General features: G+C 42.4%; 3 protein-coding genes across 4 annotated transcripts in view; all 3 read right to left on the bottom strand.

Annotated features, from left to right (window-relative positions):
* Window positions 1-5,238: 5,238 nt before the first annotated feature.
* Window positions 5,239-15,917, bottom strand: znf296 (zinc finger protein 296; the record flags this gene model as incomplete). Its single annotated transcript, XM_080506093.1, has 4 exons — window positions 5,239-8,351; window positions 12,060-12,449; window positions 15,313-15,545; window positions 15,865-15,917. 4 exons carry the CDS (start codon window positions 15,915-15,917, stop codon window positions 6,535-6,537), a joined length of 2,493 nt encoding a protein of 830 aa, XP_080362219.1. The 3' UTR covers window positions 5,239-6,534.
* Window positions 15,918-16,248: 331 nt separating this feature from the next.
* On the bottom strand, window positions 16,249-29,013 carry clasrp (CLK4-associating serine/arginine rich protein). Of its 2 annotated transcripts, XM_080513454.1 has the most exons (21): window positions 28,925-29,013; window positions 27,257-27,396; window positions 26,901-26,998; window positions 26,693-26,794; window positions 25,728-25,807; window positions 25,449-25,533; window positions 25,203-25,339; window positions 24,952-25,048; window positions 24,090-24,168; window positions 23,932-24,005; window positions 23,521-23,562; window positions 23,214-23,432; window positions 22,522-22,836; window positions 22,255-22,440; window positions 21,568-21,607; window positions 20,238-20,298; window positions 19,976-20,034; window positions 19,811-19,857; window positions 19,648-19,733; window positions 19,381-19,405; window positions 16,249-16,853 (listed from the first exon to the last, which is right to left on the bottom strand). In XM_080513454.1, exons 2-21 carry the CDS (start codon window positions 27,353-27,355, stop codon window positions 16,793-16,795), a joined length of 1,992 nt encoding a protein of 663 aa, XP_080369580.1. In that variant the 5' UTR covers window positions 27,356-27,396; window positions 28,925-29,013; the 3' UTR covers window positions 16,249-16,792. The 2 variants fall into 2 exon arrangements, 1 of the variants encoding a protein (XP_080369580.1); XR_013937007.1 differs by lacking the exons at window positions 16,249-16,853; window positions 19,381-19,405 and having other exon boundaries at window positions 19,649-19,733; window positions 21,564-21,607.
* A 3,361-nt stretch (window positions 29,014-32,374) lies between these two features.
* The window catches only part of LOC308137427 (uncharacterized protein), a gene marked incomplete at its 5' end in the record, with an annotated part of 52,778 nt that continues 13,063 nt past the window's right edge, over window positions 32,375-72,089 (bottom strand). Inside the window, 12 exons of the mRNA XM_080506104.1 lie at window positions 32,375-33,238; window positions 33,321-33,471; window positions 33,813-33,989; window positions 34,596-34,642; window positions 35,078-35,191; window positions 38,470-38,583; window positions 41,373-41,486; window positions 42,072-42,191; window positions 43,124-43,254; window positions 43,653-43,713; window positions 45,438-45,686; window positions 54,424-54,481. Coding sequence (XP_080362230.1) covers window positions 32,790-33,238; window positions 33,321-33,471; window positions 33,813-33,989; window positions 34,596-34,642; window positions 35,078-35,191; window positions 38,470-38,583; window positions 41,373-41,486; window positions 42,072-42,191; window positions 43,124-43,254; window positions 43,653-43,713; window positions 45,438-45,686; window positions 54,424-54,481 — 1,785 coding nt within the window. The 3' untranslated portion in view covers window positions 32,375-32,789. The remainder of the gene's footprint in view (window positions 33,239-33,320; window positions 33,472-33,812; window positions 33,990-34,595; window positions 34,643-35,077; window positions 35,192-38,469; window positions 38,584-41,372; window positions 41,487-42,071; window positions 42,192-43,123; window positions 43,255-43,652; window positions 43,714-45,437; window positions 45,687-54,423; window positions 54,482-72,089) is intronic.

Raw genomic sequence — 72,089 nt, forward strand, 5'->3', positions numbered from 1 at the left:
AGGAGACAAATTGCAGGAGATTGAAATAATGTCCCATTCTTGGCTGATGTATTCTAGTAGCTCAAATGTATTAGTTTTTTCTGTTGAAAATGAATGCAGCCTTTACAATGTTGTATCATAACTCATAATAATAATAATAATAATAATGCTCAACAAGGAGATGGATTTCCTTTAAAATAAGTTAACCAAGCTCTTACGCTTTAATGTAAAACCAAAGAATACCTTTATTGGTCAATTAGCAAAAGTTTGGCCAATAACACTTTAACACAGGGACCGTCAACAACGGGGATCAACACACCCATCATGGGATTGGAAGAGAACCTGATCAGCCACCTGAAGAGTCTCCGATCCCTTCGCAAATGTACTTTTTAACAGAGAAGCACCGGTGCAACACTGGATAGTCACGTTTAACTTAAACACACTGTGAAGTGATAAAGAAGGCAGAGTCACAGTATTAGGGTCAACAGTAAAATCAGGACGAGCACCATGCAGTGAATCAGTTATGAAGCATTATTTATCCCAAGATGCAAAAACGCTACTTTCTTCTGACTAGAAACCAATCAAATTATTCTTTGCATCTTTTCAAGTATCTCATTTTTCTCACTGAACTTTTAAAGGAGAACTGGGATGCAAACGTTGCTGTTCTCTTATCATGCATTTTTGGAGTAAGTTTGTGTTGTTGGACTTTAAGTTTACCACATTAAGAAACATTGTGTTTATTTATAGTTGTGACTTTGATCTGGACCAGAAGATCTTGAAGAAAACCATGTGCTGTAATGTCACCACACTGTATCATATTGTGTTGCACCATATTGTCCTGTAATGCATGATGCTATGACAATATGGTACATAACACTTTGTATTGTATTGCACCACATCACGTTGCAGTGTAATGTATCACACCACATCGCATCACGGTGTATTGTCGAACCTCATACTGTATCATATCAAATGATTCTGACTTTTGTGCTTGTTTGTGTGTGTGTGTGTGTGTGTGTGTGTGTGTGTGTGTGTGTGTGTGTGTGTGTGTGTGTGTGTGTGTGTGTGTGTTTCTGCTTCTTGCAACTGTAATCTTCCAATTACAGCCACATTTGCTCTCGCTAATAAAATGAAGCCAATGCGCTTCACCTTGGTAGAGACCATATTTATCCTGCATTTACATGCAATTGAAATAACACTAAGTTTCATGGTATGAAAAACAGGAAATCATTAAGTTCCCCTTCTTTTGTTTTCAACTCAATCAGGAGCGATCTCATCAGTACTGCCTCATACTGAGAGCAAGCTGAGGTGACGCTCCTCCCTCGGTGCTTGTCCTTAGTGATCAGTGACATAATATAACCCCGATATGAATGAAGCCTCCTTGTCTCTCCTGGCTCTCATTTTCTAAAGGTGTTGAATGGCAAAAAGAGAGGCACTGGATTGACGGATGGCTGCCCGGGACCTTGTCGCCTCTCACCTCGGCCTCCCACTCTCACACTGTCAGAGGGTGGGAGGAGGAGGGGGAGGAGGGGGAGGGAGATGAAGAGGGTGTAATTCTAGGGTTCAGGTTTCACTCTGCGGTCATTGCGGGAGGAGGGACGGGCAAGCGGAGGTGGGGATTGTGGGAACTCGTCAAGGATAAAGAGCAGAGAGGGAGTCCTGCGGTTTGTCCAACCACTCCCAAATGCATCTTTCTTGTTGTCCCAATCCCTGTCGGCCTGGCTGATGATTTAATCCGGAGCTTCTGCCCCCTCCTTGGCTATTCAAGAGAGGAAGAAGAAAAAAGGCCACTGAGCAGAGACTGCAGAGATGATCTGGAGCGTCGCACGCAGTATGCCAATGCGAAATGTAATTAAAAACTCACAGTTAATTGGCTTTTTACATGATAAAGCACAATCTTCTCATACATAAGTCAGAGCCTCTCATGGCCACAGGCCTGCCCTATGGCAAAGCAAACATGCACTCCCTTTGTTGTTGAATTTTCAGAGCTAATCATCTTACGTTTTATCTGAATTGGTGATTGTGCAACTTCTGCCAGAAAATGGTGCTTTATGTTTTCAAAGCTGCACATGAAGATATGCATTAGGACAGGTCAATCAACAATCCATTCAAGGCTTGACAAATTGGTGCAGATCAGCCGTCTAGTTTTGACGGTGTTGTATTGACATGACTCAGACTCAGTGGGTGAATGTCTCCTCATCTAACCAGACGGTTTTTTCCCTTTTCTGGCCAGACGGGACTTTCTCAGTTGCAGTTCGAAACCATAGTTCAGACTTTGCAATTCAAATAAAAATATAGATTAACAAAAGCCTTAAAGAGTGAATTTACTTCTTCAAAGATTTTTTTAATAAAAAAATTTAAAGAGCGGTTGATTCAATGAGCTACTGTAGATAAACGTTTCCTGTTTGTCCTACTCGGGGTTCTGATTGTTTGTTGTGGTTGTTATTTTATTCTATTGCACAGAAGAATCTTGAAAACTTGGTAGTGCTTAACCTTGATACCCACATTTTCCTCATTTATCAATTAAAAGCACTCAGCTTATGCAGTATATGACTCTAAGCTGTTTTTTTACATAAAAGGCTCCAGATTGAGAGTTACTTTTAAAGCAGCACAGCACTCATAAATATGGTAAAATCAAAATGTAAAATTTTTTATATGTTTTCAGTATTTGGAATATAAGTGTTCATGTATAGATTGATGGTTTCCCATGCAAGCCTACTATGTGATTTTTCAACATCTTTACATTATCCTAGAATGACAAACCAAACCCTGGATTGAGGCATTTCATTCTATATTTCATATCCACAAGAGGAGCTCCGACGTGGTTCAAACTGAAGAGGGAAACCAATGCCAAACACACGGCACAGTTTGAGGTTATTCACTTTCAGACGGATGATAATCAATTATCAACTTCATCAGAGCACCTGATTTCCTCAAAAACTAATAACTCATTGTTTTGACCGTATTCAAAACCGTGTCTGATGAAAGAAACTGAAATTAGAGACCGTGTGAATTAAAGTTGTATAATCTACCTTGTTTTGCTGATTTTACTGTTTCGCCTGGTCTTACAGCAACTGCACATGCATGAACAAACAGCAATGTTTCTAGTTCAATGGAAAAGTATATTTTTTCTGTTAAAGTGACACTTACAAAGTTCAATATATATTACAGATTAAAATTGTTAATGAAAATCAATTGATGAATTGATCAAAAAAATCAACCAACACTGCATGAGATCAAATGTTTTCCCCATTTTTCAGCAGGAGGCCAAATTTATCATAAATGCTTGAGTTTTTCTATATCAATGTTATGAATGCTGAAAAACTAAACTGATGACTTTTGAATTTCATTCTAATTATTCAGGATGCACTTGTACTGTAAGAGTCGCTGCAGTTTCACCTTGTTAGAGTTGAACTCTTCCACACACATGTTGAAAATGGAAGACATCGTCTCGGGAATCTTTTGCTCATTTCTTCAATACAGTGTGTGATGTCAAGACAAATGAAAGCCTCTCCCAACTTCAACCCAGTCAAAGTTCTCCGTGTGGCCCCGGCGTAACTATTACCCCTCAAAGTCCAGATTACAATGGCCCAGGGACGCTCACAGGTCCGGAACCCCGGTCGGACACATTGGCAGACGCGAATCCTCGTGATTGGCCTGTTCAGGCGCTGACACTGACCTGGGTCTGACAGCAGCTTAGAGAGGTGTGGGCTCCAAGGAAGACAAAGGCCACTCTGGGACGTGGAAAAGGTATCCATTGCTGTCGGGGCTGTGCTCGGCTCTGTATCACCTTACCTTACATAATTGGACCCATACGAGCACCAAATGGCGCTTATCTGTGGCGCCCAACAGAAAGAGTGAAGCGGAGTTTACCGGAGGGAGAGGCAGAGGATGCTACCCATCACCTGTACTGTCCTCCCTCTCAGGTTTGTTTGTTTTTTTTCCTGTCTCTGCGGAGAGAAACGGACAAACTGACTCATCTGGATCCGAGGGGCTTCTCTCCTCACTTCCTTCTTGTTCTTCATAACACAATGGTAATTGGTTGGAGTGGGCGTGTGTGCATCTGGTGCAATAACCCCACCACCACCACCCCTTCACATATAACTCCACTCCTCCAATTCATCTACCCAGCCCCCACCCTGTTGAAAGCTCATTAAAAGACCTGCTGTTAATGAGCTAGAGGGATCATAGAACTTCATTTTCATTTGGGGGGTGGGGTTAAGGCCAGAGATGCTGGTGCAGAGGTTTTTTATACCCTTAAAATGGAGTCAGCAATTATCCCAACCCCTTGACACTCCCAACCCACCCTGCTCTGCCTCCTAACATGCCCACAAACAATAACCAAACTGCTGCACCCAACCTCGCCCCACCCGCCAGTTCTGGATCCTGAGAAATCCTGGGTCATCCCTGTCCCATCACAGCTCGCTGCACCCATCACGCAATCTGCAGAGTGACTGACAAGAATGCAAACGTACAATATGGTAGACGCTTGAAGATCTCCCCGCCTCCCCCACCTCCCCCAGTAGAATTACATTACAGCAGTTCGAGACAAAGCCAGAAACATCACAAGGATGTAAACAAGGAGTGAGGGTCCCTTATCCAAACACTCACATTAAAAATTAATAAGTCAGCGCTGACTGTGGTCCTCAGAGGAACGACCCGCACTGACTAAGACAACATCCTGGTGAGAAAAGATACTTAAAAATAGTTCCAGATGCTTTGTTGTGGAGCTCCCGGAATAAGAAACAAAAAATATGCACGGAAAACAGAGCAGGGAGGGAACCAAAAAACAACAACAACCTAACGGTATGAAATATTTTACCTCATTTCTTTATTGAGGCTCTTTGTGACAAAGGGCAGTTACAAAATAATGGTGTCAAGTTTACAAAGACAAACGAAGCGGCGTATAACTTCCCAACCAGAGGAAACGATCAGCAATGGGAGGAAAAGTGAAGCACATATTTGTAACAGGGGCAGGCAGATATTATCATGAATTAAAGAAGGGTTAAAAACTGTAAGAAGGTCAATCTACATACAAAACTTTAATCCCTGAACATGTTATAGCACAGTCATCCACTCAGGATTCACTTTTACAACGACACAGACGGGGAAACCGTTCTCCACCTGAACCCAGTGAAGATCAGAGACAAACAAAGTCATTGCAGTCGTCACGGAGGAGGTGGACCAAAATTACTTGAAGCTTCGTTTCTCCCCCCCCCCCCCCCCCACATGTTTAACTTAAAACCACAACCAGTAAAAGTGATGCTTTGGACAGAAGAGGGTTCAGGTAGACCCGCCAGCTGGGGATTAATTCTCCCGATATGTACATAAATGAGAAACTTGCACACAATCCACTCACTCAAGTGCTCACGTGGCTGCTTCCTATAAAACTCCAGTCAACTAGCTACAAACCGCACATCTCAACCCTGTAGTTCAGCAGTGAAACAGACTTTTTTTTCTTTTTTCAGTTAAACGACATGCAGCATTCATAAATTAGGAAGAACTGAAAAAAAAAACGGGAAACATAAAAAAATAAACGTTTCAATGGCTGCAAAAAAACATGCATGAGCGTCAAGCAGCCCGGCACGTTATAAATGTAAACAATGAGAGATTACTGTCACGAGAGAGGTACAAATACAGAGAGAGATAATATACACCCGTTTCACAAGGTAAAACTGCTGTTTATGCATAGAAACTAAAAATGGAAAACATCAGTAGGTGAGACTTTAAAGTCTCTGTATTCACATTTATACATTTACTAAAAAAAAAAAAAACCCGAACAGAAAACAGAAATCATCCATTCATAACTGTCACAAAGTCAGGAGCACAACCTTGTTCAGCCCCATGAGCCTTGTAAACATTAAGTGACAAGTGTTGTGACAACCCACCTCCTTTAAAAGAAGGACTCTGAGAAACTGCAGACGGGCAGTGTTTGGATTCATCTCGCCCCTGCGCGTCTGTTCAGACATCTTAAGTCTTTAAAAGGTCTTCTCGAGAGAAAACCCAACAACAGCCAGGTAGCACATCACAACTTCTCTCCATCTGCTGGTGTGGAAAATATATTAACTTCGCTCTATTGCTCGACTTATATTTAAATCATCTTGTCTTATAATCTGCTCTCGGTTATGACAGTTGGGATCCGTCACCACCTGTCCGACGGGTCACCAGAGACATAAATCACATGTCTTCTGCATCCTGTGCTGCAGCGTGGAGGACGGCTTCCTGCGTCAGTGTGTGGACTGTGGTGGTTCACTTCCTGTTCAAGAGCTACGATAGTCACCCTGCTCTGAATGTCACGGCCTTGTTTTTCTCTGTGGTCTAAAGGACTGCAGGCAATCAGTGTCAAGCAGCAGCTTTGCATACAATCATGAACTGAGCGAAGACCGCCTGCCGCGGCTCCTTCGTCTCAAACCGGCCTCCAGGTTAAGTTGACTGTCCGTTCAGGGGTGGGAGTGGTTTTCTTTAGTTGAATGAGTGCTTGAAATTCTATACAGTGCTTTTTTTTTTTGTTTTGTTGGTTTGGTTTTTTTTAAACTGAAAGAGTGAAAATGGTCCTCAGGGTGTCGATGTCAAAACTAAACCCACTTCTGCACTGTTATCATGTGGGAGATCCCCGCCTCTGCCCGGACTTCCTGTGCTCTCTGCACACTCTGCTAGGCTTTGTCCATCCTCCACCTCCATGTTTTTGACCACGTCACTCTGCGTCTTGCCACCGGCTTCTGTCCGATCCAAACTGGTCTCGTCCTCCTCCATTTTGACCGCCACCACGTCCCCCTGAGATTTTATAGCAGCTAAAGTGTCCGCGGCGCTGGCCTGCGAGTATGCTCCGACGCTGGCGTGGCTCAGGCCGTGAACCTTCTTCAGATGTTTCTCCAGAGTGGCGTAGACGGTGAAGGGAACGGAGCAAAGCTGACACAGGAAGGAGGCCTTCGACCCGTGAGCCCCGTGAGTCTTCATGTGGCGCGTTAACTTTGAGCTCTGGGCGCAGGCGTAGCTGCAGAGCCCGCAGCGGTACGGCCGCTCGCCCGTGTGGCTGCGACGGTGCACAGTCAGATTGCTGCTGTTTCTAAACTGTTTACCGCAGTACTCACAGGCCTCATCCTTCTTCTTTTTCCCAGTAGAAACAGCCGGCGTGCCACTACTACTATTATTATTATTATTGTTATGATTGTTTCCTCCAGTGTTGGCGCCTCCTGCTACGGCCCTCCATTCATTGTCCCTCTGCCACTCCTGCACAGCCTCGCTGAGTTTGGCGGAGCTCCACTCCTTCTCCCTCTCGATGATCTCTCCCGGCTCGTTCTCCCACTCTCCGACGCCTCGCGGCCGCTCTCCCATCTCCGGACGCTTGGGTGTGCAGTTCCCACTGGCGATGCCGCTCTCGCCGCTCCCTCCCGTCTCTCCACTCTCCAGCGACCCTTCTGAGGGGCTGGCACAGGGCGAGGTGTGCTGGGGCTCCCCGTGCACCTCCGCCTCCTCCTCGCCGCCCTCTCCCCCCTCTTTCTGGCGTTGGTACAGCCTCAGCAGCTCCCTATCTGGCGGTCGAACCTGAGAGGTCAGCAACATCAGGCCTGAAGCGAGGGAGGGGTGTTTGAGGAGGGTCAGGTCCAGATCAGACGAGCCCTGCCCTCTCACATCCGTGCCACTCATTGCCTTTGCAACGATTCCAGCTGGCTGCACCTGAAACCTCCCTCCCCTCCCCCGCAGCTTCCCGGCATCCTCCTCCATCATGGCCGTCTCCACCAATTCGTAGCCATTACTTGCACCGGTTGCTCCTTGGTGATGGCTCCTTATGTGGCGAGCCAGCTGACCACTCTGGGCGAAGGCCTGCCCACACACTCCGCAGTGATAGGGCCGTTCGCAAGCGTGTGTCCGGCGGTGAGTGGAGAGACCTCGTGGCGACTGGAAGCTCTGGTCACACAGCTCACAGTGGAAGTCGGTCTGGTTGGAGGCGGACTGAGGAAAGGGAGAAGCTGCCGGCGGAGATGAAGATGGAGACAGGACCAAGCCTCCAGGGGAGTTGGTCCCTTCGGCGAGCTCCCGGAGACGCACTGAAAAGTTCAGAGGCTGCAAATTGGTGGAGGAGGACGTGGACGAGGGGTGTGCTGGATGGGAGCGAACGACGCGTTGAGCAGGGGGTTGAAAGGCGGAGGCAAGAGCCTGGCTCAGGTGACGTGGGTCCAGAACAGCTGCAGCTGGTTTGTTCCCTTTAAGACCTCGTCTTACACCCCCTCCTCCTGCGTTTGTGTCGTCCTCCTCATCCTCTTGGTAGATGCTGAAGGAATGCGTGTGCTGAGCGTGCTGTAGGAGCGCCCATGCGGACGGAAACACATGTTCACACTGCTGGCAGGTGAAGTACGAGGGCTCCTCTCCCACTGGAAACAAAGAGGGACAAGATGAGATTAGCACCTTAATATAGAAACGGCAAATAAAAAAAACATTTTCACTTGATTGAGCACTCCATATTGTATACTTTATTGTGTTTGCGTCTGGGGCTACATCAACCAGCTTGTACAATTCTTTTGTGGATTTCCTTTGAACTTATGGTCACAGATCTTAAAATCTCCCAGAACTGGTGAATGCTGTGCCAATGTTGAGCAGGCATTGGGTGCTATACATGTAAACTTCAGTGGAAGTTTGACCCAAATCTTGCATAAAGATTGTGCAACTTGCATCCGAGTTGCCAGATGTTGTAACTCAGTGACATGGGTCTTTTAGTGTTTGGGTGATATTGATATCAGCGGCTCCATTGCTCAGAACCATTAACCATCAATAGAAGGCTGGTTTTGACTTATTATTGCTCTACTTTTGTACAGTTGGATAAAGTAGAGCGATAGAATTGTTCTTTCAATGTAACCTGTGGAAAACAATACCGTGAAGGGCTGAATAATTAAAACATTGAGTTCAAAAGTAAAAACATCTGAAGGAAACTAATGGGTTGAGCAACGACCTGCACATTGAAGCTTTCAGACAACTTATCATTACCGATCAGTTCAGCGCCATACAAGTTCAACGTATACCCATTAATGAAACCAGTTATCGCAAGCCAACAGTGTCGCCACACTGCAACGGCTTTGGATGACGAAGGAATGACAGGGAGAGAAGAGAAATATAAAGAATGAGGAAAGTTGGACTGAAAGTAGAACAGACGTGGCAGAACCTGGGAGCTGGAAGGCCGACACAGGAGCAAAACATGTCGCGAAGTACAACTGGAGATATTTTTATGTGTGGATAGCTTTGTCTCCTAACCGAGAGGCTCTCTCCAATTAAGCTGCAAATTGCTAATTAGCAGAACGTAGAAAACGAACACTTTATGTAAATTAGGCACTGACTCAGGCTGCTTGACAAATGAGGTCTTTCTGCATACATCAAAATTGGAAAGAAGATCCCCAAATTGAGGGGAAAACAGCTTCTTTTTTTTCTACTTTTTTCTCTTTTGGAGAGGTTCAAAGCCGACTCTGGTATAAGCCTCTTTCATGTTTCCTCAAGTCAAATCCTTCTGTATTTTACTGGAGGGGGGAGGAGTGTGGAGATGAAAAAGAGAGCAACTGTTTCTTTCTCTTTCTCCCCTCTCCCACCCTCCCTCTGTCTGGAGACGTGAGCAGCGATGGTGTTCATGTCCTTTAACCTAGCCTGAGGAGAAACCCAGGAGAAGTTGAGATGCTTCTTTTAAAAATAGGGTGAAGAGTGAGAGCAAGGGAGGGGAAAAAAAAAAAAAGAGAGCGAGATAGGTAGGTCAGGGCTCGGGAGATAAAAAGAAAATGAGATAAAAAGATTATAATGTAGTACGGGGGGCCAAGAGACACCACGAAAATATGTCACCCCTTTGGATTGCACTTGAGACCCATCCTCCAACCCTGGTTCCCCTCACCCCTTCGTCCCCCCCCCCCCCCTCAAAACCCTCCAAATCTTTCCCTGAGGGGGGGGCTTTTGTCTCGGGGTCCTGGAGTGAAACACAATACCCAGCCGGTTTGTCTTTCCTTCACTCTCTCTCCTCTCGCTCCTTGCTTCTTTTTTTTTTTTTTTGTAAGGATTCCCATTTGGCCCGGGGTAGCACTTGAATATTAAGCAGAAGCAATAACTACTAATTAAAAATGCAGATTGGCTGGGAGCACTAACGAGCAGCAGGCAGAATCTCTTTTCCCTTGAGAGGCAGAGGGAGGAGAAAAGAGAGGAAAGGGGGGGGGGGGGGCGAGAAATTGAAAGAGGGCAAAGCGAAAGTGTGTTGAAGATGGGGGGAAAGAAATGGGGGGGTTGAGTGTTGTAGATGAGTGGGGGGGGGTGAAAAAACAAACAAGGAGAATAAATAAAAAGGAATGAGACAGATGCACGCGGCTCTTCAGTAATCCATCCCACTCTACCCCCTTTTTCTCCTCCACCCTCGCAGCTTTGCGTTTGAATGCAGCAAAATAGACGGTGAGGACCTGTCTGTTGTGGGACAACTGCTCTTTCACATTCAGTCATCTCAGACGCTCAGTTTCTCGCTCACAAAAGCGGCCTGATTAAAACAGGACATCCTCCCGCTCGCAAAGCTGCAGGCTGTCAAATATAAAATCTACACTTTGCTGACATGTCATCCGAGAGCTCAAACTTTAAGTTACAAGATGGAGAAACAAAAAGCCAAAGAATAAAAAAAGATGACTAAAAGCTCACTCTCAGTTGCAACCTACATTCTTGAATGAAAATTTAATCCAAACTTATCTACTTTTGCATTATTTACAAGCTGTCATGCCCCCCCCCCCTCTCTCTCTCTCTGCCTGGTGCACGTGTCGGGTTTGTTGTATAATCCTGCGGGCACCAAATTACTAAACTGCTGCGCTTTCTGACGTTAAGTGAACGACAGTGTGAGGGATGAAAAACAGAAACAGAAAAACAAGAGAAGGTTGTGGACAAACGGAAACGGTGTGTGTGCACATGTCCCCCGAGTGTTACACAAAGGAAGGAACTACTAATGAGTGTGCACACGACAGAGTTTCGAAACGTGGGGGGGGGGGGGGTCGTACCTATGAAAAGTCTTTGGCAAGAAGTCTGACCCCTTTGCAATCATTAACAGCACTTTTCAACCCCCACTGCTGAGATGCTGTGTGACCTTCAAATCAATCTGACCTTTCCTGAGAAAAAAACCCCAAAAAAACAACACATTTTTCTCAGATGGACACGAGTTTCTTCAGAAGGATTGTGACGACACTTCGTGAATTTCTGATGGTCTTTAGATGGTTTTGACCATCACCCTGTCCAGAGTCTCCATTTTCTCCATTGTCTTAAAAAAACAAAAAACAAAACAAGCAGCAGGAGAGGCATCAAGCAAGAAAGCCCTTTAGGAAAATGAGTGCAGGGAGGGATGGGTTTGTACATAGAAAATGAGAGGAAGTAGAAGGAGGAGAGGGTGAATAAGACGAAGAGCACGCAGGAGGAGGAAGGAGATTCCCAGGAGCTCAGGTGGCTCGGCCTGGGGCAGAACAGTGGGAGACGGCAGAGGAGCCGCACATGATGCAATGTCCTCCATTACTGTGTCATGACAGCCAGGCGAAGCGGCACGATATCGGCCTCACACCAACTCCTCTCTGACCACGTCACACCACGGTCCGGGGGGACACAACCCTCAGTCCGCTCCGTGCGGCAAACGCCGCGACAGACCCGAGCCGCGCTCCGGTCTTGAGATTTGAGGGGAACGTTGTTTCAGTGTCTGTTGTCCAGGATGCGGTGGGTGACAGGACTGGAGAAACATGTTTACCTGGCCACTCTCCCTCAGAGACTGACAGCCAGGGGATGGGAAGGAGCTCTGGAGCGCAGGTGCTCAGTGAAGAGCCCCCCGGGGACCCACAGTGCCCTCCGAATGTTCCTGACGCCTCTCCTTTCCACGCAATTAGTCCGTGCGTCACTAACTCACGCAGGTCTGCTAATGGCAACGGCTAGTTAATGAGCTGGACTCGAGAGGAAGGAGTGCAGAAACAAGAGGAGGGCGGTTGATGACAAAAAAAAAAAAAGCAAAAAAGCAAAAAAGCAAAAAAAAAAAAAAAAAACTCACTAATTAGCAACATGCCTTCCTCTTCATCTTCTTCTGTCTTTTCCCCAGCACTCACCTTGTTTCCGCATCTCTGCTTTCACCTTCACGCCGGGCTCCTCCCCCCAGACTCCGTCGACGGCGGCCCCCCTGCGCAGCTCGATGAATCCCGGCCCCAGGAGCTCCGCGCTGGCGACCTGCTGCCGCGCTCGGCTGGCAGGTGAGGGGGGCGCGGCGTTGGCATCCGCGGCTCGGTTTCGAGCGCCGCAGCCGCCCTGCTTGTGCTGGATGAACGCCAGGATCTGGGCCAGCGGGAAGGCCTGGCTGCACTGGCCACACGTTAGGAGGTCACGACCGTCATCGGTAGGTCGGACCTGCGACCGAGGAGGAGGAGGAGGAGGAGGAGGAGGAGGGGGGGCAGGAGGAGGAAGAGGGCCTCCTGATGAGCCGGTGCCCTCCGTCCCGTCATCTGAGTTAGGCGAGAGAAGCTTCAATTAACAGCAAGGAAAACCTTTTTTATGAAGTTGCAGTGAAACAGTCCACAGCACAGACAAATACGCCGTCGCATGCTACCAAATATATAGGTGGGGTTTTAGTCTATATAACTAGCAAATGGATTTCGCTCATATAGCGCTTTATAGCGGTGTGAGCAGCACCAAAGCGCTTCACAGAGCTCATCACATTCACACACCATTGGAGGCTGCAGCCATGCAAGCCACTGTCACTCCAATGGGAGCAGTTATCATATCATATTACATTTAATATGAGTCAATGTCGTCAAACTGCACATCTAACAACAATTAAGACGTTATTCATTCGCTCTGTGGGAAGATGTGTGGACTTTGTATGAACATTTATCACTTACAATATGATAACATTTCAATACTTCCAATTTAAAAATTGTACAAGTAAACACATTAATTTGTCAAATTTCCCCATGGGAAAGAAATTGCTTGTTGTACTTCAAGATATCAAGCCTAAATGACATTGTAAGACAGATTAATGTCTCCTACAGCAAGTGTGATCAGATGATTTAACTGGGGGGAGAAAAAAAAAAACGTCTCCAACAAAATCTAATTAGACAAAATCATGAAGCAAATAAATAAATACTTTCCAAAACCTTTTTCAAGGTGGATATTACATTTTTCTATGACAAAAAAGTGACTCATCAATTTCTGCTTTCTGGCTGTAGCTTTCCAGTTTAAACGACACAGACGTTTTCCTACCTGCTATATTTTAGGTACACAATGGGATGTTGACTAAATGACTTTTACAAACATGGACAAATCTATAGCTGAAGGCACTGAAACTGAAAAGTTGTCCTCAAGGAAACCTACCCTTACATTTCCTGCGAGTAAATGTAGATCAAAAAGCTCGAACATTAATTCAAATAATGGTCGTATCGAGAAGTACTGGAATATCAAAATAGATCAATTGTACTTGAGAAAGAAAAATATATCTGTTGAAAGACCTCTATGAAAAACTAGTCACAAGCTTAGACAAGCTCTGGACCAGGCTTTCAGACCTCAATAGAAGAAGGAGCAGGCGTGGAGATTGAAAGTGCTACTTTCAGTTGTGAAGTCAAGAGCAACGCGGCCAATCTGCTCAGCCAACGCTGACCACTTCCTTTAACTAACCCCAAACCGATCAGCTCGCTCTGCCTGAGGCTGCAGGGTGCAAGACAGCGGCCCAACTGTCCATCTCAGCACGAACTCCAGCCTACACATGTGACTCAGACTGTCTAATGGGTGAATTATATATATAGAGAGAGATTTATTTTTTTTTTTTTAAAGGTGTCATATGGAGGCTGAGGCTTTCACCTGTCACTCAAAACAAAATGCTTCCTTACCAGCCACAGGCTGTGGGAGTTTCTCAACAGGAAGTGGATTGCAATAAAAAAAAAAAGAAAAACAGTGACTGAAGGTGTTTGAGATAAGAGCAGCCCTGAGTCTTTTTTTTTTTTTGGTTCACAAGCACGTGCAAAGACAGCTCATCTGATTAAAAGATGAGAACTGGACCAGTCTCCTGTGGCGGTGCTCTTTGAAATGCACAGTTTGAGGAGAGCCGTTGAGGCAGTGAACACAGTTTGAAAAGCCGGACCTCTGCAGAGTTTGTGTAACCTCTGGGTATTTCCTCAGATAGGCCAGGTAGAGGAGGAGGAGGAGGAGGAGGAGGAGGAGGAGGGGGCCGGAGTGTGTTGCTCAATGCGGTCACGGGCACACCTTGATGCCTTGGCCTGGATCCACCTGCCCAGGCTGGGGCCGGTGAGCATATAGGACAGGTACAGACAGTACAGTCTGAAGTCGGATCTCGCCAGTTGTTACTCAAAAATGTCACCTTTCCTGTTTCAGGGCTGCGCTGTTTGTGCAGACTTGCAAGGCGCGGTTTTATGCACACGCGCACACACACACACACACACACACACACACACACACACACACACACACACACACACACACACACACACACACACACACACACACACACACACACACACAGGGTTGAGTCAGGGCCTGTGGTCAAAACAGACATGCACCACTGGTCTCCAGTAGAGAACTGTAAAAAAAAAACAAATGCTGTTTGAGTTTCTGTCCGTTTTTTGGTTTTTTTCAAGACCCCACTTGTTTTCTCTGTGATCTGCTTTTATAGAAACATCAAACTGAAGGGGTGGGGGGAAAATGGTAAAATCAAGACTAATTTAATTCCACTTGTGTTATGTAGGCTACTGTACAAAACCCACTGAACATTGAAAAACACTGACATGACATGAACCAGGACTGTCATCGGCTGAAACATCCGACGCGTCCATGAGGCGGAGAACTTGGAAAAGTGTCCCGGACAAAGCGAGAAACCTGATCATGGAAATATTAATCATCGTGTTCGGACCTGTAGCCTCTGAAACCAGCGTGCCAATAAACCGGTCCTTCCTCTGTGCAAACCGCTGCGCGCGCGCACACACACACACACGCACACACGCACACACGCACACACGCACACACAGACGACCATAACGAGCCCTTATTTCAATATTTGCCCGTAAAGTCTGCACACAACATTAAAGATCTATTTGGATTTACTGAATTCAAAGTAAACACAAAATAAATTTGCAATGAACCTTTTGGAAAGTGTGTGCGCGTCAAAAAAATTAATTAATAACACGTTTATTTTATATCCTGTGATTGTGCCAGCGCGCATCCAAGAAACCACGCGCGTAAAGTGGTTATAAAATTAACAAGCGATTTGAATCGCTTCATTTTAATCTAAAAAAAAAAAAAAAAAACCCATGTGATTCCTTTTGGCCCACATCGACATCTCCCCTCTCCGGTTCTTACCTTGAATTGCGCTCAGGTGCTGCGGTCTGCTTCCAAGTTTGCGCCTGGACATCGCGCCGAGCGTTTGGCACCTTTTCTGAGTCCCAACCAGCGAAGAAGTCCCGGCAGAGAGGAGAACGATCACACACACACACACACACACACACACACACCTCCACAAAAAAAAAAAAAGTCCAGGAGTTCTTCCTTTATACGGGTGTGAGCCGAGTGGATCCCGGGCGGCGGGAGACGTGCTGGTTTCACCGGGAGGCTGGACTCCGTGTGCGCGGCTGCGAAGGCTTTGGCGTTCAAGTTCACGCTTCTCCCCCCCCCCCGCGCAGCGAGCGGAGGGCAAAAGGGGGCATGGGCGACTGCAGGCACCGCCCGCCCCGCTGCTCCTCAGACCCTGACCCCGCCCCCCTCCCGGGAAGGTAACGCCACTTTTTTTTTTTTTTTTCAGTGCCACTTCTACCTCCTCGCAGAGAGTTTAGTCGCGCCTGATTGAAGGTTTTGACCACCGGGAGAGGAAGCCCTGCAGCATGGGTTCCTCTTCAGGAAGCGACCTGCTTTCACCCTGCTTCGTCTCCACAGGTGCCTCCAAAGCTGAACCGGAACAAAACATTCATTTCTCCTTTTTTTTTTTTTTAGTTTCTGTTGTTGTTGAACAGCTGTGCACTCCTACGGTCTTTAAAATAAAAGAAACGCGTTTAAAATAATAAATAAATAAAGCTTCAAAAGTTAAGTCAGTTAAAAGAAGCAGCAGTGAAGAAGCGCCACCAACTGATGACAACAGCACAATGCAGCTAATAAAACTGTCAATTTCACATTTATTATTTTATACTTTAACATCATGTACATATACAAGAATGTACTTAAATGTTTTAGGCGCTCCACTGAGAGTTCAGTCATTTAAACTGAGACTAATGAGGTCTGGACTTAAAAAAAAAAAGAATCATGTAATTTTCAGACAAAGTTTTATTTTTGTATTTAACATTTCACATTACTCAGAAAAAAAAATATCATATGCTGTTGTTATCCGGGATGGCTGAAGACAAGAGTACAAAAAGAGCAATCAATAGTTTTATATAGGCACAAACCTTTGACTTCACCTGATTTCATAAAGAAGATTCAAATGGATGTGTATAAATATTCTGTACACGAGTTAACATGGCTTAGTGTGAGGAGCTCCTGCTAATGAAGAGAGAAGCAGATACAAGGTAAAAACTTCAGGTCTGAGCTTTACACTGATGGCGTACTGACGTCTCGGGAGAAAAATCAGAGGGCGCATGCGGAGAGAGGCGAGGGAAAACCGGTATTCATGAGATTGAGCACAAACTGAAACAATCAGCTGTGATGAGTTAACGTAGATGAGCAGATTCAGGTGCAGATTTATTGCAACGGTCCGTCACTCCAGCTCCTCAGACTTCAATGTGATGGTGGGCTTCTGTGTGTCAAAAGATGAGGCGTTATTGTTCCGAGTCCACAGGTACTGCTCGTTACTTCAGTATCTGTAATAAGGACTCCGTGAACGAGACCGAGACCGAGACCGAGACCGAGACCTCCTGTGCAGGAAAACAAAACAAAAAAAAATGACATTAGTTTACAAGCCACAAACGCATTACTAAAATTAACATTAACTAATTAAAGTCAATTGGTCAAAACAAGCTTTTTGAGCAATGACGGCCATTTAGATTGAATTCTTAGGACACCCAAGTCTTGCGCTACTCTCAAATGATTGTTTCTGCTAAAATAAATATTCTTGTGGCGATTAGTTGAGTCACACCATGAACAAGTTGGTCTGGAATCAGTTCTATTGACTCGCCACACGTGTTATTTTTATTACACAGCGCCGGCCCATAAAACAAAGAAACTCCAGCAGAGTTTAGAGAAAGGATTCAAATTATTAAAAAAAATAAAATAAAATTCTTCCTTTTCAAAATACGTGTTAAATACTATGTTTGTCCTCGCGATACGAACACGCGGCAGCAGTGAAGGAGCTTCGGCTCGTGTTCACTTCAAACACGAGAGCGGAGAACAAACGTGATCCGACTGACTGGAGCTGGACTGTGCGGGCCGGACAAGCTGCTCTGAGTGTTTCTGAACACGCTGCCCATCTCCTGGGACTTCCACTGATCTCTCTCTCTCTTGAGCAGGGCTTTTCAGAGTGTGGGAGGATCAGCCTCCCCCTTTCTCACCCCTCCACCCCCTCTTTTCCAACCACTCCTGTCTCACGCCAAGTTGTCATTGACGGTGGGATGCTGGACTTCCCGCTGCTCGTTAGTGCCATTTTGCACTCATTACTATTCTATATTTCCTTCTCTCAATTCCAGTCCTGAAAATGTGTTTTTACAGTACCTTTATAGAGTGTAACCTGCTCGGGCGAGTTTGTAGAGGATTCAGATTTGATAGCAGAATTTGGCTTCATTGACTTGATCTGCCCTGAATCAAGAGTACAGAATACTGCCGACAGCGTTTCCTCAGCAAATAACTGTCCAGTAATATACTGTTCATCAGTTTCAGCTTTGGACACATTAGCCCATTTACACAAAGCAAAAACTGTGATATTTCAATGCATTTGGACCCACAGGTCACACATAAAGCTACAAATCATTGAAAACGAGTACCGTATTTTCCGCACTATAAGGCGCACCTAAATACCTCAAATTTTCTCAAAATCTGCCAGTGCGCCTTATAACACGGTGCGCCTTATATATGGAAAAATTGCTCTACTCGAGACTGCTATTTGACAGCTGAACAAGCAGAAGCTTTTATTTTGACAACTCTAACTTCGCAACCGGATCTTCAGAGCGGACGACACTCCACACAACACATTCATCACTCATGGTTGCACACCAACATTCTAACAAACCAAAATAAACTAGATGAAATAATTACTCCCTAAACTGGGGAACAAAAACACAGCATAAACACAATCAACACAACACCAAGCCCAACAACGACCTACAATAACCTCCAACAACACAAAACATGAATTCCCATCATGCCTTGCATCCTGAGCTCCTCAGTGCAGCTGATAGCTGCAATGAATTATGGGAGTTTCTGTTTGTGGTGTTTTAAATGCAATTATTGGGGGTTATATTTGGTTTGTGGTGTCGGCAATAATTGTGTTGTGTTGTGTTTTTGTTGCTTAGTTCATGTAGTTTAGTTTATTACCGGTAGTTGTAAGTTGTCAACCAGCAGTGAAGGTTTTGTGTGTAGTGTCCTCCTGGTGTTAGAATCAGTGGAAAATGTAACCTAATGGCTTTGAGCTGTAAAGGTTGCTGACCACTGGTCTATTCCGTGCACCTTATAATGCGGTGCGCCTTATATATGAACAAAGTTGTAAATTATGTCAATCAATGTAGGTGCGCCTTATAATCCGGTGCGCCTTATAGTGCGGAAAATACGGTAAACTGCTTTTAATTTTAATGTACGATGTAAAACAACCCTAAATGTCGAACGAGTGAATGCCTCTGGCCGATTCTCTCACCGGTAAATCCTGTTTGATCGCACTCTGGATGCCATAATGACTATTTTCTAAATGTCACAGACATTATAGGACCTATGGTTAACAGAAGTATGCATAGAAACTGGCAGCAGTGACGGGAATGAACAGGTTGAAAAACTTCCATCTGTGTTTCATGAAACAAAAATGCGACTCCAGCAAAAGCTTGGGACGTATGATTGTTTTATGGACGACTGCTCATATAGCGCGAGATGTGATCACGTTAACGTGAAGAGGAAGTAAGGTCAGCGACATAAAGTTGGACTCTTTAACTTATTGTATCCAGAGCAGAAGAAGCCCGGACTCTGTACATTGTTCTTAAATCAACAAGGGTGTGTGTGTGTGTGTGTGTGTTTTATTAATTCTTCCCCCCTTAAACAATATGCATCACAATTATTCTTTCTGCGTCCCACTCTTCCTCGGCCTCTTGACTTCTCCAGACTAATCCACTGTCAAAACAGAGTTAAGTATCTTAAGTCCCGAGTCCGCAGGCATTGTGATGAGACCGTGTTTGTCTAAGTGAGAAAATAAAGCAACAAACAAATCCTTCTGCTTCTGCACAGCTTCTTGTCGCTTCCACATACCTTCTGTGCGAGTTGTGCTCTCGGCCTGAGGGACAAAGGACACAGAGCCACTGTCAAAACAACTACATGCCATAACATCTCACAGCCTAGATAATCTGCACAAGCAGATCAGACAGAGGCTTAACTGAGTAAATAATTTCATCTTTTTTTTTTTTTTTTTTTACTTTCATTGCGTATGCCTACGGGAAATGCACTAACGAGTCGCTAAAAGAAATTATCATTACACAATCGATGCAGCTGCAGAAGAAGGGACACTTTGGAGCTCACCATATTTGGAGGGAGAAGGCGAGTGGCTCTGCCGGCCGTACTGTCGCTCCCATTCATCCCTTTCTTTCTCACGACGCTCGCGCTCCCTGAGTGCACAGCCTCGGGGTCAGACAGTTGCAATCATCAACCACCAAACAGTCCACACAGACACAACCGGCCTTACTTCATGCGAATTTTGCGCGCCATGGCTCGTAGCTCGCCTTCCCGCTCCTGTTGGGGGGGGAAGAAAAAAGAAAATAAAGCAAACAGCAATAAAGGGGAGATTTAGGATAAGAGAGTCTCTTTGTGTTGGCATTGTAACAACAAACAGTGACAAACGGACACACACCTGTCGTTTATGCTCCTGCTGCTGGATCTTCACCTGAGCTGCTTTTTTATCCGCCTTGGCTGCCGGTGGACAAAGAACATCCAGTGAGAATGTTGAAACAAGTCGGGGCCGTCTTACACCGACAATTGCATAGCATTGGAAAAAATAAAAGAAGTAGAGTACTGTGCAAAAGATTGAGCCGAGTGTGGGGGGCGCAAAGTGCTGCACAGTACAAACTAACTGATATTGGCTATGATTGAGATGTTTGACCGGTGGTACTCACACTGCTTGTTGAGCGCCTTCTGCATCCGTAGCTTCAGTCGCTCCTGAGGGGTCATCTTGGGCTGCAGAGGACGCAAGAGTGTTAATAGGACTGTAGGCAGCCCCGCCAAAGTGATTGTGAGTGTCTGTGTGTGTATGAGTGAGATGAGCCGTTACAGAAACGCGATACTGTCACCTTTATGTACAGAGGCTGGTGGAGACAAAAAGGCGACAGATTTATTCATTTCACGTGACATCTGTGGTGGAGTCGACAGGCACAGGGTTGACTGGCGTGTGTGCGTGTGCATGTGTGTGTGGACTGTGGATAAACTGCTTCTATAGGACGGGGATCCAGTCACATGAATCTTTCCACATTGTTTTGCTGTTTGTATGAAGACTGGCCAAGACAATAAAGGAGAAGACAACTGGGGGAGGAGGCGTAGAGGGGGCCAAAAAAAAAAAGAAAACAAACAAGAGCAAGTTCAGGTCCGATGAGTTTAAAGAGTTCAGACAAGAGCCAGTTGATTTTTTTTTTTTTTTTCCTTCCCACATGGCTGCCACACCCATCGCTGGGCTGTTCACACCTGGCCAGGCAAGAAAGACTGCAGGTTGTTGTTGTGCACAACACTGCAGGCGAACTCAAGCCGGAAACTGTAACTTCTATTTGTCTGTCGAGATTCACGTGAAGCGTTTCTTCTCTTCCAGGAACCGGGGTCGGACAGGACGAGGAGGAGGACAGGAAATGGTTCGGCATATTACACAACAAAAGCACTAATTTAACGAGAGACCGTGCGACTTGTATGCTTATTTGTTGTGTTTGTTTTTTTGTTTTTTTTTATCCATTTAAAGAATCAGTATTATAAATCAGATATGACTGCCATGGGAGACACATCTCACTTGTCTCACGGTCTATGATGCTGATTGTAATTTGCAAAAAGATAATAACATCTACCTTTCCAATGTGTGACACACTGTGGCGTGTTTGAGACTAAAAACAGATATAAAGACAACCTTTCGCTCGCATGTAAATGTACAGGGTACAAACATTCACCAGTCAGACCAACGGAGACGAGAAAACAAAAATATTTAAAGGAGCCTAAATGTTCATTTCAGTCTGAAATGAGAGCAACAATTCAGTCATTTCCTTGGCGAGAAAACTGCAAATTCAAAAAGTAGATGTTCTGACTGCAGGGTGCGTCCACCTTCGGGTGGAGTTGTGGATATAAAAGAAAAGACATGCAGTCAACAATAGCTTCTACGTCCCAGTCTGGTGGACAACCATGTCAGCCTGTCAAGGATGAGGGAGGCGTAGGCTTTAGCTAGAAACCCAGCGAGATCAAATTCTTACTGACTTTGGCAGCTCCCGTCTCTTTACCACCCGCAGTGTCAGGCCTGCAGAGGGGAAGAGAGAGAGAAAACACCCCGGCGTGAGACCCATAGCGACATTTATGCTACATTATTGACGTTTATCACGTCTTACTGCTGAAGAGTAAATGAAGCTTTAAAAACATTACTGCGTACGAAGACGTGGGAAATAAAAAAAAAAAAAATCAATACAAATGTTTTTTGACAAATTGTTCTGACTATTTTAAAGAAATTGATTGATTCACGTTGGAGGTGCTGCAAAGGCTCAGCAATGCAAGATAATGTATTACAAACGTGACTGCACTTGACCTCTCGCTGCTCATTATAAGTTGGAAAAGTGAATAAGATTAACACGCCGACATGACCGTCGGCAAGCAAAGCTACTTTGAATTGTAATTTCTTACAGTCTCAGCTCTGTCTGGTGACGTGGCAGACGGCAGACTCGAGCACGCTCCACAGATTTATTATGTTTTCTGTGAGGACAAAATCTCAAGTCAATCTTTATCATTAACTTCCTGACGAGAACTGTAATGTTGTCTGTTAGTGGAACAAGCAAAACTAAAAAGAAGAAATGTTTGGGTCCCCCCCCCCCCCCCAACGAGACCAAACGAAGTCTGTTTACTTTTTATGAGCCAGTTCGATTAGGATATTTTCCCCATGTTCTCGGCTCTTACTTTCTTAGCTTGTCAGAGATGGAGATGGCAGCAGGCTGGGCCCCTCTGTTAGCAGGGGACGGACTGTGTTGAGGACGGCTCGGCGACCGGGAGGGAGTTGAGCTGACGCTTTCCCCCCGGCGGTGTCCCCCGCCGCTTCGACCCCCTCGTCTTGAACTGCCACCCTGCCGGGAGGTGGAGCGGGACCTGGCGGGAAAGACGGTCTTTGTTTCAGAAATCTGCGTTATTTCTACGGTGACTGCGAGGCCGGCGGGAGCTTAGCCTGACCTTGTTCTTCTGCGTGCCGAGTGTCGTCTCCTGTCTCTGTCTCGGTCTCTGTTGTTGGACCGCGATCGGCTCTGCTCACGCCTCCGCCTCGACCCGGCTCCCCCGTTACCTCCTCTCCCTCTGGAGTGAGACCTGGAGCGCCGCCTCGACCGGGAGCGGCTCCGGGAGCGGCGCCCATCCCTCCCTCCACGTCCTCGCCGGGCCCGACGTGAATGGGAAGATGAGCGAGAGGAGGACCGAGATGAGGAGCGGGAGGAGGATGAGGAGGAGGAGGAGGAGGAGGAAGGGGAGCGGCTGGAAGACGACCTTCGTCTCCTGAACAAACACAGACGCAGAGGTTTAAAAACAACACCAGGGCAGCGCCTAGCCTACCCATTGAATAAATCTGCTTCTGAAAGTCGATAAAGGCTTTTTTTCCCCTTTAACTTGCATTGCCATAACAAGACATGCAAAGTACCAAAGCAATTAAAGCACATCAAAGCTTAAAGCGGCCCAAGTACAATCAGTTCTCCTACCCACATGCACAATTCAATAAGTCCTATTTGTTTCTCATCAGAAGCCTTTGGCATTGTTTCTTCATTTGTAAACTGATCCACCTCACTGAACACAAAAATCAATCAGTAATCTTTGTGCAGCTGCAGTCTTTTCTATGATAAACCAAAGAAAAGCCGAGAAGAGGGAAAGTTACCGACCGGGAGCCCCTGCTATGACCTGCAGAGTGCTGCAAGGTGGAGGGGGCGCGGCCGGGGTGGGGGGCGGCTGCTTGTGTTGTTGCTGCTGCTGCTGCTGCCACCGCCGCCGCCGCCGCCGCTTCGTCGTCACTGCCGCCGAAGCTGGTGATGAAGGTGATCTTCTCTGGGCCGGGAGTGCGAGAACGTGACCGCGACTCAGAGCTGGACTCCGACTCTGGCCTGAGGAAGTTAGAGAACGATCATAAGTTCAAACAGATTCGACAAGCTGTTATAACGACAAAAGACCAAAAGGGGGTGGGTTACTCACCGTTTATAGGGATCATATGTGGGACTGTCTCTTCTGGCATAGCTGAAAAATGGACAGAAATAGTATCTTACATAATATCAGTGCGTTTTTCTTTGGGCAAAGTACAGAATTAAACTTATACTCCTCGTGCTGACACATTTGGAATGTATGACTACCAGACAGCACAGAAACAAAACCTCGTGTTCATACACGACTTACTTTAATGACCCCAACATATGACCATATAATCACAGACACCAGCATGTCGCATATTTATAACCAACGGTCATAAACAAGCGACGACAAGAACAATCACTCACTCAGCAGCTGTGCAGGAAGAAACACTCAATCACTTTAGCCACAAAGTAAAGATAGATCCAGATAATTTAGTCATAAGAGGTTTAATGTAGGAGAAAAAAACTGTCAGATTACCTTGGTGGGCTGATCTGTCTTCCTTTTAGCCTCTTCTCTCTGAACTCTCTCCTCTGTCGGCGGGAACGGCGGCCCTGAGACAATCCATTACACAAAAGTTACAAAACGCATAAACCTGCTGAAGAAAACTTCAAGCTAGGAAGTGACATAAATCTTACAGAGTACATGGCTTTCTCTGCCTCTAAAGCTTTGGCATGCTTAATGGCCTCCACCTCTTCTTTATCTTTTCTCAACATCCTGCCAATGAGAGGAAGCAGAATCACACAATTAATAAGACACAATCAAGCACTTTAATCAAACATACATTTAATGGCGTCCACAAAACAACAAACATTCTTCAGTGTAGCTTTGGTCACCCAGCACGGTGCGACAGAGGAGCTGTAAACACGGCACTGGAAGTATGCACGTATGCTGCGAATGGCATGCAGAAGCAGGCTTTTGCCGTCCAGCCAGCACTGCATTGTGGGTTGATCCGTTAGCCTATCATTTAGGATCAAACTCTGTGAAGGCAAACGCCAACTGCCACTGCAAAGCTTGAGATTTGCCGTCTAACTGTCATGGGGTCTGGGCACAATATAAACATGTAAATACCGTTACGACAGAAAGTGGTGCATGTGGCGTGCATGTGAAGCCGTTACATAAAGGGGCTTTAATAGTTTTGCGGAACAGTGCTACATGGACGCCAAAAACCATTCAGTGACTGCGCTCCATAAATCAGGACGGGACTTTGGAGTTCGCGGGAATTTCTGTCCAGAGTTAAGGAAACGTGACTCTTCCGGTTGGCGTGGCGTTTGGGCCACGGTGTGTGTACCCCAAAACGGGTCATGTCATCCAATATACGGCAACATAACGGTTATGGTATGAGATGTTTACATGCTGTAGAAACGTCAATCAATTTACGTAGCCGCGACTTTGGCCATCATTCAAAATGCGTTGATAGATTTGTTAATATTAAGATAAAGATAAAGAGGCCTATGGCGTGGTGGTGCTCAGCTCACGTTTGAACAGCCAATATTTTACCTGACAAAGTCACCCTCAGCCATTCCATACGGCGTCGCCATTTTATTGACGTCCAACACCTGCTCTTGGTTCAGCTCATCAACGTCAACCTCCACGTCTGTACATGCAGGTCGACAACAAAACACAAGTCTTTCCGTCGACATCAGCAGATCAAAGCTCTCTCCATTATCGGGCAACTTTTGTGTCTGGGAATTAAAACTTGCCCCCCCCCAAATGTGCAAATCTCATTACTGCCAATCACATTCACCCACCAATATCCGGGATGCCCTCGTCCTCTTCAGATTCACTGTTTTCCGAGTTGTCTTCGTCTTTGTCTGACAGCGGGTCTGGCTCCGCCACTGTGCTGTCTTCATATGTGTAACCAATCGTTGCCTTTTTCTCCGCCAGTCTGCACGATGTGAGGAATCATTAATTGTCCATTGAACAAAACCAAGCAGTTATCATCTTAAACACACAGTGGGCGTTCGACAAATGACATTAACATTTAAACGACGTACTTTTTCTTCTCGTCCTCGTTGGGTTTGGGCAGGCCGCCGTAGAGCTCATCCAGGTAGATCTGGTATAAACACTGCTCCTCGGAGACTGTGGGAGGACAGGAGGGAGTTAAAGAGCACAACACCACTGCAAAACATACCCACAGAGAGACCATTAACAGACTATTATGGCCGCAATAAGCACAAACGTGCAGCCCAGCGCGCGCGTGTGTGTAATGTAGTAGCTGCATTAATTAAAGAGCTTTTACTCTTTGTGTGTGTTGTTGAAGATTATATACTCACTGTTGGCAAAGTCATTCTGTACCAGACCCCTGTAGCGCTCATAATTACACTTCCTCTCCTCCATCTCCTGCTCTGGAGTGCTGCACAATGAAAAGAAGGCCGCTTATCATATTTGCCACCTCGTTGACTATTCAGATGTGAACGTGAAGGGCAACTTCAGGCTTTTAAGCAGGACAAAACACTTGACTGAAGAGATGATCTCAATAAAATTACTAGGCAACCGTATTCACAACATCTCTTTATCCAGGTAAGAGGCATCGTGAAGCAATCGAATCATTTCAACTTCCTGGTCCAGGAAATGGGATGAAATGAAGAAGCCACGTGGAGACGGGGCAAAACATCTTAAAGCGAAACAACCAAATCCAGTTGACCCGAATCAATTATATATATATATATATATATAAATCGTGATGAAAATCTGTCCTGTGTCAATACAAATGTCCCCAGGTAACATGGATAAGTATAAACGAATGAATCCAATAATGAAAAGAAAAAAAGAAAAAAAAAATCACACCTTTCAAGATACTTTTGAGTCCTTAATGAGCCTCATCTGAGATATGGCACAATAGTAGAAAACAAAGCATGGTGCCGTATTTATGCACAAGACATGAATGGAAAAACACATTGAACATTCAGCGCTAATGATGTGTTATGTTTTTTTTTTTGAAGTTGTGAATACTGATAAAGCCAGTAAAAACACTTTGCATGTGTGCATGCAACACTTCCATTGCAAGTAAACACCGGAAGTCTTTAAATTGGATCTATTAAGAGAAAAACATTTAACACATGACAAACTTGTTATAACCTTGCAGCCCAGCCTAATCAAGCCTTTATGTGATTCGATTTTTTTAAAAATCCCTGATGGCCTGCAGCATGCGTCAGTATGATTTGTCGCATACGGTCTCTTTGCATTATATTCCGTCGTTTAGGCAAACGGTTGATGACAAATCGGGGGAATTACATACGACGTGCTCAGAAGGGGAGGTGTGTAGGTGGGGATGTAGTCCAGGTGAGCCCTGACGTCAAATCTGTCGATCATGTTGTTGGTGTCTCCCTGCCAAGGCATCCTTTATGTCAAAGAAGAAAAATGGAGGGAAACGTGAACAATGAAAGACAACAGCAGCTGCGTAGCCAGTCGCTGTATTTGTGTGTGTGTGTGTGTTTTTTGCTCACATGTTGACGGGGCTCTCCGCCGCCAGCGCCACGGCAGGATCCAGATGGATCTTGTAGGCTCGGCCGTGAACCTGCAGAAACTGGGCAGGATCTTTTTTCTGTGAGGAAAAAAATGAAAGACAGTCAATAAATACCACAGAAGTAACTCGAGTGACTACAACAACAACAACAACAACAAAAAAGAGTGAAATAATGCATAAACACGGGTGAAACTGTTATTTGACTGATATTACTGGGTGTTTTTGAAGAAGAAGCTCAATTGATCGTCTGTGGATGGACGGTGGCGCTGCAGGAGCCCCGGGGGCCAGACGTTCTACGACAGTATTGTAAAAGTCAAAGTGCAAAGTCCGTCTTACTATTTTCTCGTAGTACTCGCGTCGGCGCTCGCCTCTGCGTTTGTAGTCCACCATCATGCCACGGAGCTTGCGCTCGTGTTTGCGGGCCTCCTGCCACATGACGGCTCCGCTGGGGGTGGGGGCGCGGCGGGGCACGGCTGCTGTAGAGGGGGGGGGAGGAGGAGGAAACACAGGAGAACAGGAAGAAAAGGCCAGTGGATTTAGAAGTTAGATATTAACAAATTAAACTCTGGACTGCTGAATAAAGCATCATTAATATAAATGGCAAATCAGATTACGTTTTAGACTGTTTATGATCATTCTATCTATATTATTGTGATTTAAACTCTGTACTTCTAATTATTTGATTTTATAGTTTGATAATTGCATGAATTCTTCTCCAATCTAAATCTAAACAGACCATTCTTTTGTAAAATGGTGCACACAATTTCCATACATGGGTGATTTTCTTTTCACTTGTATTTTTGCATAGTTTCAGCACATTATAAAGTTATTGGATTGGAGAAACATGTTGTGACACTACCTATTAAAAAAGGTATGCCAACCAAAGTTATAACACAAATTATTAATAATATATAGTGTTCTAGAACCTATTGTAATCTGAAGACACAGCATCTTGTATTGTGTTATATATATATATAAATAAAGTCCACAACACCCAAAAACACTTCATCACCACCATGGACAAAACCAGTTGGTGTGAGAGGATGAAACATTAACAGTGCATGAATCAACCAAGTCTCACACTGTACAAGTTTTATACAATACCAAAAAGTAGATTTTGAATAAATTACAGACCCCCTATTGCTTTTATTAATACATTATTGTATCAAGGATAAAGCATCTAAAAAGGGAGGTAGGGTACAGAACACATCTTACACTTATATACTAAAGTAGATACTACAAATATGTTGTTTACCAAAAGGAATAATATATATATATATATATTTATTTATAAACATCGTACAGGTGAAAGGCCTCCTCTGACACCCACTTTATTTCATATTGCTCATCCCCTGAAGGAGAAGTAGCTCAAATACTTTATGAAACTGTGTGTCATTACTCTGCGTTACCAAGCTCAACATATCTGATCTGATAAAAAAAAAAAACACCAGAGAAATTAAGCTAAAACAGGAATAGCAATAATTTGTATCCTTGAATTAAAACGACGCTCAAGCATTTTAATTTTAAAAAAAGTTAAATCTGCGGCTTCAATCAAGTGCGACGATGACAATGTCAACACGACGGATGTGCAATGCATTAACAAGTTTATCAGTGATGTGCCACTTTTATTTGTGACTTTTCTTTACTCCTAAACCTGCAGAGCTAACGTTGCTAACTATGAAACTGTCAGACTGAACCGGGGACACGTCGCATGGGATTTTATTTCGCTTTATTGAATCCTGACATTTGCACAATTACCTCTTAGCCCGTGTTAGTTGTCGGTGTTCTCTAAGTGATCGAGTAGTTTCTTAGGCACACATGGGCCTGAACGCGCACACAGCCCGGGCTCGTTAGCATCACTGCTAACCTAGCGTACCCTAGCTTAGCTTAGCTATCCTGCAGAAACGATTCCATCATAGCTCCATTCACAGTCCAGTCCCAGCAACAGAGTTTCGAATACAACCGTAACACGCACGCGGAGTTGCCTGCCTATTCTCTGTTTACCTGTTTTACGGACCACCAACAAGCAAATGGGTTATTTTCGGTTAGCCGAAGGAGCCGCTAGCTGAGCTGCTCCACACACGCCTTCTTGTGATCAGTCAACTGAGCGCTTCAGTGCCGAGAGCAGCCTGCGGGGGCGCTGCAGATGCACTACTATTGGCCCTTCTTCATAATAAAAATGTAGTATATTTTTATGAAACTAACATGACTACAATTGCTATTTATATATATTTCCCAACTCTACATCCCTTGTTGATTGTTATAATGTAAAATCTTATAATCTACATGCATTCTAAAAATATTAAGATACACATCTCTGTGACAAGAGGAGGAAATGAATCATCCATTATGTCTTTTAACAGAAGTGCAAGATGTGTAGACAACTGTATTGGATATAATTGCATCTGTATGAACACACTAGTCTGTGTGGCATCTCATCTCAAACAAGGAGATTTTTATCTTGTGTACTTGTTGTGGCCACAAGGTGTCACTATAAGACAAGATTGATCGAGAAGACTTATAGCATCAAACGTGTGATGGACCTCAGAAGAAGTGCATGGTTTGGGTAAAATAAACGGCAGTAAACTCAATTTGATCAAAATCCATTGTTTTTAGCGTAGTTGGAATTCTTTATTAAGCCAGATAAACTCAGCATAAATCATAATGTTTTATATTTGTAAGCGCCTGGTTCATATGTACTGAGTTTGTATATATGTTGTCTCTCTGATCCTCATTGACTAATTTGTAATCAATTCAGCCACTTCATTTGTACGTGAAGCCAGCGGCGGACCTGGATGGTTTTCCACCCTGGGCAGCTGCCCACTTTGCCCATAGCAATGTCCCCCACTGATGGTAGTTTTTGTAATAAAACCACACACGCACACACACATACACACACAATGCCATACCCAGACTATCAAAAACTCATGAATTCTTCTCTTGATCAGTGGAAATGAGGATTGAAAGGTATAAAAATAATTTCTGATAAAGTGAGGTGGTATTTCTGATTGGGACATTCTTGTCAAGCGTACAGGGCTCAGTTTTGTTATTATTATCCTCCAATTTACCAGTTTGAAAGAAGAAATTTGGCTGAAAAGCTGCAGGTCAAGTTCAACTTTCTCCAACTTTCTCCATAATTGTTACATAGAATTTCACATTTAGCATTGTTTTGCTTTTTGCAGTTCACAGCAGGTGTGGAGATAGTCTGGGTACGACATTGTGTGTGTGCGTGTGCGTGCGTGTGTGCGTGCGTGCGTGTGTGTGTGTGCATTAACTCTGCTTCCTACATTTCCTTCTGACCAGCATGGTGACAGGATGCCTGTGTTCGTTTCCAGCTTGTCGCTGTGCGCCGAGGTCAAAGGTCACATTTGTTACATTCATTTGTCCATTGACTATCGCTGTCAAGACATTGCGGTCATTTTACACTGCGCCAATTTGCAAAACATTTCCTTTCTCACACTAACAGTCGGCTCCTTTCCATTTATCATTCCAACATCATTCTGACGTGTTGAAATTAACAATGCCAGATGCCTGTTTTGTTCTCTATTTTATGCTGCAGGTGCAAAGTAAAACTTACGGTAAAAATATGTCAGTCCTCAAAAACGTTCATAAAATTTCTTTCAGACTCACTGTCATTTCATCAAGCCTCTGCCCATGGCGAGTTTCTCACAGCTGCACTGTCGAGGAAGCTTGGGGTCAGTCAGGTGGTTTTCCATTTTTTCCTGGCACTGTCAGCATCATTGTTTGTGAATGTGTGTCAGAGAAGAGAAATCAAGCAATAGTGATAGTACTTGTGTGTACAGTGTGACCCACTGACCCAGTCAATGTGGCTCCATCATGAAATATCTTGCCACGAGCCTTTAACAATCATATTCCAGCGAAAAGGCTCAGATCTTGACTGTGCACACAGTTATTGAGGGGGAGAGGATTTATTTCAGTGTTGCCAAGCAGCAAACAGCTGGAAGGCATCAACAGTGTGTTCTAATGCAAGTCATAATATAGTCTTGTAAACTCGTGTGCTTTTTTTTTTTTTAGAATGTAGAATTAAAACACATTTATAATTATATATATTTATACAACTCAAACTCTAAACATACATTTCTATATTTAAGAAAAGTCACTTAAAAAAATATATAGAACGTAAATGCCATGTGGTGGAGTGGGTGAAAGTGGGTTTACTCTGGGTACGATGGTTTCCTTCACCAGCTGAAAAATATGCAGTTGAGGCAAATTGGTAAATAGATGGTCCATAGTTGATATTCTGTGAGTTATTGTCTGTTTCTCTGTGTTTGCCCTGTGATGGACGGCTGACCTGTCTCCATTGTACACCGTTTTTCCCCAATGTCAAGTGACATCCAGAACTTTATGACCTTATATTGTAGAAAGCAGCATATAAAATGGATCAGAAGCATAATGCTGATTTTCAGTGTCTATGAGACCCCAAAATATTATTCATCATGTCGCATTTTAAAAAGGCTCTTCAGAGAAATATTGTATCATTCCCACGTTTCGTAAAAAAATATTTTCAAAAATAAATGTTTAAAATGTAAAATTCATGTAATCATTTTACATTATTCTATAGCTCTCCTCCACAATATTTATATTCCCAGAAACAACAACCAATCGTACATCGTGTCATAAGGAAAGTGTGGAACTGCATGTATGTTCATGCATTTGTGGGCCTTAAGATTCTTAAAACGTAAACAAAACAGAACAGAACAAAACAAAAGAACACATTTTGAGCTTGTGATTTACTGAGATTTCGTACTCATACATACGGGGCCAATGAAAACATAAAATGATAGTTTATAGCTTTGACTGGATCCTCTGGTAATAATGATTGCATCTCAAAAGCCTCCTTATTTTTCACATTAACACAAAGTATGAATTTGCCTTCTACTGCATGGACCAGAGTTATTGATCTCAGTATGACGGTGCAAATTCAAGAATCTATCAGTGTCACGGGGGCCCGATAACACTAGTGATTAATGATAACAGAAAAAGAAATTAAATTGGTAAATGCACTTTTATTACAATCCATCAGTGCTTTTTGCTCCAAATGGAAAGTGAAATGGGGCAAACAGAGCAGAGTAATACAGTGATGCGTTCAGACCAAATCACAGTAAAAAAGAGCCTCAATATGTACAATATATTTTATGTACAAAAAAAGCTATTTTACACGCACGTATGAAAACAAAATCATACACCTTTGACAAACTGCAATATGACAGAGACTATACAGGCAACATGTTTCCGATGGGGTACAAGCCTTCAGTTGAGGAATACGCACTCTTTTTTTTTTTTTGACAAGTTTATCAACTTTGTTTTAAGTGAAATGTATCTGTCCTTTTTATCTCCATATGTTTATGATATACATTCTGTTAATCACACACACACACACACACACACACACACACACACACACACCAAGTAGGCATCTATTCATTTGTCTTTCTGCCTGTCAGAGTTCAGTCTGAAAATGAAACGGAGGTCCGAGCATCAGTTAAATGTCACATGGCATCACGAGCCAAGAAACTTGTTGAAAGATCTTCACTTTATGCCTCCTGACAGGATTTCAGGCACTCCAAGGCAAGTTTTTATTTCTCCTGATATCTGATCAGTCTTTCAGTCAAACAATATTCACCTGCTGCTGTTTATACACGGCAGCAGAGTGTGACCTTTGACCTTATTATGTAGCAGCTTTTCCTCCACCGGGCAGCGTCTGAGCGCAGGAAGGTCAAAGAGTCGTCCTCTTTGCACAACCGCAACTTTTGACGCAGTGCAAGTCGCTGGAGACGTGGTCCTGTGGGCAAAAGGATGCCGAGGACGCAAAGGGAAATGTTAAAGAGCCCTTCAGAGGCTCACAGGTTCAGACCTCCAGCTCCTGGTTGTCTGTGTGCTGGAAGCGGTTCAGCTTTTCCCTCTCCCGGTTGGAAATGTCCAGTTTGGGGGCATGGGCTGGCTTCAGCGCTGGTGAGGGATGCGAAGGAGCCGGGGAGGGTGGTAGGGTCAGTTCAATCTCCTCGTAGCAACGCGAGACCGGGGCCGGGGCTGGGGCCGGGACGGGTGGGTGCGTGAGAGGGGTGGTGGGCGGCAATAGAGGCACGGGACGGTCCACGTTCCTGATGAGGTTGACAAACTCTCGCTGATTGTTGATGCCTTCCTCTTGCGGGACCGCCTGCTGCTTTTTCCGCTTCCGGTGGAGGTGGGACAGGACGAAGGCGCAGGCAGCACATCCACAGATGGTCAACAAGGCCAAGATGCCCACCAGGATCATGTAGAAGCTGACACCCCCGTGTGTGGCATCTGACATGGCACCTTGTAGTGAAGTCGTAGAGATTATAAAGATTTTATAATATTTGCGAAAGAAAACAAAAACGAGAACGTACGCGACTCCTACCTGGACAGTGCTGACCAATGCAAGGATTCTTACGGCTCTTGCACTCGTTACCATAGTAACCCTCAGGACAAGCACAAATGTACCTGCCCTCGGTGATGTGGCATTGTACCCCCTGCTGGCAGGGATTGGGATCACACAAGTCCAGAGTTATCTGAAATAATACAAAGTAAAAGGTTTTGACAAAGAGAAAAGCTCTTCAGCACCAACGTTTAAACAAAGCCTCATCATTCCAATGGATTTAATGTGCTTCTCCAAAACTACAGGTGCACTAGAGGTTTAATTCCAGGGTAGTTTCATCCTAAACACAGGTCAGGACTTGAGGAGCCACACAGGGGAAAAAGGGAAACGTGGTAATGTGGAAATACGACTTGTTGCAGGTTTAAATGTCACTACATGTGCATCTGAAAATAATACTTTTGAAAGGCAATTGTTTGGCAGTTATTTTTACACTCATTTTATATGCCATTAATCTAACGTAGAAGGCTTTCCAACCTCACAGAAGACTCCTGAGAATCCAACAGGACAATTGCAGGTGGGCGTCCTCCCATCGGTTTCCACACACTGTCCACCATGCAGACATGGAGCACTGTCACAAGAACTCAGACGATTTTGGCAATACTTTCCGGAGAACCCAGAAGGACACAAGCATCTTGATCCAGACAACTGGTCCTACAAAAAAAAAGACATTTTCTATGTAATCTACAGTATTTGTATGCAGTTATTATGATGTGAAGTGCAGGAAAATCACAGATTCAAATAGCATCATACATTTAACTCTGACAATATTTCTTGCATGTGTTATTACTTCACTGAAAAAAAAGACTCAACCATTAATCTCCAAGAAAAAAGGCTTCGCTGTAGCTCCAACTTGCACCTTTACTTGTGTTTCTTTGCCCTCTGCTTCTCTACATAGCTTCTGTCATATATACAGTGTCCACGAGGAGGCACCCGTGGCAGTTGAGCTATAATTACGTCATATTTATGTGACTAATGAAAACTATCAGAGGCCATTCATTCATTATTTTCTCCATTGAGAATAGTGGGATTGATTTCAATAAAGTCTGCATTACTAAATAATGTGCAACATGATAAAGGCTTCATAAAAAATCTAAGTGATTATTCTTTGAATTCAAATGATTTTTACTCATTTCTGTTAGCAAATATTGGGAAGATAGAAATAAAGCACAATAAAGACAAAGTGAAGCAGCTTGGAAATGCAGTGACTGCCGGCTAATGAGAAAGAACAGAGGAATGCAGCAGAGCCTGGAGTCTCACCTCACAATATCCGCCGTTCACACACAAACCCTGACAGCTGCTGTTCCCTAGAATCAGAGAGAGATCAGAAACAATATATGAATCTGTCACATCAAGACGAGATATCTATAACACCCATGAATCTGTAAACACCAATAAACAAAGTGAAAACAGAACAGAGTGACATGTAACAGTGGTAATGATTGAATTTTAAATGAATGGCTGAAAGCAGATTGCACCTTTCTACGGCAGTCTGTCAGCAGCACAAAGTAACAGCGGAGTTTCACACAGTCTTGTTAGTTAGTATTATATTAATGGCGTATTTCAGCTCACCTCTTTGAAAGATGAGTGACAGAACTCGGGTTTCAGTAAAGTGATATCTCGCCTACACAAACTGCAAAAACAGGGCTGCGGGGGAAACTGAGGACTATCACGTCTCGTCGCTTCTATCAAACAGTCTTCTTTGTTTCTGTTCCTTTTATTTTTGATACTTTTGTACTTACTGATGTCACAGTTTGGCCCCGTCCATCCAGGAAGGCAGTCACACAGGTATCCTCCGATCAGGTTGCGACAAGAGCGGGCGTGGACACATATACTCATTTCACACTCATTGGTGTCTAAAGAAACAAACAAACACACCGATTGATGTAAGACAAACTACATTTTATCTTTGATGCATTCCATAGAGTTAGTTATCAAATGAGTATATAAGCCATAAACAGTATATGAGAATATTTTCTCACTTTTTCGCTGTGAGAATTTTAAACCCACGCAACCTTCTTTAGTCTGATCACATAACACATATGTCCCATTAGACATGAAATTCAACATTAAACAAAATATTGAAATTTAATCTATGGTGCAGTGGACAAAGCAATGGAAGTTTATTTTATGAGAGTAAACTGATACTTGATTTTTCTTATTTGAAATGTTTTTTTACTTGACTTAAACTTAGTGAAATGTATTAGTCTAAAATAAAATATTTGAAACTTATTTTTGTTCGGTTGTTCAAATCATCTATTTTCTGTACAGCTTTATCCAACTTGGAGTCACAAGGAGCTGGAGCTGCAGCGAACCAAGACATCCAAATGGTAATTCAGGCTGAACAGCAGGAGCATACAGAATCCACGCAGAAAAGTGTTTATCTGTCCTGGTTTTGGAGTTGTACAAACAACACAAAAAAATCACACCTTTCAGCATCTTCCAGCATTCTGCTCATTTTTACACACATCCCCCATGTTGCACTGCTGTTTCTGTTAAGTCTGTTCTCACTCTCGGTGCTGAGTGTAAAAGCCTGAAACCCCTGAGGGCTCAGAGGATTAGAAAGAAACGCTCAATGATAAAATGGGAAGTAGCCAGTCAGTTATAGGTAATCTAAACCATCCGAACCTTTTACCACCGACAAGAGTCCTGTTTGTGTGTGTGTGTGTGTGTGTGTGTGTGTGTGTGTGTGTGTGTGTGTGTGTGTGTGTGTGTGTGTGTGTGTGTGTGTGTGTGTGTGTGTGTGTGTGTGTGTGTGTGTGTGTGTGTGTGTGTGTGTGTGTGTGTGTGTGTGTGTGTGTGTGTGTGTGTGTGTGTGTGTGTGTGTGTGTGTGTGCACACGCGAGCGCGTATGTGTGTGTAAAGAGCCTGGGGATCCAGGGTGTTGGAGGAAAAAGTGAGGACAGAAATCAACTAATAAAGAGTGAAACTGATAGAGTTCAATTGGCTATTTGCGGTTCAGCCTATCAGCTTGAGCCGTGAGGAGTTTTACCACTTTACTTTGAAGACTCTGTGTGCGTGTGCGTGTGTGTGTTGCCTGGCATGTGATGTGAAGCTACGCGGGATTATCCAGTGTCAGGGTGACATATCACTGTAGCACAGAGGAATAGGAGAAGCTGTCATCCTGAAATATGTCTCACTTTTCACTTCATAACCCCCAAGCGTCTCTACGTGGAGCGTGAGGAGCGCGCACCCATGCGCACGTGCGTATGTGTGTTTAACCTGATGCCATACAGTATTCCCTGTGCTATACCATCCAACACAACAGCCCTCTGGGAAAACACTTGTCAATATGAGCGAATGCAGTGCAAAAAGAGATGACGCTCACCATAGAGAATACTGATTCACAGCCGTGGCAGGCTAGTGGGAGGATTAACATGCTGCTGGCTTTTTCTGGCTCTTTAATTTCTGCTTTAAATGCACCTTTAACTTCAAATGCATAATCGCACACCATCCTCTGAAACTAGGGTGTGTAGCTTTCAAGCCCAGCATGATGTTACGGCTCAGACAGACTTTAATTGGAAATTAAGTGATGAAATGAAAACACCATGAATGGATTCCGTGGAAGTTCATAAATGGATCGTCTAATTAACTAAACGGAGCATAAACAACTTTGGGATCATGAAAAGTGTACATAATCAAACCTCCCATTATGGTAAAGATTTGGATCCACACATTAAACAACTCAAATAAAACCCATGGACACAAACATTTGTGTTGGTGATCTCTGAGAGTGAGATCTGAATTCAATATCTCATTGATTAGTTGTGCAGTACAAATGCTGTGTTGCAGCTTAAGTGATGAGTGGAAAGTGTGTAAAACACATGGAATACTTCAGCGTGGTTTCACTGCTGATACCAGCTGAACTTCTGCTTTCAAGATAAGTTCGTGGGAAATTTAGTTTTACCGTTTTCTGAAACAAAAAAAACTATTTTCTGTCAAAATACTGCTTAATGTGGTGTTTTTCTAGTTTTCACAGCATCGTCTTCTTTTCTCTTGAAAGTAGACTAATTCCCCATTCACAGCTCAATAACTATAGATAATATGTACAAAAGCGATTGCCACAACAGATTGGTTTATTTGTTAAAGCTATTTAACACGGAAACCTGCTGGAATAAGTAAACTATCAGAGGAAATGACAATATTTGTTTAGCATTGCAGGTGTGAAACATATGATGTATTACTCAAGCTCAAATTGACTTCAATAAATAACTGTTTAATATATCTGTTCTGCAGACGAATAACAGCCGATCAAATTTATCAAAGCAGTGAAGAGTGTCTGGCAACTGTGAATAATAAAGTAATGCATTTAACTCAAATCTTGGAAACAATCATTGAAATGATTCAGTTCTTCTTCTTAGGCAAAGCGTATTATCACTATGTTCATTGAAATACATGCAAATTTTACTAGACAGATGAAAAAAACGGATGTGAGACATGCAATAAGTTAGTTTCCATTTTCAAATCTAGATTTCAACTTGAATTACAAATACATTTAATGTATATTATGCATTTCAGCAGAGTCGACTTTACATTCACCTGCTGTATTTGCACATACAATCACTTGCATGTTGTATTTTAAAACACCTCCCAATGCCTCGGTTGAAAAGTCAAAGCAGGTTAGACGTTTTTGAAAATTGAAACGTAAATATAATGTATTCACTATATTTAATATGTAATGAGTAGTTCAAGTTGAAATCACATCCTCTGAGCAAAGCACTCAGCTAACAATGCAGCTAATATTTGGAAGGGGATCACAACTGTTTGCACTTCAGCGTATTTCTTGTCTAATTAAGTTGATGAAATAAGAACTTGCCACCTGCAGCCCATGATGTTGTGGGATTACTGTTACCAAACTCAGGAGGTAAAAATCATTGGATTTCTTTAGTAAAACAACGAGTTTACAAATACTTCACTTTACATCAAAACCTTCACCGGGAATAATGACGTTAAAGTGTTAAATTGTACTTACAATAAATATGAATATCTTACACTCACCAAGACATAAATCAAGATCAAGATTTATTAATGAATCGAAATGTTGGAGAATAATATTGAAATCAACTAATAAATTGAATAATAAATTGACAGCAGTAATACATTTAGAACACATTTGGTTAAATGAGGCACTGACCCAGCTGGCAGGTCCTGCCGGTCCATCCAGGCGGGCAGAGACACCGATAACCTCCAGGAGCCTCCTGACACGTCGCTCCACGACCACAAGGGCTGCGATCACACTGCCTGACCGCTGAGGGGGGAAACGGAAAGCATTGTTCATGAACTAGTGGTGTGTGTAAAGTGTGTGAAGGCCTATTTGTGGTGTGGTATGTGTGATGCAACCGTGTGGACATGAGCGATCTGGCATGAGGTGCTTTGGTTTCTGTGCAAACAGCGATAAATACAATCATCTGCTGCATGTACATGGCTGACACGTCGAGGTTTTCTCACGGGGGAGAGAGGGGATTTAAATATGGAAAAGGGTGATGGGTGAAGACGAAGACAGAAATCAGCCCTGGTACCATCCATCCATGAAAGGATTCAAATCAGATAAAGAAATGAGCAAAGCCAGCACGCAGACACGAAGAGAGGTTCACAATCCAGGCGTTAACCATGAATAACTTCCTATTAGACGAGGCATATTTGTGCAGCAGTGGCATCTTGAATATTCCCATGCATGCCTCTGTGGTATACATCTCTCAGTGAAGAGCCCTCAGTCTCTCTCATAACCTTTTTTCATTTACCTAACCCGGCAGAATGATGACTCTCCATCTTCCTGACCTGAACTCCAACCCTGAGCAATAATAACCCGCCGAGCTCGCCGCACTTCTCCCGGATCGAGCCGAAGAACCAATAACAAACAAAGAATTCTCTAATTAATATCTCTTATATATATAAATTTAGTCTGAATATGGAGCTGCGTTGTGATTTTGCCTGTGATTCCGAGTAAGTTTGACAATCTTCTCACTGTGTATTCCCGAGAGAGCTGTCCCCACCTCACAACACACACACACACACAGAGATAAACTCTGTACTGTTAATCAAGCAGGCAACAAACAACACAAGGAAAAATAAACATTGTCTTTATTCGTGTGTTTGTCCATCTCCTCTTCCTCCGTCTCTCACTCTGAGATGTAAAATGCTTTTGGTTCAAGTGTTTACATGCCAGCGCCTGACCTGCAGCTCTGTTTTGCCTGATTGAGGTGAAAAGAGAGGACGTGGAACGTCACTTGTTTACGCACACTGTTCTGCCAGGCCCCTATCTTGTGAGATTTAAATCTCAGCTGCCGCCACTCTCAACATCTGAAATAAGATATGAATAAGTCTCACACAGACCAACAGATCCACTCAAGACCGATTGGAGCCACTTTCAAATCTTGTAAGTAGGATGATGTCAGAGGTTGTGAATATTGTAGGGATTCAACAAGAGAGCATATATGCAAAGAGCGAGATTCAGGAAGAAAGTGGGAAAAACAAGACTGAAAATATATTCAGGCTTGCTGGATTCATTTTGATTTTGTGGGCTGTAAATATGTAAAAAAAAAAATAATTCTCCAAGATAACCAAGTTTTTCGTTATTATTTCATACATAATTTTTCATTAATTTACTAATATGCAACATCACACTGCAAAAGTCATGAGGATTAAAATGAATATAAAAGTGCCAGGCTCTATTTCTCTTCTGAATCTTCTACACATAATAAATGATCTCCTGCTTAAGTAAGATGCATTCCAGCTGTTGTGAATTGTATTGCAATAGAAATAAAAGGAAAAAATGTAATAAAAATAAAAAAAACAAAACCCTAAAAGTTTTGCATTCAGACTTGATAGACTTCTGGAGGTTTTTAATCTCATCCTAAAGGTAAACTTTACTGCTCTCGCATTTAAAAGTCATTTCACTCGTCATTAAACAGACTCCTCAGCCTGTGAGGGAAAAAAAAAAAAAAGAAACTATATTGTCTTCTTTGGTTGTGGAGGAATAAAACACCACAATGATATTAACAGAGATAACCTGCATTACAGGACTGAAATTATGGAAATTATATGATCCAGCAATTTTGTGCTTGACTGCAATCAACAGTGAAGATATCTTCACTTTTGAAGCTTCAAATTCTGACATTGAAATACTTTTGCTTTGCTATGCACTTGCAATAAAATTTTTAGCTCAGTCAATTGTCATCACTTTTAATTGTCCATCTAAATTTAGAAAAGCAGAAAATGCGAACAAATCCACACACGTGAATAAAGTCTGTTCTTACAGAGAACTCTCCAATGTGTGAATTTCCATCGACTCTGGAATGCAGTTATTGTGAAAGTAAACACAATGACAGCAATTGCCTTTTATTGTGGATAGTCAGCAACCGACTCATCACAAACATCTGTTTTGTGTTTGTCATACTTCTTTCGTGCTTTTTTTATTTATTTTTTTATTCCATGGCAGGAATATTGTGGGAGGAACACATAAGTGTTTTCTTTGTCTTTCATTTAAACAGTACCGCTCAGTCGATAAATGTAACCCGCCTCATCTGGAGTTACATCCGGATTCAAGAAAAAAGTGGTAAAACAGCTAGAGAGTCGACAATAAACTCCCAATTCAGAGCCATTAAAGATTAAAGAGTGCCGTCCTTTGTTTACTTTAACTCAATTGAGTTGATCAAAGATGCTCTGCCTTTTGATTTGTCCTGGGTATAAAGACATAGTACATTCCCACAGTACACACACGTACACACACACACACACACACACACACACACACACACACACACACACACACACACACACACACACACACACACACACACACACACACACACACACACACACACACACACACACACACACACACACACACACACACACACACACACACACACACGAGGAGACAGATTGCTGATTGTTGTTGATACTGTTTGTGTCCGGGCTAATCTAACTTCCCCTGTTACATTGATCAGAGTCACTCACAGGCTTTTACCCAATAACACTGAATCAAAGACAATCTTGCAGATCAGACTCTGTGACGTGTGCTGCATCGACAATCACCATCTGCACAGGTGAGTCCTGTCCAGCCTTCGGTGCAGATGCAGCTGAAGCCTGTGGGGTCCTCCACACACGTAGCCCCGTTCACACATGGAGACGACAAACACGCATGTTCCACTGATGAGAGGAGAGAGACAGAGGAGGTGTGGGACATGGAGATGAGGCCGCAAAACAACGAGGTGGTGAAAGACGGACATAACTTTGATGAAACCTGAGGGCGGCCAATTCCTTCTCATGACTGAAGACGACTGTTAAGCTTTCGCTTTCTGTGTGGTTGCTAATTTTGATAAGAAAGGGTTTCATTTAACTTTGAAACAATGTGAATAAATCTATGTGTAGCATTGTTTTCTCGGCCGTTCCTGTGGGCTTCTCTGACGTTACATTTTTATTCTGCTGAGTCAGGTGTTATTCGATGTGGTAGAAGAATGGCTTTGAAAACACTCCAGCCACGGTCTTTTCTCACATCAAACATGCGTTGTCTCAAACCAAGACGTAATTTTTAGCTAAAAGGCCTAGTTACATATGCCTTTCACATTAATAGATATTATTAAGAACTGTTAAGTGGTTAAAACACAACTTCTAGTGAGTCTATGTATATAGTTTGTAACTGTTGTCTCTTTTACACCTATAGTCAGCACCGTATTACACTTTTAACTTGTTTCCTCCTAAATTTTGTGTTTGGGATGATGAAGGTTCACTCACCAATGTCACAGTTGCGTCCCCGGAAACCTTCCTGGCACTCACACTGATATTCATTTGGCTCTGTGTTGGTGCAGGTCCCTCCGTTCTGACAGGGCTGGTGGGTACCACAGTAGTTCAGGTCTAAAACAACAAGAAGTAAAGTCAACACACACACATACTGGGAAAAAGAGCAGATAAAAACCCAGAAATCAGGAAAATGATGGATGAGGTTTAAATAAGAGCGCTCGCTCGCACACACACACACACACACACACACACACACACACGCTGACTGTGCAGGAGGCCAGTAGCTGCAGGGAATCTCGTCTCCCGTGTAAAAGGCTGATTAAAGCTTTTCTAATCATCTCCTGTGTATTCACCGCCTCTTTGTCTCACTGCAGCTTTTTACAGAGCCTTTCTGAATGCAGAGAAGCGGCTCAGGACCCCACCTAGCTAAAAGCATCCAGCCAAGCCCCGCTCACGTTCGCATTACCCAAGGCTATCGCCTTTCCTCTGCACAATACATCGTCCCATGGGCACTTGTTCAGCTCAAGAATCCCAGCTCCCACACTGGGGCTCAGTGGGGTGGTGGTAAGTAGGATACTATTAGACGAACTCATGACAGGGAAAACGTATACAAATGACTTCCATGTTGTACATGAGAAAAAAAAAAAAGGTGAGAACTTGTCAAATGGACAATTAAAAATGAAAAATGGTGTTATCCAGTATTCTGTGATAATTATGTTGATCGTTACAAAGATAATGTTTTGTCCTTAATCGGCTACAAGTCCTTGTAATATTCAGCTCTGCTATTGTCTCTGTGAGGGTTGTTGTTCTGATGGTTGAATGATAAAAGGCATTTCACGTGAAAAGGGTCATGAACACTCAACATTTCTTTTGTTTTCACTGAAATCAGTATATAAATCTTATTTTTTTTTATATTTAGCTAAAGTTTGAAAGATGGATGTGTTTGATGTTCACTTTGGACAGACCCATTCAATGATGAAATACCAAAGTGAGCCATGATGTAATTTAATTTCTTATTCAGAAATATAAAAGATCAGTGGTCGGACCTTTGTCACACAGCAGTCCTCCCCAGTTAATGTCGCACACGCACTGCCAGGGCTCAGTGCAGCTCCCGTACACACACCCTGGAAACGTCACACACTGGTCACACAGCGGCCCCTGCCAACCATAGTGACACCTACAGAGAGACAACAAGAGCAGAAAGGCAGCTTAGAATTATGGTATTAACGCATATCCTAAATTAACAACATGCAATTCATGTGCTGTCTTGTCTTATACTGAATTTCCATGTCACCTGAATTCTAAATTCTATTGGAAACATACATCTAGATGGAGGTTTGCTTCTGCTGACCCAAACATACGTACAAAAAAATTCACGAGTTAATCATTTTACAACCCTTCTTAGAATTTTGGACCATTCGGCTTCTACAACGATAAAAATACAACAATTTACCTCCATTGTATTTTGACGTCTGACTAATGACAGATAAGTACTATGAGTGACTGAAAGAAGAATGGGTAGGTGCATCAAATCACAGCTTCTAATTGAAAAATACTACTTCATGTGTGACTTACGTGCACTCTCCAGGCACCGTACAGGAGCCGTGGACCTGATGACACCCCTGCCGGCACACGGCTGCAGAGACACAGAGGAAACCGAGTCAATTAGAAAGGGAAAAGAACAACAGTGAACATTTCACATCTCGGTCTTTTGTTTAAGGGTAATATACTAAGTAGATAAAATAAATGTTTCCCTTATATGCTTTTCAGCTGCTCCCTTCGCCACTGCAGATCATTTGACCAGCATGTTTTTGTTTTTGTGTGTGTTTTGTCACAGGTTTTTACACTGCAGAGGTTTCCTGAAGCAACCGGAGCAGTGTCAGTTTAACGGCTCTGTAAATGTGATGAAACGTGTCCACAAACAGAATAAAATAGCACGGGATGATTTTACTTCATTTGAATGCACTTCTACATGCTGTATGTAAAAATGGCGTTTATATTTGGAAGTTATCCACTGTTATTATTTGCAAAGTTAATACAAAACTTGTGCTCAATTTTAAAGCAATAACTTTACACGAATAGAGAGAAACCACTTCCGTGAAAACAATCACATCACAGTTCCCTGCACTCCATCATCTTCAGTAACCTGCAGGGGGTTAAAAAAAGGGCCCAGCACTACTTTTTCAGGCTTCCCGTCTCTCTGCAGTCCAATCAGCACCGTGCTGAGGGGGAAGTGGGACCAAGTGAGACAGGAGCGAGAGGGGCGGGGCTGCAGGATGTCCTTAAACTAGTTGTGTGTCCTTCAGGGCTCCACTGTGGTTTCCTCCATTCACTCCCACCAGCGCCATGGCTTGGCAGTGGCTGGAGGTCACAGAGCGGGGTCGTCCAGCTGACGAGTCACACCGAGTAATGCCCCCCCCCCCCCCCCCCCCACACCCCATCTGATGTGTGGCCACTGATGTGTTGGCATGAAATTATCCTCATAAACCCTGAGTTTGTTCTTCATTCACAAACATGTGACTGAAAACTGTATGTCTGTATCAGTAATGGAGCGTAAATTACAAAACCATCATCTTTCATATATCTATATCTTTCACAATGACAGTTTCAAAGAGCTAAGGGGGGGGGGGGGGGGGGCATTAAACAGGAGAGCAAATAATCCCTTAAGGAAAAACCTTTCAAGAAATCTTGGAAAGAATAACTGAAGAGGAATTCTGTCCATCGCTACTTTAACATATTAGAGGGAAGCAAATACTCAAGTAGTTTCCCACCCGAGTGGATTGAAGGTATGTGAAAAACCTCAGAGGGAAACAACATATCATCCGTAAAGGACAGAGTTTGTTTACTATGATTAGGATCAAATTAGATACATAATGTAAGATATTCATGTAGATAATGGTAGTAAAAAGACAGAAAGACAGACAGACAGTAGTACAAATACACTTTATGTATACACACATACTCACATTCACACCTGTGGAAAATTTCAGAGACTCCACAATCCTAAAATGAACACAGAAATCCTCCCAAGCCTTAAGCCGACAGAAACAGTAACCACATTTTCAACCAGAACACAACAGTGCAGCTGGTCGGAGAGATGCAAGAGAAAAATAATTTTGTTGCAGCAGCAGCATCCAATAAAATACACTGCAGAGTAAAATGGACCCTGAAATTATCGATGAATAAATAACATTTTAGAACGCACATGCCACAGAAAAGAAAGAGTTTTCATTATTCTTTTCCTTTATTGAAAACATGACAGGACTAAGAGAAAATTCGACATTTGAGATAAGCATGTGAACATTTCCTTTGAGCAGGAGAAATTTGAATAAATTACCATGTGACTCATTCCTCTCTCACCTTCTTTGCACTCGGGTCCCGTCCAGCCGTCCATGCAGACTTTGGAGCCACTGGGGTCACAGTTGAAGTGGCCAAAGAAGTCGTCGCGAGCCCGGCAGAACTTGTTGCAGAAAGGTCCGTAATAGTTGGCATCGCAGCGGAAGCGAAGGCGGTACTCCAGGCTGAGGACCCGTCCGTGGTGACGGTACATCTGCCACTGTTCCCCCGGGTTCAACATGGAGGAGAGGAGGACTCGATCGATCAACTGACCTGCAGGAGAACAAGGAAAAAGAAATACACACATTTGTAAAAATCATAATTCACTCTTGTTTGGTATTCTCTCCAGACCTGCTGCTGCAGGTAGGGTGGAGGTTCAATATGATTCATGAATCATTTAAAAAAAAAAAAATCACTGATATCTAGATACCTTTACACTGAATTCCAAACAGGAAAAAAAAAATCTTTTCAGCATGCATTAAATTAATTTATGTGCAGCAGCCACAAAGAACAATGATGAAATACTTTCTTATTATGACATTTGTGTGACAAAACTCTTGCAAATTGTAGATTTTTCTGTTCATCCGACGGGAACAATGCAACGTGATCACCATTAGCAGGTTTCCCTTCAGCTGGTTGAGGCTCAATATCTCCTGAGGGGAAGCCACCTGCCTTTGTAGATGATAAACGTCCCCAGTGTGTTCACCAGTTAATCTCTGCCTTTGTTGTCTGCCGTTTGACACTGACCAGGTAGCGTACAGTCAGTTTATCAGTTATTTCCTGACAAACAGCTTCCTGCTGAGGCTGAAAAACAACAATGTGATCACAGCCACTGAAGCTGTGAACTAAAAACTGCAACAAACATTGGAAATCCTCTGTCGAGCACTGAGAAATGGAAGTGCTTCACATTAGCTTTTGTGTCCATTAAGATATTTTCTGCCTTTTGACATGCACAAAACACAAAAGAATGTTAAGATTGATCTGGTGCAATCTCCTGCATGCAAACTAACACTTTTCTGACATTTTTTTTTTCTGTATACACAATAAGACTTTATAATTTTCAGGATGTACGTCTTTCAATGGTCCAACCCACGCATTGGTTTTGAAACGCCCCCCGCGGTATAATCAGCACACACACACACACACACACACACACACACACACACACACACACACACACACACACACACACACACACACACACACACACACACACACACACACACACACACACACACACACACACACACACACACACACACCTTCCTATTTACGCCGCTATCAGCATCAGATGATTTGACCAGATACTGTGGTGAACAAACTGAAAAGCAATGCCAGCACGAATACCAGTGAAGACAAGGGTTGACTGTCAGGCCAGAGGACAGGGGTCAGCAGGGTCTGTGGAGAAGAGAAGGGGTGGCCAAAACACCAGTGAGGATCAGATGAGCCCCGGGGCAATGCTGGGGCAGCGGCTGGTGCTTCTGACTCCCGGAGGGGATTTCCTAGAGGCGCCATCATCCACAACTCAGTTATAATCCTGCCCGACAGGGTGTTAAAACTCACAATGCAACCAGAATATGTGTATGCATGCCTATATGTGTGTCCCCATGTATAGATGTGGGGCGCTACAGAGATGCTCTGAGGATAAAAGGGAAAGATTGTATGATAGTAACAGAATAGGAGGCCACGTTGGGAATAAGTCAGCTGTGAAGGGTGTGTGTGCATGTGTGTGTACAACTATTATAGGGAATTGTTCTTGTTTTGTGGGGTCCGACTCGTCTCCTGTGGCCATACTGCTCTTGTTGGGTTCGTCCGATGTGTCCCCACAATGTTTTTAATGGGTCAAAGCAGGGGTGTCAAACTCATTTTCACAGAGGGCCACATCAGCATCACGGTTGCCCTCAAAGGGCCAAATGTAACTGTAACATCGCATAAATGTAACTAAAACAAATATAATGTAACACATTGTAAATGTAACTACTCCTCAATTTTAAATAACTGACTTTATTACACAATAAAATTGGTTAAAAAAAAAATTTAGTACAGGAAAGTGAACAGTAAACAAATACATTTTTATTGCACCTGAAGAAGTGATGGGTCGACGGCATATTTTTTTTAAGACAATCAGACCTTGAAGCCTCGCTAGAGGCCACATAAAATGACGTGGCGGGCCACATTTGGCTCACGGGCCTTGAGTTTGACACATGTGGGTTAACGGGTCAAGAGGTGGTTTCAGGGCAACAAATGAAGTTAGCCTCTGTGTGTGTGTTTTTGTGTGAATTAAGGCCTGCATGTGTTTACACATTAAGGGGGCTTATTGTCCTCATGGGAACAAAAGCAAGTTCCCTTAATGAAGATCAATTAAGAATATTTCCTTGAATACTTAAGGTCAGACTTCGGTAAGGATAGTGTGTGTGTGTGTGTGTGCATGTGTGAGATGGAGACAAACAGAGTCAGAGCCAAAGAGGAAGGGAAACAGCAATTAGCACACACTCATAACAAACTGCCCGATAGAGAGATGAGATCACTGTGGTTCAACACAAAGGAATGAAAACAGGGGCAGACATTGGCCACTGTGTGTGCGCGTGCATGCGTGTGTGCAACAATCCACAATGTGTGTTTGGGAGTAAAAAAAATTTTTTTTTAAATGACCCGTTAGCTCAGCCACTGCCTGATTCTTTCAACATTCAACATGCTCCTCCTGCAGTCTGACTTTAGCATCTATTTTTCAAACACTAACATACACACTGCCATGTGTTTTTTATTCTATCCATTGCATTTCATTAATGAGATGTATCTCCAGTATCGTCTGTTCTCTCCTTTCTGTCGTTTCTATAAACCCTCCAGCAGGATCAGTGACCGTGGAGCGAGAAGTTCATGGTCTGTGTTATCCTATCTAACCCATCCCCATCAAGTTGGCACTGAGTGGATGATGAGAGTGTTCAGTGCCATGTGACGACCGTATAGTAATCGGCATAATATAAATAAAACCAAATCGAATTGAATCGTGATTCTTTGGGTCATTGGGTTAATTTTATCAACAATTTCCATGCCAGGAAGGTAGAATTAACACAATTACCATTCAGCACAGAAGGACGTGTGAATCGTTTTTGACGATGTGTTGGATGCCACGCACAAGTGAAGTCGTCTTTATAGTAGCACTCATCCAACCTGTGATCTGATCGCCCTCAACTTCAACCAATTCATTATTAAAAAATAAATACATTTCGGGGATGAATGAATGAACGAATGAATGAATGGTTACACTATAAGATCACTATGAGCTCCGTTAAGCTGCTCATAGGTTTTAGGATTTTTTTGGAAGAAGCAGAGGCTGGAGATTTAAGAAAAGAAATCACTTCGCTAACAAAAATAAACAAGAAGGCCTAAATACACAAACTGTGTAGTTTTTCTCAAGATGTTCGTGACTGTCCTCACTTTGCCCCCTCCTCCCCAAGTTTATGTCTCGGTGCCCCCCCCCCCTGTGCTTCCCCAACTGAAAATATTTCTGAATCCACCCCTTGAAAACAGTGGGTAGTGAGCACCAGATGGGATTTAACAGTAAGACTGAAGCAGAATGGCTCAAATATTAAGTGGCAAAACCGTACAAACAAGCAGCAGCCTTGAGGCGCCTTTGAAAAATCACACTTTTCGAAGAACTAAGCAGCAAGCAGACACTCAGGAACTGTCTGCAGGTAGCAAAAACACTTGCATCTTTTTTTCCCCTCTGGCCTCCGGTGATCATCCCCCACCGCCCGGCACGAGCTGTGAAGTGTTCGTCCTTGACAGTGGGGGAGAAACCACTGGAAGATGAATAAACGAAACACAACCTCCTTTTGACTTGCTATCCCCACATCGCCTACCAACCAATCGATAAACGTTTGGAAGCCAACAGATCAGCCACATAGCTTTTTGATGTGTGCGAGAAATTTTCACCACGGTCTTCAGTTTGCATTTCGAGTTTAAACTTTACCAATGAAATTATTCTCGCGCTAAGTCTCAACATGTGTCTTGAGTTTTACAGAAAAGCTGCTCGAGATTACAAAAGCCTCTATTATTGAATTCCAGTTTTCTCTCCAGTGGTGGTGGTAGTTTGGTGGCTGGGAGTGATTCGTCAATACGAGTTGAAACCTGAGTGAACGAACATCAAGTTTGCGCTTGAAATCACCCCATAACGTACTGAACGGAAGAAAATGTAACAGTCCTACAATAATTTCCTGTATGAAACAACACTGCTGGCCCAGTCAGGGGGTTTAACCACTGGCAATATGATGGAAAATGTTTTTTTTTGATTCAGTGGAAATACACACGAGTAAACGTCCTTGTGCGTGATAAACAGTACTGTCAGTGGTTTCGTGTTATTCCACTGGTGGCTTCCAAAAAATTATTTGACAATGTTTTGTTTTTTTTTGACAAAAATTGGACAAGGGAGCCTTAAAAACCTTGAAATTTTGGGACACGGTAACAGAGCTAAAAAGAGGTTGGCTGGTGGGAGAAGCAAACATAGATGTCGAGCACAAGACTAATATCTGTGACACAATGGCATTGAAACCACTGCATTAATCTGCATTTGACTGTATATATTCACATTTTTACATCCTTCATTTAACCATTTTGTTCCTATCCTGTTGCTGCTAACTAGATTTGCCATATATAACTCCATAAGACCATTAATGACATCCAGAACATTTTAAGTTGCCCCTGGACTTCTCCAAACAGAAAAAAAGTGCAAAATGTTTAGCTTTTCAGTTCCATCAAAAACACAAACTAATATGAAATAACTGCAACATGTTGAAAGTTGGAGTTATCTCAGAAAAAGAGGCAGGAACACTCTTTGTACATTTCTATGTACCATTTACAGCCATAAAATCACAACAAATCAGTAAGTCTGATATTTTAGGTGGCCGAGAGTTTAGAAAATTAACTTGTAACTCTTCCCCGGTTGCACAACAGTGACCACTGCACCTGACCAATCAAAACCCCACTGTGTAGCTGCAATATTATTAAAATTGTTTTTTCTCAAGATCTGAAAAGCTTCATAACAGCAGGAAAAGAAGCGTCCACAGTCTCTTTTTTTCTGTTTCTGACACTTTTTTTGTATTTCTCTGGGACTCTTCCACTCCTAATGTGCTGTATTTTACAAGGTCCAGTCTTATACAGGTAAATACATTCAATTTACAGTTTTCAGGGTGCATTACATTTTTTTTAAATCTGATGCTGTCTAGTAAATCCTGCCTCCCCGGGGTCATTCAGTTCTGTTTTATGATGTGATCATTTTGTGGGCTGCGGTGCTTTTAGTTTGTGCCGTGTTAAACTGCTGGCTGTTTGTATCTATTTTTTCACTCCATTTATTTCAATTAGTCTTGGCTTCATGACGTAGATACCACTCTGTAGAATGCACTACAGCTCAAAAGCAGCACAGCCTGCATCTTTTCAAGTAAGCATATAATTAAACTGCCTGCATGTGTTCAAAACTGATGAATCAAAGCAATTTTGACGATTTTTAAAACGACTTAGTAGCCTTGCAGAATTTTTTTTTCTATTCAACTGAAGAATTACAGCTTAGAAATCTTTGTTTTTTGGTTATTTTTTTTAATCTGATATTAACGCAAGATGTCAGGATCTTTTTAAAATGAGCTGCAGTTTAATTTGGTCTCATCTCAAACTGAGTACCAGGTTCGTCAGCATTATTTAGTGGAGTTCTTCTCCCTGTGCATGTCTGTTTTGTCCGGGTGCTTTGGCTTCCTCCCACAGTCCAAAGACGAGGGTGCTACTTTGACTGGTGACTCTGAGTTGTGTGTTTGTGGATGTAATTGTTTCTTCGTGTTGACCTTATGATGAACTGGCTGTCTGCTCTCGGCTCCAGCTCCAGGCAGCAATAACTCAGACAAAAACACAAATAGAAGAAGACACGACCACAGGAATATCACTATATTGTCGGCACATTGACTGATTTGTTAACGATAGTACTGGTCTGGGGAGTAAACCTTTTGTCATACGAACACTGGTTCTGGTGAAAATGTTTGTTTCTGTTGAGGTCGGCTTCAAAAGAAAAATAATTCAGGAGGTCGGTGCGAAACCTTAACTGTAAAGCCTTGATCTGCAAAAACATAGTCCAAAAATGTCATTTTGAAATGCTGACTAAGATAAATGTGACAACATCAAACTTTTATCAACACTTACCAATGATGACATTTTATTATATATGCGTCATGCAGTGTGAGGGGTTTTCCTTAATGTTTGAATTGCTTCCAGCTCCAGAAGGCCTTGGATTTGAAACATATTACTAGTCATGTTCAGGATTTGATCTCTGTTAAAAAAAAAAAAAATCTTCCCTACAGCCTTATTATTTTTGCTGAAGTGATACCGTCTTGATCTCAGGTGTAAATGCTTTCTCTGGTAAGTAACATGTCATCCTAAATGGAGACCAAAACAACACAAAAACCACCACCAGTGTACTGAACTGGAACCAGTCATTACCACGCAAGAGGCTCCTGCACATTAGCAATGAAGCTACTTATTTAAACTGAATTTGACCAAGGTCACACTGTAAGTACTGAAAGGACATTATATTTCTCACTGTTTCCAGGGACTATTTCAGAGACGTGGTCGGTAATCCATCCTGATAAGCAGCAGGGCCCGATAAGTCCATTCAGACTCGTCCAGGACGCCTGTGTTTGGGCTGAGCTAAGCTGCCGGCCTAGTGAACGGCTTTGGGCCCGACGGAAAGGGTGTCAGGAGCTCAGGTGGAAAACAGGAGATAATGTAGACGAGATATGAGAGCGATGCTGGAGGGCAGAGGGAAGGAGAGACGGAGGAGGACGGGGAAGACGAACACCGAGAAGGATCTCCAGTGCTGCTCCTGGTTTCTCATTATCTCAGCCATCTTTTGGATATGACAGCGGTCCCTGTGCTGGCTGACAGGAAGGTGGAGGATGAGGGGATGAAAACAGAGAATGTGGCATGACAGGAATGAGGAACGTACATCTGTCCGTGTGTGTGTGTGTGTGTGTGTGTGTGTGTGTGTTACACTTTCTTAAAGCATGCAGCTCACATTCTCTGACAGGGAGCTTTTTCTGATTATGAACAGAAACAATATAAAGATGAGCAGGAAATTAAAGGGTCTGAATGAAAGGACTTCTAAACTCATGTGATCACAGACATGTGAGCACAAAAGGAGAGTTTCGCATTGTTTCATCATGCCACATCACGTCACACGATAGGAAGCAAACACCCTCAATGTAAATGTAAAACCGCCTCCTGAGACACGGGTGGGGGGGGGGGGGGGATACAGCTATGGCAGACATGACAAAAAAAAAAGTATTTTTGATGTTTCTCACACAAATTATAATTGTCTTGTGGTTGGATGTTACATGAAGATATATGAAAAGTCATTATCAAGTAACATCACTGTCACACCAGTACATGGTGTGGTAGTTTCTTATTGTCTGGAAATTTTAACAAAAAAAAAAAAGCAGAACTTTCAGTAAGCTTAATAACCATTAAGTCTTACATTAAAACAGATGTAGAAGTGCAGTTGCCGTCTCTCTACGTTCACATTATCTGAAATATATTAGCAGTCTTAAAAAGACACTGAGCTTCCTCTGCTAAAAGCTCTGCTGTTGTACTTCTGCTGGTCGTTTTTTTTTTTTTTTTTAAACTCTGCATCTGTGTTTCTGCTTCTTGTCCGTCTTCGAACATCAACTTGTTTGTTCCACGAACGACCAACTGATGTGAACTCAGCTGAACCCGAACGTGTAATTTGTCATATTTTTGTTCATTGCAAATCATTGTAACCTCAAATAATAACCTCAATTAGACACATTAGACATGTACTGCTCCCATCAAGACCGCTGCCATTTCCAATCCAGCATGTGAATGCCAGAGAAAAAACAGACTTTAGCAACATGGCATTCAATGTGCAACAGAAGTAGAACCTCATTTTTGCATAGTGCCCCTTTAAATGCGTGAATCAGCCATTGATTGACCAACACAGACCTACGTTTCAAATAATGCATCTCAATAATACTGCAATAATAAAGCTGCAGTATGAGCAGATAATCCACACAGGCCTTAAATGAGGGAAACAAACATGATTCACAACAGTGACTTGCTCCTACTTTATCACTCGCTAACTTTCGGTAACTTGCACAAAACTGGTCACTAATAAAAGATACGTCTGGCACTATTTTCTATGTAGATTTCAGACATCGGAAGTGAGCAGTGAATAGAAGGTATGACAACATTGTTATCATGTATAGGTGTAGAATATCACCCTTTGCTACCAACATGTATTCGTTCCATCTTTGAGTGACAGTAATTATGCGAAAAACAGCTTTAATAAGTTCAGTCAAAGCGTTCTGGATATTTTCACTCGACTGATGCATCTGAAGATGCAGACGAATACATAGCGCAAAAATAAATAAATCTGGCATGGGCACGAGAAATTCTGAATCAATAACGAATAATAAATGAATAACGTTGCTGCCTTACATACATTTGACAAAAACTTAGGATCATAACCAAAACATGACTCCATGACATATAACTCTACGTGTGGAATTAGGATGTCATCGAAATGTGTAATTTACATGTTTTCAAAAGATATTCACACATCCAGAAAGTTTTATTGAGAAAAGTCCATGTTGACTAAAATGTCACAAGACACTAAACGATGATGTTAAACAAAACTGTGTGTGGAAACTTTCCATCCTACAAATGTCATAATCTATGACATTTCACAAGCAAAAACAAACATATGCCTTGTGGTTGTATGTAAAGCTAAGCTGTGGCTCATATCAGTGCTTGACTACTTTGTAATGATATACAGAGACAATTAAAAAGAAAATCTAATAAAGGGCAGATTTTGGTGAGAAATAAGGTGCTATGTCTTCTGTAAACCGTGTCCAATATTAAACTATTGTTTTTGCTACATTGTTTATTCGTTTTAGCCAGACTTTCAACTTTATACATTCCTGCCAACAACACGATACATAAAATGCAGCTTTACCTGAATCCGATGTGTCGTTGTCAAAGTCCAAAGCCTCCAACACCAGAGAAAAGGACTTCTGCCAGAAAAAAAAAAAAACAGAAAGAAACCATGTGCACAAAGATACGGATCTGAGCTCAATATTACCTAAAATAGAAAACATGTGTTCCCCTCCAGACTTTCTTTTTTCCCCTCATCATTTTGTGCAAATAAGTAAACATGTGTGTATTTAAGGCAGAATATGGAAATGGCTCAATATGTTTTAGACCAGTTATTAAAACCACAACCAGCAGGCCTGTGCAGAGTCTGATAAAAACCTCATAATCCAGTTTCATTAACTTGAGGTGATCCTCTCTCATTTGTTGCAGGCCTGTTCATAGAGACAATGGACGGTGAAACATTCAGCCTTAAGCTGTCTCTGTCTTTGTTTTTCTCCCCCCCCAAGAACATTAAAATTCAACTTTTGTTGATGAAGGTAAAATAAATTTGGTTTTATTACCACAGATGGGCTGTTTCGACCTTTACAGCATTTTGTACACATTAATCCCGGCTCAATTAGGTGCATATTCTCTGGATCTTTGTGAAGAGGAACATTTTTTTTCTCTGAACTGAAACAGCTGTATGTATGAAATTCTGTTTGTAAGAGCCTGTAATGCCCAAAAGAAAATTTTATTTAAAGGTTTCAAAGAATTGCTTTGTATTTGTAAATGTATGTGTAATCCGTGGTTTTAACGGGGGCATTTAAAGTTGTTTTTTTGTTGTGTTTTTTACAATTTAAAGGCATCCAACTATTTCAATCAGGTAAATTAAGCTTTGATTTGTTGTACACAGCAGTGCGGATGTTAATTGTTTGTTTCATCCTATTAATTCCACACTGGAACAATTTTCCAATTGCATGTGTCACGCTATGAATGTACTATTACAAATTGGTGGTGGTTAAAAAACTAGTGCATTAAAGAAAAAATGCTAAATATCTCTGGAAAGTTAATAGTTTTGGGGTTTTTTTGTGTGTAGCTATCTTTAACAATTTCATAAAATACAACATGAAGTCTTTGGTAATGATCATAGTAAAACCTTAAACATATATCACATATTTATGATATGAGTCATTCCTTATAAGAAAAACCAAAAATAACACTGTGTCCATATATTTTTATACAAAAGACAAAAAAAAACAACCAACACATTCATTTCTATAACCTCCATGCTAAAAAATAAAAAAATATTTTGTCAATACTTTTTACACAGAATCTGGTTTTAATAAAATAAGAAAAGCATCTGATCTTATGAAATATTCTGACATTTTGATATGCTGCATTTCCTTGTTTTCAATTTTTGTTTTTTTTACATCTTAAAGGTATAGTAGAGGATTTTCTTCTTCCGGGTGGATCATCAAAATAACTGGTCCTCCCAATTGTCAATCATTCTGGTGATATATGACGTAAGCCCGTCGTACGTGCTCGTCCCTGCGCGCAGCTCACTCCACACGGTTCTCATCATGCCGGTGGCCGACCCGACGCATTATTCTCGGACATTTTTACACAGTTTCACCCCCTCTGGTGCAAATCTTCTTGTAAAGTGAGCTTATGTGAGCGATGTCGACTTGTGACTTGTAAACAGAGCATGCACGAGGAGAACTGGGCTCGTGCATGTCTCTCGCACGCGTTTTAGTAGGCGTTCCGTCTCGGGAGCAGGTACAGCGTTGCGCATGCGCATTTTTTTCAAACGGTGGAGAGGGCGGTTCTTTCCTAAAATTCCTGAAAATCCTCCTGTATACCTTTAACTGCAATAATTAAATATGGAAGCTTTATTGTCTGAATTAAATCATCTTTACTTATTTTTTTACTTGTCTATTCGGGAGGCACCTGGATAGGTGAGGTATTCATAAATGTGTTGAGAAGCTTCAGATATTGACAGATTATAAAGTAATACATTTAAACACTTTAAATGTCAGTATGTGACTTTCTTTTCCATAATGAAATGAAACACCACAAGCACCTGCTGTGTGTTTCTGTATTTGCCGTCACCTAAATGACCGATGTATTAGTCGTGAACTGTCAAATTAAACTGGGACTGGAGCTTGCTGGGAAACTTAAACAGGAGTAGTAACATATGAAAGCGAGTATTAATATAGAGTTATAGTAATGGAGGACATGAAAAATCCTATGTTCAATGTAATGAATTCAATGCATTACACATCATTCTGCATTTTTTATTTATAAAGCTAGATGTTCCCGGCAGTCTTATCACAGCTAGACAGATGAAGGTTATTGTTCTCAATCCAATTAAATCTGGATATTTATTATTGAAACTCAAGCCCCAAGTACAGATAAAGTCAGTCCATGCAGAGAAATCCTGCAGTGCAGTCCAGAATACACTGGACATCTTCAAATGATGACTTTGAGCTTACTGAGATATCACACTCTGGAGGAATACCAGAGGACGAATGTTTCTTTTTTCTTTTTACCGTCTTTCTCTTTTCGGATGCATCCGTTGAAGTGTATAGATCTCTAATGAATAATTCAGAGCAACACTTTCAACTGCAAATCTTACTCTCTCTTTATTTTGAATACATTTTCTCCACCTCCACCCACCGGTTCCCTCCCCCTGCCAAACGCTCCAGCGCCCGTCATGCAAATTGTTCCACTACGTGCATTGTGGGTAAAGTTCTCCTATGAAGGGCTGCATGGATGTGCGGTCACGCCTCCGCTGATGGAGCATACTATACCAACGGAGGGGTGGGGTGAGAGGAGGCAAGGTGCTGAGGGAGGAGAAATGGACAGGGTGTCAAGGTGATGCGCGCAGGAGGCGAGCGAAGTGTGAAGTGAGTGAGAAATGGAAGTCGGAGGGTTTGGCGGAGGGCGGGAGGTCAGCATGAACAGCAATGTTCGCTGTGGGCGGAAAGGCTCGGCACGCGAGGAGCAGCGGAGAACATGATGGCTTTGCTGTGAAGGTGCAAAATGTAAGGATTGAAAATCGTGTGGCACAAAACACAGAGTCAGGGATTTGCCTCACGTGGACGTAGATCCAGTATATCTGTAATACAACAGATCAGGAACGGGGAGGATAGAGAGCAAAGAGTGAGTGCCCAAAAATGACTGTGAATAAAAAAAACAAAAAAAACGGAAGGAGGTAAAATGCAGCTGTGGTGGAATAATTGGCAGAACTCCTGCAGTTTGTCAGATTTTTAGATACATGAAAGACAACAGAGGTCAAAAGGAGAGAAAAGATTAAAGAAGCAGACAAGAAGAAGTGATAATAATAAGTGAGAAATGTTGCGTGGGAAGAGGAAGACCTCCCACACACTGTATTTCACGGCGCTAATGAGATGTGCCGGGCCGCCGAGGGCCCGCAGCCAGTTCATTAATGCTGGCAGATAGCAGGGAACCCACAGACGGAACCAGCTGGAGTGATTAGGCTTCGGCTTGAAACTCTCACCTGAAGCAATCTTCGGTATTCATGATTTACATCCGCACGGTAGGATCAGATGGTGCAACTGATGGGAAAATTACCTCTGTGCAAGATCAGAGGTGCAAAAAAACAAAACCCTTGTAATGTGTTTAGATGCAGTAAAATCACAACAGAATGCACTGAAAATGACAAATTCTAGCATTCAAAACACATAAGAGGCCCTGACAACAGCTGCAGTGCAGAAAATTCAATCCCTTGATGGTTTTATTATAATATCATGCACCTCAGCCATGGCAGCTGCTTGAGGTTAAGCTTTTATTGCTTTTTAAGCACTTTGGATGTCCAGTTTTTCAAGAGGACTCTGGAATAATAACTGGAAGATTCCTGATTTGTAATAATTGTATTTTTTGATAGAATGCTGAAGAAAATCTCTCTCATTCCAAATGTTGGATGATTCCCCTCCAGCAATAAAACAGACTTACCTATGGTATTAATATTAATATTGGTAACGTATGAAACTACTACACTACACGCAAATCTCTGTTAAAGTGGTGCAATAATGCTCTTTTGTGATGTGGCTGTTTATTATGACATAATGGTGCAGTGCCTACAGGGAGGATGTTAAGAGTGCAGAGAACATTTCAAGTTGTGAAAAGAAACCTTTTTTTGGCTAAAGAAAACTTTGTGCATTTTAATCTCATATATTCATTAAGGTGGAAGCCGCTACTTTCCTGGGCACTCCTGGTTTTAGAAGAAAGGTGGGGACAGTGTTTACTGAAGCAGCAGTCGACGGCCATTAAACAGAAGTCTGAATCAGGTCATCAGATGTGTTTCATGCGTTTTCTTGACAGGGAAACGAACTCTGATTAAAGTGAAGTAAACTTCAGTTTCCTACGATGTTTATTCAGAGCTGGAACACAGCGTACCGCTGTAACCTCAAACTGCACACAGTAGAGAACTGTCCCTCAAATGTTCTGTGATTCAGCAGTGGAGGCCTCTCGGACTTCAAGTCAGAGCTTTGCTGGTTCCAAATGACCTGATTCCTTAGTGCTGGTTTTGAATCATCACTTCTTTATGTGTACAAGCCTCGCTGGCTCTGAGTCCCCTCGCAAACCTTTACGATATGGGGTTCCACGGGGCTGAATGTTTAGAACCCCAGATTTTCTCAATGTACTTATTTCCACTGGGTTCTTGTCTTAGAAGCCACGGCATCTCATCCCGTCGCCACGTGGACGATAGCCAGATTTATGTCCTGCTGAAGAAGACAGATTCCTTCTCACTGGCATCTTTGTTTCTATGTCTCGATGACATCAAAGCCTCGACGGCCTTGAAGTTTTTAATCTTTAACCTTTAACAAAAAGTAAACACCTGGGCCCATGGGCTCCGTACGTGAAGCCAACAGATTTGAACCTGGGTTTTTTTAAAACGGACAGCGATTTTGAGTTGGACTCAGCGCAGTGGTTAAGTCCAACGTCTTCCATCTCAGAAAGTTGGCAAAGGCGAAGCCCGTTCTGTCTCGTCAGCACTTCGAAACAATGATTCATGCTTTTATTACAACTGGGCTCGACTATTACGCACTTTCTGTTGGAGTCAGCCAGTCTTTTGTCAGCCAGTCCGTCTTCACACGTCTCCAGTAGATTTAGAAAGCGGCTGCTCGACTACTAACTGGAACACGTCAAGAGGGAACGCGTCGCTCCCATTCTAGTTTCCCTCCACTGGCTGAATCTTTGAATGGCCTTGTCCCACCTTACCTCTCTGAGCTGCTTCAATCATTTCACTTCAGCTTGGTGCCTCAGATCAGCTGAAGGCGCTGAGGTCTGAACTGGAGCTCCGAGGAGACAGAGCTCTGGCTGTTGCTACCCCGAAATTATGGAAGGAGCTACCATCACACAAGCTCCTTCATTCTCCATTTGTAATACTCATCTAAAGACCCTTCATTTTTATTCCTTGGCTTGTAACTCAGCTTGAGACGTGGCTCCTGTTTTATTTCTTGCCATTCTAATGTTTTTTTTACTCACTGCACTTCGTGGTTTTAGATTTATATGTCCATTTATGTACAGCACTTTGGTTCAGCTGCAGTTGTTTAAAGAGTGCTCTAGAAATACAGTTGAGTTGAATTATGGTTTTAGTCATTTTGCACTGAAGCAAGAGCTGCCAAATATTGTCTTCTTATGTCTTAAACAATGAGCCTGTTTACTTGACCACAAAATAAATAGAGAACGCAGACAATAATTGTGTCAATCAGATCTGATGCGTTTACATGCATATACATAAGCGGAAAAATATCTATGTGTTTTTACATTTTCAGACTTCTTTGGAAGAACACACCTATTTAGTGACATAAACTGTGGTGTAAATTTACTGCTATAGTCAAAACATCATTTGTTAAACAGCCTAAAGTCTTAATGTTAGTTGTGTTGAGGGGTTTAGTTCCATTTAACATGAATCGCATCTCTTCACTTCACAAGAGGTTCTTCAGCAGCTTCCCAGTGCTGCACAGTGTTGTTATCTGATAGGGTATATTGCATTATGCTGTTACAAGATCACTTGACTAATCTGATGACCTCTTGAAACCAGCAACGCTGTGTGTATGTAAACCGGCTCAATAACAACAAATTCCCTCCTGATTGTGATTCTGATGCAATTAGCTCCTGTTGCTGTACAGATTAGACGTTACTGCAACACTCCATGTCTGCTGCAGCAGTCTGGTAAATATCCAGTGGATAAAAAGCCACTATAGTTGGGTTTTTGTGGACCATCACGCTAGTTATGATGAACTATCCACAAATAACAAATGCCCACGCAGCATTGTCTCACTGTTGGTCGGCTCGCAGGCCTCTTAGCCTCGTCGCCTTTCCAATCGCCCTCCCTCTTCCCTCACCCTTCCTTCCATCCACTGTACCCCCCCCCCACTCCCCAATCTGCACGCGCCTTCCGCCAACTTTAACGTCAAACTCAGACCGTCGTTCCCTGTTCTCCATGTACTCCTCCAACACACAGAAAGCCAGGTGAGTTAGGATGTCGTCACAGGATGGGTGTATCTGAGCTCAGCCCTGTTGTCACGGCTGGGGTCTTGTAAGCAGGCCAGGAAGGGGTCAAACTAACCATAGTTACCATTATAAATCACAACAATGTCTGGCTCATTAAAAAAAAAAAAAAAAATACTAGGCAGTTCTTCCTGACAGTCTTTCCAAAACATGGACGCCACAGCAATTTGTTCTGTTCTCAGAAAGTTTGTGATGTCAGACTGACCGTGAGGCCAACCCAGTGACCGCCCAGCCTCTGTGAGAAACAAAACAACATGCACGGGGGAAAACAACTAAAAACAAGAGGGTGATAAGATCACAATCAGAAGCAAAGTGATATTTGTATCTTTTTTCCTAACATAAACAACATTAAAGCGTTTGTGGGGATAATGACTGAAGTGGTGACAGCAGGAAATGACATAGTAGGAAAAGGGTGCATGTGTTTGTACTGTAATGAGTGTGTCCAAAGAAAAAAATCTATCTTAATATAAGAAAATGACAAACATCCTTTTGGTCTCCTATCACTGATACTACTAGGTTTACTGTTATAACTTACTGTTAGTCTGCTTTTATACTTTTCAGTATTTAAGTTACATTTACCATTCTATTTGTGTGTCACCTGCTGTAATTTACCAAGAAGTACTGACCTAAAGCTGAACTCAGGCCAATGGGGGGCATAATTATTTATAAGGTTTGTAAATCACAGACAGACGGCAGTAGTTTCTCAGCACTGCATTAATCAGTTATTGAAATATTTCAGTCTGGACTGATGCATCAACACAGTAATCCGTGAAATCCTGAAGCCGGCATGACTAATGAAAGAGATTCATTATAGCATTATTAGGAAGAGGATGAACTGCATGATTCTTTTTAAAATGGCAAAAAGAATACAAATAAATAGCAAAAGTAAGATTCGACGCACACATGCACTGACGCTCCAAACAAGAACTATTTTTCTACTATTAAAAACTCTTGCTCAAATGAATTGGGTTAGTAGTTTTGTTTCCAATGACGATATTGTGACTCCACATCAAAGGAAAAGGACATGAAGAAATAATTACGCCTGGGAACCGGAAGGTCCATCTTCCTGTAATTAATGACATGCACTGTGTTCGGTAATAATTGGTTATTTGTTACAGCTGCAAGCGTCAAGTCAAAATGTCAGCTGTGGACATAAAAACCCTTTGGTCTTGAATCCTGCATTTGTTCCCTCTTATGTCTGTGCATAGTTATTTCTCATATGCAAATTTCCAAAAGGATTATTTTATTTTCCTTCTTTATACTCCTAGTGAGCAGAGGATATATGGGCATAACTCCGTTTAATTGGATGTGACTCTAAAAGAAGACCCTGCATTAATCTGTGGGGCTGAATCTAAGATTATTTTAATATTTAGTGCAAAGGAGTTTTAAACTGGCTTTTCTTTCCATATCCCTCTAACAACCCATCTCATTATGGTAATTAACTTGTGGGCCTTCAGCTGAGTTTGAAGATTAAATATTATATTGGAGCAGAAACATCGAAAGCCTTGATTTTTTTTTTTTTTTTTTTAATTCAGTGTGTGTTTAAATTTAATGGGGGGGAAATTACTTTTTATTGTTAGATGATTTGGGTATGTATAACTATTAGTTTCATTGATTCATAAATACCACTTCTATAATTCATTCATCCATCCATTCAGATTCATTTTCAAAATCCAAGGCTGCCTCTTTCAGAAATCCTTTTGTTTTACGCTGAAATAAAGAGAATCTTTCACACATGAATATTTTGAGGTGTTATTGGGTTTAATAGAGAGTTTGTCCTGTTGGTTCATTGAGTTCAGTTCTGACTTTGATTGTAGCGGAACCAGGCTTGAATCCCAGTTAGGATTTTTTGTGTGACAAAGCCTAATGAATTTATCACAGTTGATGCTTGTGAAAACAAGCTGAAGTCAATGGTGGACTATTAAATTAATATTATTAGCTCTGAAAGTAGCAATGCAGGAAATGGACATGCTCCATGTTTGTTTTTGTCACTCACTACCTGAACTAAACATCAATCTGGTAAATCCATATAAGTCTCGAGATGTGCTTTATGCAACTAATCTTCAGCTGGACACTCCTTCTGGTTGTTTGCGCTCATCACATGGGCAGGTGGTCTGAATCTGGCATGCCTGGGGAAAACAGGGGTTTTCCCCAAACTGAAAAAAAAAATAAATAAATAAATAAAACAACAAAACAATAGAATGTCAATATTATATCGTCCCTGTCCTCAGGCTGCAGCCCGTCTGGTCGCTCGGCCGTCCCTTAACTGACCGCCTCACGCCAGTCTAACAGCAGTAAAGCTGGGGATTAGGACCAACTCTGCCAAGTCAAACTCCCGGGCAGACATTTATTGCATGCCAAATTTTATTAAATGAAGTCAAGCTTGTTTCCTGTCCGTCAAGCTGCTGATTATGTCACTGCTCTCCTTTTCCCCTCCAGCCTGATCCCTCCACCCCCACCACCCTATCTGTGCCCCCCTCATTACTCCCTCACTCCATCGCTCCCTCTTTCTCTCTCAGACATGGGCAGGGTAGGATATCCCGACAAAGCCAGGCTGTACAAACACAGCTCTACGACAGGAAGAACTCCCAGCCCTGAGAGCGGAATTTCCCTTCAGAGCTCTCACACACACACATGCGCACACACACACACACACACACGCACACACGCACACACACACGCACAATTCAGACACATGCAAGCATTAAGTGTTATTTTTGGTACTGTACAACATTTGTCTGAAATAGTTTGAGATTTTTGTGGCTTCGATAATGTGACATTCAGACATTTAGACCTTTGAAACTACTCTGGTTAAATGACTGAACAAAAGCACAAATCTGCATGTTCCACACTGGCTGACATTTGTTATTACGGTTACTTGTGCTGAGTGTAAATGGTGCAACTCATGTTCATTGATTAATGTAGACATTTATGCACGTTTCTATGCAACGGTCAAGTTAACTGGCAGGATATTTTATTGAAAAAGAGAAAGAAAATAGCAGCTAAGTCCGAGTTGCACACAGAACAAATGTACTGTCACTGTACTTATTACTTTGTTTGCAGGATGTTGCCGATTTCATCATTCTTATACGGGGTTGTTAGTGAACCAACTAAAGCAAAAGCATAAGAGTTATGGCAACTTATTGTGGTGATAGGAATTATAACAGTAGCAATGTAGACAGGAAACAGAGTGAGTATTTCAGAGCGAGTTTTTCAGAGCATACGTAAGTGGAGTGATATCAGACTCCATCCATCCCTTTTAGAAACCATTGCAGCCACTGTGCAAATAGCTATGGATCAAAACGTTGTATTTTCCAACAGTTTTAAAAGCTAAATCAAACTAAGTGCACATGCTCCAGATGGGCTCTAATGTTCATACTTACTCAGTCAACCATGACATGGAGTCGGGCTGATGAGCCAATCACAGCTGATAAAGTATGCAGCCAATATTCATTTCTGTATTAAAACAATAAGACAAATAAAAATTTAAATGACTGGCTCAGGTCAAAATAACCGTCCATATATCAAAGCAGATGAAATATAACGATACACTAATGTCACGTTTTGTGTCAGTTGTGAATCATTGCACAATTTTCAATATTTTCCTAATTTACATTTTCTGCTGTGGATGAATGGGAAGTTGGTGAATTATTTCATAGAATCAATCACGGCAGCACAATGGAGAAATAGACAGAAAATCCTCAGCCCTTTCAACAAACAGGTGTAATATTAGTGTGTGTTGAAATGTAACAGTTTGCATTTATTTTCATGCTTTGCATTCATTTGTACATAGCTTCAATGGAAAGCGGTACATTTTTTTTGAACTGTATATAAAGCGTGCAGACGGCATCATGTTCAGCATGACCTGCTGTGTTTGTAATGAATTGGAATTAATTAAGCAGAGCTGCATCAACGACACACCGTCTTTAGTTTCACTATAATTGCATCCAAATCACAGTTTCCTGCCAAGACGTTTTATATATGTAAATAATAAATGAGCAAACAAACTGACAAGTGAATGATTGATTGAATGAATGAGTCATTTTAAGTTTGTGTATTATACCTCAATTAATACACGGTTTAAGCAGATATATACAATTGTATTTTTTTTGGTTTCTTGCCACATGATAACTTAGTGGTATGCTTATTCATTTTTCAAACTATAATAACTGAAAAAAGGAATACGTTCTAATCTTTTGGACAGATTTGGTCACAGAAGAAATGTAAATCTATAATCAAATGTCATACACATCTACATCCGTCATATTATTTTCAGTCTCATGAATGCCAAGTATTCCTAAAAAGAAATGCATTTAAGCCTCTGAGTTCATATAGAACATGCATACAAGCAGGGTGACATATAATCATGTGCACTCTTTGCTGAAAACATAATTGGCAGTAAATGTTTCAACACAACTTACATACATCATCCAATATGTTGTGCCGCTGCCCATCAGGTAATTACAGGACTCGCACAAACACGGAAACGGTTGTCATGACAGCAGCGCTGCTCGAGCCGGATTGGACGTCTGACAGCTCACCTGCACCGTAAACTAGAGGTAACCACAGTAACGCCATCATTAATATTCAAGCAGCAAATCTCAGGTTTACAGGGTTTTAAAATGCAAAGAGTAGACGTGTCAATGTGCAGATGTGCATTACGTGAAACTATAGCAAGAGTTAGAAGTTAATTTTAGCAGCTTATATGTCACAGTTACTGTGAAATTAATGTTGTTTGATGAAGCTACCGTGAGGATTGGATTAATTCAGGATTCATCATGTGCTCCTGCTCAAGCAAACAGGAGTTTGGAGTAATAGTCGCGCAAGTCATCTTAACTGCATAGTTACTGCTACGATACAGTGAGAGCTTACTTCATTACTTCATTTCAACTCCGACGAGCGCACATATGATGTTATAGTGACTAACTGATGAACTGCAAGTCTCTATTGGTATCATACACTGCCAACCACCTTTCTGCCCTCAGGTGGAACACACACACACACACACACACACACACACACACCCACACCCGCCCACCCCACCCTGCTCCCATGACCCCATCTCTATAATTACATGTCTGTGCTCTCACATTCTTGACATCTCTTCTGTTTTCCTTCCGTGGTCGATATAATTAGCTTCAGACATTATCTTACTGCTTTTTCCCTGACTCACTTTCCCTTTCTGTACCACCGCTGTCATCTCCACCTCAACATCCCTCGCCTCCTTTAAGGTGCCACGAGACCGAGGTTGCTTTCCACGACGAACAGCCCCCCCCCCATACACACACTCACTCGCTCTCGCTTTCTCTCCGTCTGACAGTCACATTCCTGCAGGGTTAATTGGCTTAAACTAAACTATGCAGCTACTTCAAACACTGTGGAACAACAGGGGCCTCTTGAAAATGACGTGCCTTCATCCTCTATGCCTCATCTTCATCCTGTGCCCCCCACCCCTTCACCTCCTGCAGTGTATATGATTCTCTCGGTGAGTAAGCAGCTATGACAAACTAATCTCCATCCACAGCACCTGTGTCTTTCTCTGAGATCATCCACCTCAAGGTTTCCCCCCTTCCAGTTATAAATCCTGTCGTCTTCCCCGAATGTAGCACCCTCATCCATTTTACCCTTTCAACTCTTTCCATCGCCTTCAGCACAACCAGCACCAGCCCAGATCGAGTGCCCTCCTCGTCACCCAACAAAAGCCCCCTCCTCCTCTCCCACTTCCGCAGGAAATTACCTTGTCTGGCCGCTTCACATCCACGGTCTGTACTTTCAGAGAGGCATTATGGGTGAGCAAACAGGACGAGCCTGGGAGTCGTGACACTCTGTTCTCACAGTTCTGGTCGCTCAAATTTAACAATAGAAAAAAGGAGAAAACAGTTCCAAAGTGGTGGATTTTGCAAAACTACTATTTAACAGCTGTTTCAGTGTTTCAGAACTCTATATCTGACACTGTTAAGCTTGTATGATTTTTTTCCCCCCTCTTTTGCATATAACAGACCTTCAGCATCATGTCAGCTGCAGATTTTATTAGCATATAAAACCAAATGTATCCACTTATTTATACATGGTGTGCCAAATTGACAGAAGTAACAATATGAAGTCTGAATTTAAAAGTATAAACTGTAAGTTGAGTGACAAAGATAATTCCTTTGAATGTAAAGCTTTTAACTTTTCCTGAACCTGAACAAACTCAGTATCACATTGCAGTTTGTTACCAATTAAGGGTCATTAATCTCTTTGAAATCAAGAGGTATTTCAGGAGGTAAATAGTAATATGAACAGCTGTTATTTTTAAAAACTGTTTCCATAATGTCATCAAGGTTGTACAATCAATAGTTTTTTCTTGTCTTCCTTATTATGAGTATTTTTTTTTTCTTCCAAATAACATAGCTGCAACTTTGAACCTGAAGGTTTCAATTATTCCGGGACTCATGACATCGTAGCTAAAAACTTTTTTCTTTTTAAAAAAGATTTTATTTGTGATAGTTATGAAATCCAGTTATTCTAATAGGGCAAACAACATGATCTTAAAACATTGTCTCATAATTGTATTATGAGAGCACAATATTTCAATTTATATGCAACAAAGTCCAAGTCTAAAAACGTTTTATTTTCCAATGAATAAGGAATTGTTTATAAATTCAAAGAAAATTACATCAATGGACACTGGGCTTAGCCAAAAAAAAATTCATTACCAATAAATAGGCAGGAATTCTGGTCAAAAAATGTTTTATTTATTTATTTATTTATCAGGAAAAAAATGACTCCTTAAAAAAAGCTGCAAATTTCAATGTATTTTGTGTTTATCACATCTTATCTAAAATAATAATCCTATGGACGTTTATGTAAATGTGAGCTCACTGTCATGTCAGTTGCCCTGCAGGTAAAAATATGAGTGTCAAACAGATGCTGGAGACGGACGGGGTTAAAGTCATTATAGAAACTGTGGTCATATTCAAATATTCAGATTGCGATGGCTCAAATTGATTGTGGGGCCTTTTTTTGAGCTTTGGGAACTCAGGAAACCACAGAGAGAAGAGGTGGATTTACTTTGCACGATCATGTTGTCTGCTCTCTAATCCGCAGGGATTCAGTGTGGCTGAACATCACAGGAGAACAGCGATACTGAAAACAAAAGGTTTACCACGAATGCCTCAAATGAGAGAGATGGAGGATGTGATGGGGGGGAAGAGAGATAATTATGGGTGAGCGACATCAGAGGAATGTGAGTGAAAAACATGGTGACAAAGACAGCAGCCGATTAGCATGTTGTTTGCTCATTAAATTGTTATTTTCATTTGTCATCACTCCCATAGTTATGCTCCAGTTGCATCTGTAAGGTTAAAGGTCATATTTATGGCAAGCTGTCACTGTCTTTGTGATCCTGACCGCAAAGAAGGAAACTAATGAAAACATCTACATGAGGAGGAGTTTTGATGTGGCGACGTGCCATCAGTGTCCGGCGTGGCGGCGCAAGTTTACTGATGACAGTTTTGACAACATGGAGGCAAAACAGATACTTGCCAGCATGAATTTCTACTGCACTGATGCATATTTCATAAACTTGTCATTTGTGGGAAATGCCAAAAGTGACATATGAAATCTGAAAAGGGACAAAATGCAAACTGTGTCACAAAGATATTTTAATGCCTTTAAAGACAATCATTTTTTACTAAACCTAACCAAGCAAACTGTTTGTTCCCAATCAGGGGTCGTCAGTGTATTTCAATGTAAAAGCTATTTGAAGGGTACAAATTTCCCACATCATTAGTATTGTTAACCTGAAATGGTATGATGTATTCATACATATAAAGAGGCGTACTGGGAAGCTTTCATTTTATGAGGCAATCATATTGGCATTAAAACCAATGGCAGATAGCGAGAATTAAACATTTTCTTGAATGCAGAGTGAAAGTGAGTCCCCTGGGAAAAAGGTTGTGAATCACTGTTGTAGGGGGTGTAGGAGGGCCCTACTTGTCGTATGTCTGATAAGGCCCATTTAAAAGTCTGATAACATTCAGCAGGTGAAAAAAAAAAAAGATGGACAGACAACAAGAAAATTTTTTGTAATTACGAGCATGTATTCATTCCAGCGATAGCATACCTGCAATCTGCATTCACCAACAGACAATGACACATCCAGCAGCAGGGACACGCTGTAATTTCACAGTGATCGTGTCAATCAAGGTTCCTTTGCCTCTTTTCTCCTCTAATAAAAAAGACTCCCCCTCTCAATCCAATTTGCACACAAATGAAATCATTAAAACATGCTCCCCTTGAGACGTTTACCCCCGAGTTATTAACTTATCTCTAAAAAACACAAGCTCCAAATCCTGATGGAGTTAACCTCTCTGGTGTTTGGCATGTGTGCTTGCCTGGTGGATTCGTGCTCCGTGTGTTTGGGCGTGTCTGCTGTGGGAAAACCAAAAAGGTTCTGAGGAGGAATGTGCGTGTGTGCGCGTGCCTGCAGGTGTGTGCGTACGGACGACGTGCACAACAGTATCGGCGTACAGGCAGGTATGCGTGGCCGCAGAGGCGAGTCAATTAGGGGACAAAAGAGAGGAGAGCACAAACGACAGGCGGGGAAAGAGTGAAAGAGAGACTCGGGGAAGAGAAAGAAAGCTCCGACTATGCCCCTCTCCCTCCGATTCCCTCCACTGACTTCCCTCTACTCGGCTCCCACACAGCAGGAATGCACAGGTAACACCACTGTGTGTGTGTGTGTGTGTGTGTGTGTGTGTGTGTGTGTGTGTGTGTGTGTGTGTGTGTGTGTGTGTGTGTGTGTGTGTGTGTGTGTGTGTGTGTGTGTGTGTGTGTGTGTGTGTGTGTGTGTGTGTGTGTGTGTGTGTGTCTCCAGTCTCTCCTGTTCAGTTTGAGTGGTGGAGAGTAACTAAGTACCTGCACAAGACTGCTTCAGTACCATTGGTACGCACTTGTACATTGACAATTTATATTTCTGACACACTTGACCTCTTTTTTCGTATTGATATCAGAGGGGAATATTGTGACGGCAAGAAGCTGGTTATGTTTTTTTTTTTGTATGTTTTTTTTTTATTCTCAAATGAAGAAACAGTCAGCTGAGGGAAAGTCAAAGTGGAGCAACGTGCCCCCCCTCCGGAACATACAAAGATCTCCAATTACCACACTGGACCTTGTTTGTTTAGTCCATGCACAAACACAAAGGCAAAACAGCACGTGTATGTCAGCCTATTTTATGTGTGTTGCCAGGCAACAAGTGTGACTTGCAGGGCACATAGAAAATAACCATAACATTCAGCATTCAACTCCGAGTCAGATGGTCTTTGTGCAGCAAGTGTCTCCAGAACCTTACACAGTTCAGGTGATTTGTCCCCGGGAGTTTTCGTTCAAGCTTCACTGAATAACGCACAGATTCCACAGACCCATCCATCCATCCATCATAGATCCACAAAATAAAGTGTTTGTGAGAGGAAAGCGGTGCACCTGTACAGATCCTATGCAAACACGGGGAGAACATGCAAACTCCACACAAAAGGTTTATCTTCAGGCTGCAGGAATGTACTCCTTCTCCACAACTATGATTTAATCGCCACAGGGCAGGAGTGTGAGTGGGAAGGATGCAACAATATTTTTTATTCATTATGTGAGAATGCACATTGTAAAAAGCTGATTGATATTCTTAATGTATAATGTATGGATCTCTGTATTTGTGTCCACAGAAATAAGTGAGTGTAGTCCCATTGCATCTCTCGTATTGCATCTTATCTCTTATCATGTTTTATCTTGTTGTATTATATCTCATCATACTCTATCTCATTGGATCATATGTCATTCTACAGTATATCATGATTATAGGATATTGTATCTTATTGTACATTATATTTCATTGCACTGTATCTTGTAGTGTATCACATTGCACCATGTGAACATTATTGTGTCTGATCAAAATGTATCTCATCATACCTGGTTTATCTCATGGTATCTTCTCTTCTCTAGATGTAACAATACCATAGTTTGTTATATATTTGGTTAGCTTGAGATACAAAAACAACTCTTTGAGTGGACTGGATTTGACCTAATACCAGTCCTACTAACTTAAATATCCACAGAGGTGTGTGCACGTGTTTTGGCTACAAAACAAAACCAAGTCTCTAAATTCATGCCTTCAGAATTATTGTGCTCCTCATCAAAAGTCATACAGCGGTTCAATTTGGCTGGAGAAGATAATGGCAGGTAATTTCTCTCGGTTGTTTATAATTATAGTCAATTTCTCACGGTTGCTCGCAAGCAAACACACACACACACACGCACACGCACGCACACACACACACGCAAACACAAACACACAAACAAAAACACACACACACAAAAAGTAACCTGATAGTGACCAGTACACAGTCAAACCTTTATATATTCATTGCTTCACTGTCATTTAAACTGCACAGAAGTTTTCTGTAATAAAGATAATAAACTAACATTATGGCTCCTCATCTGACTTAAACCTTGTTGAGAACGTGCTGACTCTCAAACGTGAGCTTTACTATGAAGGAAGACAGTCCACCTCTCTGAACAGAGTGGAGGATTTGGTTACTGCTACACAAAAGGTTGATCGTGAACAGATGAAGAAATTGACAGAGTGGATTGATGGAAGTCTTGTGACGGGTATTGAAAAGAATTGTTGCCATATTGGTCACAGATTTTTTTTTGTGGAAATGTTAGAAATGGTTATTTGTGCATTTTGAGTTGTCATCAACAATTGAGAGGGGGAAATGGTAGCTTTTCATTTAGTTGCCTAATAATTCTGCACAGCAATATTTGACAAATAATTTTGCATGCTGAGATGATTTCCAAAAACCTGACTAATCCTTAAATATTCAAACAACTTGCCTCATAATTCTGCACACAGAGTTCAAGGCATGCTCTAATCACAATCCATGAACAACAACTCTGCAAGAAGAAGAAAACAAGCAAACGAGAATTGTTTTCTTGTTCAGTTCATCCACCATGACCTCCTTCATACATAAACACAGAGGCATTAAACAAAGGTCAACTTTCCCTTGACCTCTTCCTACTTATTTACGACAGGCTTTTGTCACACAGACACAAACATGTTGTCTAGAGTGTGTAACTCTTCACCGGAATAAGCTGATGAGAAAGAAACACACTCTAAAAAGCAGCAAAGAAACAGTTGAGTTGACAGACACCGAGTTCACGGCACCAACAGGGGAACACGTTTGCATGACAACC

The sequence above is a fragment of the Blennius ocellaris genome, assembly GCF_963422515.1.
Source record: "Blennius ocellaris genome assembly, chromosome: 2".
In the NCBI taxonomy this organism is placed as follows: domain Eukaryota; kingdom Metazoa; phylum Chordata; class Actinopteri; order Blenniiformes; family Blenniidae; genus Blennius; species Blennius ocellaris.

Coding starts and splice junctions, on each gene's coding strand:
- clasrp (XM_080513454.1), bottom strand. CDS start 27,355: ATGTGGCAGGAGGCCCGCAAACACGAGCGCAAGCTCCGTGGCATGATG. Junction 20,299..21,567: donor AAGAGACGGGAGCTGCCAAA/GTCAGTAAGAAT, acceptor CGTCCTCTGCAG/CCCAAGATGACCCCTCAGGA. Junction 19,406..19,647: donor GCCTTCTCCCTCCAAATATG/GTGAGCTCCAAA, acceptor TTTGTCCCTCAG/GCCGAGAGCACAACTCGCAC.